General features: G+C 42.2%; 2 protein-coding genes across 6 annotated transcripts; one reads left to right on the top strand and one right to left on the bottom strand.

Annotated features, from left to right (window-relative positions):
* Nucleotides 1-15,337: 15,337 nt before the first annotated feature.
* LOC120500845 (GSK-3-binding protein-like) lies at nucleotides 15,338-17,046 on the top strand. The gene has a single exon (XM_039706295.1). The coding sequence runs from the start codon at nucleotides 15,693-15,695 to the stop codon at nucleotides 16,332-16,334; it is 642 nt and encodes a 213-aa protein (XP_039562229.1). The 5' UTR covers nucleotides 15,338-15,692; the 3' UTR covers nucleotides 16,335-17,046.
* A 3,385-nt stretch (nucleotides 17,047-20,431) lies between these two features.
* On the bottom strand, nucleotides 20,432-69,944 carry ESRP1 (epithelial splicing regulatory protein 1). Of its 5 annotated transcripts, none has more exons than XM_039706332.1 (15): nucleotides 69,581-69,944; nucleotides 69,246-69,374; nucleotides 68,292-68,405; nucleotides 65,710-65,824; nucleotides 58,474-58,572; nucleotides 58,317-58,371; nucleotides 56,122-56,232; nucleotides 55,903-56,035; nucleotides 55,775-55,817; nucleotides 54,052-54,353; nucleotides 52,316-52,534; nucleotides 50,066-50,264; nucleotides 48,083-48,251; nucleotides 38,701-38,806; nucleotides 20,432-20,562 (listed from the first exon to the last, which is right to left on the bottom strand). In XM_039706332.1, the coding sequence occupies exons 1-14, from the start codon at nucleotides 69,710-69,712 to the stop codon at nucleotides 38,716-38,718; spliced, it is 1,911 nt and encodes a 636-aa protein (XP_039562266.1). In that variant the 5' UTR covers nucleotides 69,713-69,944; the 3' UTR covers nucleotides 20,432-20,562; nucleotides 38,701-38,715. The 5 variants fall into 5 exon arrangements, with proteins under 5 accessions (XP_039562266.1, XP_039562268.1, XP_039562265.1 ...); XM_039706334.1 differs by lacking the exon at nucleotides 20,432-20,562 and adding an exon at nucleotides 36,872-37,193 and having other exon boundaries at nucleotides 50,078-50,264; XM_039706331.1 differs by lacking the exon at nucleotides 20,432-20,562 and adding an exon at nucleotides 36,873-37,193.
* Between the last annotated feature and the right edge of the window lie 203 nt (nucleotides 69,945-70,147).

Genomic DNA, 70,147 nt, shown 5'->3' with positions numbered 1-70,147 from the left:
GGCCTCCACTGGTAAGGATTTTGATTCACCATCATGACTTGTCTATTCCTGCAGGGCTGGTGTACATCTGGAAGGGTTGTGTAGTTCTACTCTACAGGTATGCCAGTCGCCCCTGCAAGTGGGTCACACCAAAAGACAGCTTTGGCCAGAAGTGCAGTATTGCTGGCATGAATTTAGGGTCACTGTAGGCTTTTGTGGATGAAGGTAAAATGCTTCTGAATCCCAAATATATACTCCTCCTAAAAGTGGATATACACCTTGCACAAGGATGAATGGCTAACAAGATAGAAGATAATTAGGCCAAGGGACATAAGATTTATTAAATCTGCAGCCTCCACGGGGAGGTAATTGGTGCAGCCATTACCAATAAAGCAAACACTATTGGAATTTCACAAATAAATGATAGGAGGAACAATTCTCCCTTACCTGAGTAGAACACACACTCCTTCAATGATATTGCTACAGTGCAGGGAGATTGAAAAAAAAAATCAAGTTTTAATTACAAAAAAAAAGTTATAAGTGGAAGGTAAAGGAATTTTCAGTTTCTTCCAGATTACTCCAGGAAGTGCTGCTCTTGATAATGATGGGCAGAGCTCATTGTGGAAAAATGAAGTTAGGCAATTAAAAGGATGTAAAAATTGAATGGAAAAGGCTTTGAGTCAGGCTGACAGCTTGATTAATAAAGTTATGTGCTAACAAATATTAGCACATATGTGGGCCCACCTGGGTGTTAAAGAGTTTGGACTGTGGAGTGATGGTTGACAACTTTGCTGATGCCACAATGTACCTGTTTCCTTGTGAGCCTGGGATCCCTATTAACAGCAGACATTGCGGTAGTATCAGAACACCAGGAAAACAGGAACAGAACAGGACTTTGGAAAAATTATTCTACAATAACCTTTGATTGTTTCTCTTTGGAGAAACACGGAGCAGCGGTGAATGCTCCAAGTTCTTACAGGTGTCAATGACAGAGCAGCTCTCAGGTTATGAAAATTAGTCCCCTGGTGCACAAATGGCACTTGACCACTGAGGCACAGCAAATACACTTATAAAATTGCTGTCTCCTGACCCCACCAGGCACTTTGTCATGAATTTTAACAACTATGTACCAGAGCCTTTCAGCAAACTACATCACAAGAAGAAACAGGACAGAAGAAGAATTGAGCACATGTTGTGCAGTGGAAAGGGCAGAGCCAAGATCTAGAACTTGTATTACCCTACAAATTAAATGAAGACTTTGTAAAAAAAAATAAAAAAATAGGAAGAGTGTTTGGAAAGAGCCCAGTTCTTGCGGGTCTCATTTTTCTGAATGTTTTTATTTGCTTTATTCTATTTACAGCCTCTAGTTCTCAAGTGTGTCCAATAATGTTTCACCTTAGAGCTTCCCAGCTCTCAAATGCTGGAGCCAGGCACTGGCTGCTGCCCAGCTGGCCTCTGCCCTAGTTACACTCAGCAACGCAGCGAGGGCTGTAGTATCAGTCCTTTTCAGGGCTAAACCGTGCCATGGACTTTTGATCATTAAAGGAAATGAACTTGGGATGACATAAAAAAAAGTAAATAAGACTTGTGTACAAGGACATCAAGATTACAAAGCAGCAGTCTCAAAGGTTGGAAGACGCAGAGTGCAGAGCTGCTGCTTCAGTGATGTTCCTTGGCAGGAGTTTAAATGACAGCAAGAGGTGTGAGGCAATGAAGAATAAAATCCTGAGTTTTCGACTTTCAAGGAAATTTGCAAAAAACACTGTCTAAACAGCCAAGATTTACACATGTCTTCTGAGAAAGAATTACTTTTTTATGAGAAAGTAATTATCCCCTGCACTGCTGAGCTAATGATGTATAAAATAAGTCTGACAAGCCCAAGTCCCACAGTGACACCAGACAACACAAAAGAAAAAAGGGAATCCAAACAAACTACTGGTGACCAGAAAACAACTCGAAGCAGATCACTAGCAATAAATTGTAACATGACGTTGAAGCTGGGCTCATCTTACAAAGAGCAAAGAGTAGAGCGAGAATTGCTAAGGGCAGATGGCAGTGCCTTTCCTGGTGATATAAACACAGATGAATGCATATCACTTCTGAGTACTGTATATGGCTCTGCCTATCTCAACAGCATAAATAACTGGAAAGAACTTTAACACATTTCTAGGGATTGAGTTCTAATTGTTCTGTGGTATACAACTATTGGTTGCATCTAATTATACTTAACATGGCTAGAGCTTCAAATATTCCACATTACAGAAATAATGAAGTTCAACTGGACGTGTTTTACCTGCCAAGTTCTGAATTTCATGTTATCCTGCAGTAGCTGATAGCAAAACAAACCTATTGCAGCATAACAGGAGGTTACGTCCTTTACACGGTTATATTTAATCTCTCCTGATGCTTATCTGAGTTGTAGCTGAGTACAAGGAAAAACAGATTCTGCATTCAATTCTTATAAGTACAAAGAGTAATGGCAACAGCATAACATGTAACTCTTGCATTTGCCTGTCCAAGGAACCAAGGATTTTTTAATGTTTTATATGTAGTTTATCCTTTGTTCAAATATTTTCCACAAAAGTTGTGTGGGAATCTCTATGAAAATCAAGAAATCTGCCTCTTTATAAGAAGTACTGGAAGAAATGTGAGCTTGATCATACCGAACATATGATCACATGCATAAAATTAACAAACTAAAACTACAATGTATATTCTTTCTCTTATATAACTTCCTTAAAATTCCTTTTGGGATATCTGTATCAACAGGATTTTTTTTAAAAGTCAGACTGTAGAGTGACTCGCGAAAAAAGTATGTCCACACCATTACGCATTTATTTTTCTATACTATTTATGGCTACATTTGTTTGTAAACCTTTTAAAATGTTCTTTCCACTTCTTGAGATTTACTTACACCATTTCATACTTCTGTTGCACAAAGCTGACATATCCAGATGGCAAATATAAACATCAAAAGATGGACTGCCACTCAAAGACATGTGGGAAACATTTGCCAAAGCTAAATATGGTCTTAAAAGAATTTCAATATTAGTGTAAAAGTTCTTCTGAAAATGCCATTAATAGTTGTGCAATAGATCTAGCTGACACATTGGAGGTGGTGAGCTGCACTCAAATACTTTGCTACCCACAAAATGGCACTTACTTCAGGACTGTTCCAGACTCAGGAAATAATACAGTAAATCAAACTAACAAATTACACAAACTATGCTATAAAAAGCAGTACACACTAAATAGTATACAAGAAATATGCACATGTGCATGATGAAGGAAGAGTCTACAGGATTCAGCTTTTTTGCTGAATAAATATTTGAGAGTTTTACATTTCTTCAGCATTTCTTTTTATGTAATCATATAACTGCAACTACAAATTCAACCTGATGACTGACATTTTTACATTACAATGGTATCTTTGTTGCTGCAAACAGTAATATATATACAACAAATCAGTTTGGACGGAAAATGCTTTCCATCATACTTGGCTTTGCCTTGCGATCAGAATGAGAAACACCTTGCATGATTTTTGGTTTTTTTCACAAGCAGTATTAGCCTTCTTTACCTATTGGCAGGGGTTGGAGGGGACCTGCTAAAATCCATTACACGTTTTGTCTTGGCTGTAATAAGAGAAGGCGTCCACTGGGTGCTGGGCAATTCAAAGAGCCACTGAGTTCACTCAAAAGAAAGAGTTGTGTCATAGTGGACAGTCAGTTTGAACTTTGACACACTTTCCAAGAAGAAAATGTATTACAAGTGAAGCATTTTACAATGTTTTCTCGGACAGAGAAGTCCAAAAAGTTTACTCATCCCTTACACCAGCCACAACAGAGATAGATCTTTATCGTGACTAGTCCTTGCCTCTGACTCCATTTCTGCAAGTCATATGGTTGCATACAGAATCACACTTTTTTGGAGACTTGACTGTATGCAAACTCCCAGTGGAACAGTGAGACTACCCATGAAGACCATGCCTTCAGGTGCTTTGGACCAAGGCTAAATATAGGCACTCAAGGTGTTTTTTATCCCAAACATAACCTATGGTTTGTTGCTAGCATTGAAGAAATTTGATTGCTTTCTATTCCTAAATCATGGTAAAAGCAATGGATTTTGAAGGTCTGTAATGTCAGCTAATGAGTCTATATTGAGCAGATCCACATGGCTCCATTCTGCAAAGAAGATCTGTGACACCAGTAAGCCCCAGAAACTGCACTGCTGTTGTAGTGGTGTCCTCTCTGCCATGCCTGTCTACGCTGCAACACTGAATTATGGATAAGCATCGTGTCCTATACAAGACCCACAATGCCATGCTACAATTGCTATGTGTCAATTGTTCCCTCAGATTGTTTTCTGGGAAAAACACTGAATCCACTAGTGCAACTGCCACACAGAGTATCTTTAATTTAAAAGCACAGAGGAGTGTCAGGTGCTGATGAGTTCAAGGAACATGAGCCATTGAGACCACTCCAAATGTAGTTTCATGAAAGAATGGCTCCAGCAACCACGTGGGTAAAGTTCCTGCCTATGACCTGCAGCTACTCACTCCTGGTGTTACACCACAGCTCATCACCTGTGCTGTTGCATCAGAAGTTATGTACCTTGAGCCACAGCCCAGTTTATAGTCTAGCTCCACAGAGACTGATTTCACAGACCCACCTGGAGAGGTGATGAATGAGCATGGCAGGCACTGTTTGAAAGAGCTTCACTACCAAAGTCAGTGTATTGGGGAGACTTCTCCTGCAGGTTTATGATTCAGTTAAACCAGACTTAGTAGCTGAAAGAAGTCCCATTCCCTCTCCTGCCTGCCAGCCAGGTTTTCTGCATCTCTTTGCTAGGGATGTACATCAAACCATAAATAATCCAGAGCAGAAAGCTAAACTTATCTAGAACTCAATGCTTTTCTGCAGCCTAGTCTTCTGCTGTCTGGACCCTCTGATCTGACTGCCTGGCTCCAAAGAGCACCAGAGAGAGCACAAATTGTGTGTTAGAAACCCAGAAAGGGGAGCAGGTGGGGAAGGGCATTCAAAGGCAGCTTGGCATTATGTTGGCTTAGTCAGGTTTGGTCATTATCAAATGCCATCTCCACAATGAGGTGCCATCCAGACTACCCACAGGTTACACAAGTCACCTTACAACACCCCTGAGAAAGCTGGGATACCTCAGCACAGGAAATATTCATGTGGTCACTCCCTTCTGCTCGTCATTTTCAAGGGGTTTCTTATTGAGCAATGCAACCAACTTCCTCTTTTACTGTCTTAGAAGAGGTTTTCTTTTGGGATTTCGGGACCACTGTTCTTTCAGAATTATTTTGTGAATAAAGATGAATTTAGATTCACATTGTTTCCAAGAAATTATTTCAGTTTCAGTATATCCTACCTACATCAGTTGCAGAGCCTTCAATGAGCACAGCAGAGTGAATGATGGCAGCAGTGATAATGAGTGCATATGGGAATCCCAGGAAAACTTTAATCATCATCATTAACATTTTATTTTCTGCAGTGCAATTCCTACTCAGATGTACCACAATTTGTTGTAGCAGACTGCAATGCCCAGTGCTGACAGAGATGAAGAGTAGGAAAGCCATGAGGAAAATAGCAATCACAAAGCTAGAACTGCCATGGTTATTTACTGTTTTGATTTTTTTTAAAAAAAATTTGCTGTGTGAGTGTCTTTCAAGTCAGGTGTGATTTTGAAGTAGAAGAAAGGTAGACTCAAGCATGTAGACAGATTTTCCTGGTTCCTAGCTTTGTTGCCCATTTATAAGTTTGTGTCCTCACAAACCATGTTGCAACTTCTGGTTTTAGTACTGTTTTGCCCAATTTACTATCTTATTCAAATGAACGTTAAAGGAAAGTAACAAAACCCACCAGGCTGCAACACCAACGAATTTTGGTAAATGTGGTAGAGTTTTCTTATTGCAGCTTGCCATTCAGTAAGACACAAAAACTTGAAGTAGGGACCATTCGGATATGGATCATGAAGGTATATTTGTGAAAACAGTAAAGGAGGGAAATTCTAAAATATATGAACTCATGATGCCAATGGTACATAATCTAAGTGATGACTTCCTAGCTGAAGATGTATTTTACAGAAAAGTTATAGTGAAAGCTAACAATTAAGTTCTTTCTAAAGTGGTTCATTAACTGAAATGAGGTTTCTTTCTTGGACAAATTGCCTTAGAAATGTTGGCTTTAGGGGTCCTGTCGTCCTTGCTAAAATAGCATAGTGCCAACAGAACTACTTTATACAGTTTGAAATTAATTTTGCAGTCAAGAATTCTGTTTATAAGCTCTCTGAACTCAATTTCAGAGCAAAGTTAACCTGAGTTGTAAGTTATTCCAGGTATAACTGGAATTCTTTCTATACAAAAAATATGAAACAAGCCTATGGTTGCTTTTGATTTGAGGCAGCCTGTTTAACAGGAGGGTAAAGGCTGATACTGAAGTGTCTGTCTTGTCATCTACTCTGTACTATGAGGACATTTTTCCACCACTTGAATAATATTACTCTTCCACTGCCTTTCCATTCCTCCTTCCTTATTGCCAGAGGCCTCCTGCTCATGCCTGCCACAGAACAAATAGCATCACCAGCTCGTGGTACTGCTAGGGACCTTTAAGGCTGGCAGAAATCCTGGGGCATGAGTTTATGGTGTGAAGTTTTTTAAGGGTAGAACCTACTTATAGTATTCCCATTTCAACATCATTCCTCAGTCCTGCCCTCCTCTACCCCTGCACTGCTCATTTCTGCTGATCCAGGATTTTTAGAGTCCTGAAAAAGATACATTTCTAAAGACCAGCTCAGAGGCTCCTAGTGTGGCACAACACACCTCTCCAGCACAACAATAAGGGCTGCAACACGGGCATGGCAGGGGGCATGCAGGGTCATATTTTTACAAAACATGTGGCATTGTGAAGCTGTGACATCTGCAGGAGACACAAGGGAAGGTATAAAGACACGCTCCAGGGGCAGAGGCTGCAAATGCCCCTTCATAAACTAGCAAGAGACTTGAGGCAGCTACTGCAAGAGGACATAGAACACTTCTAAATCCCTCAAAAATGCAGTCAGTGCTCAGGGACTGGGGGGGATGGAGGGAGCTAGTTGTAATTTTCCTGACCAGAAAACCCACTTTAGTCTCCACTTCTTTGAAATACAGTCATTATCTTTCAGCAAAAAGCATGTAACACAGGAATCAAAATGTCCAATCATAGTTGTCTTGTAGCAAGCAGTGTGGGGAAGAGGAAACACAGAGTGAGACAGGAAAGTTATTGATATTTGGCTCTAAAGTGTAGAAAAAACTTTCTTTATAGTTGGCAGGAATTTGGGTTTGCTGCTCTTAGTTTAAGAGATGCTATACAGAAGAAAGAGAGGGAATTATTACGAAGTGTTGAATGTTTTCAAAGGTAGAAGAGCACATTTATCTAAAACAACAGTGGGAGTCCAACACGAACAATTCAGATCATGCAAAAAAGCAGTGGCTCCCCTAAGGATTTACCTATAAATCTTCATTCCAGAGGTTTCCACTCAATCCGAGCACAGCCCTCCAAGCCCAAGTGGGAAGGCAAAGCTCTCACTGAGATGGTTGGAAGAGCTTCTCCCCACCACTTCTGCACTGCCCAGTTTTCCTGCTTCAGGGGCAACTCATTCTGCTCATCTGCAACTACAGAACTGCCACAAATCCAAGCCTTGCTATAAAAGAAAATTAAAATTCAGGTTAACTGCGTGCTTCTGAGTCTGCTCAAAACTAAAAGAAACCGTTCCTCAGATATGTAAACAACAAGTAGAAGAGAAAGACAATACTGTCCCACTGATAAGAGAGGTGAATTTGTCACTGACAGTGCTGAAAAGGCAGAGGTTCTCAACACTTCCCTCACCTCTGTCTGCACCAGCACTGCTGGGCCCCCAGCCATGGGGACAAAAGATCCAGGCTGATGCATCCACAAGGGCGTCACCAGCAGACATCCAGAAGTCATTGTCCCACTCTGCTCAGTGCTCATCAGGCCACACTGGAATTCTGTGCTCACTTTTGGTCCCTGCTGTGCAGAAAAGATGTGGAGGCTGGAGAAGGTCCAGGGAAGAGCCACAAAGATGATCAAATGACTGGGAAGTCTGTGTCAAGGGAAAAGGCTGAGAGAACTGGGTTTGTTCAGCCTTGAGAAAAGAAGGCTTAGGGGAGACCTCCTCCCCATGTTCCTCTATTTGATGGGTGGCTACAGACAAGATGGAGATTCCCTTTTTACAAGGAGTCACATGAAAAAGACAGGGGGTATTGGGTACAAATTACTCCTGGGGAACTTACAACCACTCACACAATGAAAACTTTTCACAATGAGAACAACCAGCCATTGGAACATCTCCGCAGGGAAGTGGTGGATTCCCCAATACTGTACACCCCTGAGATCTGGCTGCCAATGTGCTGGGCCATCTTGTCCAGACTGTGCTTTTACCAGGAAAGGCTGGATGAAATGTTCCTTGAGGTCAGCTCTTTGCAACCTGTATTCTATGATTCTACAATTTAAAATCATGGCCAGTTTTTGTGCGTGCCCCTGGCTGTGAACTGTGGTGGTTCAGCAGGACCCTGGAGACAGAAAAATGGAATGAGGCAGAGACATTCTCCATGTCCCTTATTGTGAGCCAAACACTTTTTTATACAAAAGTCTTGAGAACCCTACACCAGAAGGAGGTAAATGACATGACCTGTGATATTTACTCTAAATTATGCATGTATAATAGCACCCAAGGATATAATGAAATTTATTGTGATGAGCATTACATGTTGAAAGGTTTGCAACATAAAGGGCTGGTTTTCATCATCCACTGAGGGCGAATTTAGCACTAAAAAAATATACAGGAAAACACAGTCGTTAATGTGATGGGAATTATTACTGTGTAATAATTTATGGGTGTTGTTTGTTGACTTTGCTATTGGGAAATTCACTATCTAAATATATAGACTTGATTTTAAAAAGGGAAAATCAGGCTAACCTAATAGATGGTTGAAAGATAAAATACACAGATAGCAGAACAAAAATCCCAAACCCCTCAAAGAAGCCACTTCTTCACACTCTGACCAGCAGGGTGAGGAAGGTGATTCTGCCCCTCTACTCCACTGCTGTGAGATCCCACCTAGAGTGCAGCATCCAGCTCTGGGTCCCCCAACACAAGAAAGATGTAGACCTGTTGAAGCAAGTCTAGGGGTGGGTCACAAACATGGCTGGAGGGCTGGAGTACCTCTCCTGTGAGGACAGGCTGAAAGAGCTGCCTTCCAGTGCCTCAAGGGGGCCTAAAAAAAGGCTGGAGAAGGACATTTGACCAGGGTATATAGGACAGGACGAGGGGGAATGGTTTTAAACTGAAAGAGAGCAGGTTTAGATTGGATACTAGGAAGAAATTCTTTACTGTGAGGGTGGTGAGGCACTGGCACAGGATGCCCAGAGAAGCTGTGGATGCCCCATCCCTGGAAGTGTTCAAGGCCAGGTTGTATGGAACTCTGAGCAACCAGACCTAGTGGAAGGTGCTCCTGCTCACCATGGGGGGGGTTGGAGCTAGATGATCTTTAAGGTCTATCCCAACCCAAACCACTACATAATTCTATGAAATGTGTTTGGATACTTAGAAGTTACCAGAGAAAGAAAAAAAAATAAAAGGACTGTAAACAGATCAAAAGGACTATTTTAGGTAAAACAGAAAGCAGCATGTGCAGTGGAATCAGGCTGTCATGGACATAATATTTTTAAAGAGAAGAAGGAAAGGTCTTTCAAGAAGCTAGATCTATCTGTCTTGTTATAGAGGGCTAACAAGTCTTGAGAAAAATGAAGTTTGTTGGTTTTTAAATCTTTTACTAATCTCTCTCACAGGGAAAAATAGAAGAGATTAAATATCATACTGAGTAGCACAAGTGAATATCACAGTGCTCTGCAGGCTTAGATTAAGAAGGAAAACTGAGGAATTCAGAATGAGATGAGTAATACCACCCAAAAAAAAAAGAAAAAAAAGAAAAAAAAAGATAATGAGCTGTGCTCAGGGAGGCTCAGGGAGCAAAAGGAGGAAATGTGACCACATCTATAACCACCGTAGCTGCCCCAAGAGGTTTCTTATGTGAAGGTAGATCATGCTTCTGTGAGGAGCCAATCCAGGGCCTAAGTTGCACTAACAGCACAGTTCAGACTGAAAACAAGAAGGAGCTGTCAGATCTCAGGTGGTGCCTGGTCTTCATTTTTTCTTTTTAAGTAACAGTCATCTTTTTCTAATGGCTTAATGCCAAAAGTATGCTTGAAGGAGGAATTTCAATGAGGAAAGCTGGCAGTCCTGCCCAGGTTCCATTGATTCAGTGGAATTGGCTGCAGTCCTTGTGGGACAAGTGCTCCCTTAATTTTAGACAAGTCTACTTCAAATATAATTAGGCAGGAGTCTTTTTTTTTTTCTTTTTTGCCCTACATGCCGAGTGAGACACATTACTTGTAATCATTATATACTAGTTTATTGATCGTGGCTTTTCAGTATTCACTGTAGAGAGGCTTGTTTTAACAGAACTGTCAAGAGACATGTCTGGTTAACAAACAATTACCAATTGAAGGTATAGAAACAAGCACAGGGATTTTGCCAGGATATACAGAAATCTGCAAGGTATTTTGACAAAAGATGAAAGGGTTTTTCTCTTGAATCTCATGTTTTTTAAGAGATGTTCCTAAAGTCCATTTAACTACATTTTAGGAGTGGTTCAAGACATTGTTTTCATCTCTACTTTCTATATTTCAATATTTGAAAAGATTGAACAAATGGAAATTATTCTCAGGAATACTGCCTATATGGAAAACCTATGAGAGCCCACACAATGGATCACATTGGCTCATTACTTATAATACAGGTTACCATTAAAATATATTCCAGTTATTAGGAAAGCTGGAAGTGAGTCAATTATTTGAATAAACAAACAAAGACTTGGTTGCTCTGTAGTTTAGTGCATCCCTGAGACGTCTGTAGGCTCCTTTCCCACGCCTCCTGTCTCATTCCTGAACTAGCAGAGGCTGTTGTGCAAGGCAACCTGGCAGCTCCTAATGAACAGGTAGCTCAATGCACTCCTCAGAAGCAATTCCTGCACTGTCCACTTCTGCACATTTGCTGCAGGCACAGGGCACTGACTGCATCTTGTGTGTACCAGAGGAGGAAAAAGAGGTTTTGTAGCTTAGGGAAAGAGAAGCATCAGCTTATCAGGCCAAAGGAATGTTTCTGTGGTCCCTCCAAAGGGGTCCTGCACTCTGACTGCTTGAACAAGCTGAAATACAGCACTTTGCTGTGTCAGACACAAGAAGAAGGTGAGAGACAAAAGAAGGTGCCAGCTTTTTGCTGTCCCCAAAAGAGGACAGGGTTTTTTGTGTCTAAAAGATATAAGAAACAGTGATAACTTCAGCAAAAAGAAGTAACTCAGCCTCACAACTGGCTTTAGTTTCCAGCCTTGTTAGGAAGCAGTATCCCTACATGCAAATTCTTAGGTAAATGAATGAGGACAAACAGAAACAATACATGAAAGACACAAATTCCAAACACCCATTGGGACAAAGTATGCATATTTCAATTCCTTAAGAGTGAAAGTCTGTGTTTTCTAAAACAACTAATGTTTCCTGTTTCCATTAAGGTCTCAGACTGGGCATCCCAAACCATGCAAAGCTGTTGGCCAACAGGTTTATATTTACCCTGGGAGTCAAGGTGAGATTCATGACAGTGCTGCTTATTAAAGCTCCTGTTTTAATGTGCTTGGCTTTTGCAAGTTATGACACAGTAAATACATTTGTGTCACTTAGCAACCTCAGTTGTTTCTAAAGGAATGTCTTTTGTTCTTGGAAATCTATTATAAATGCAGATTACAAAACAATTATTGGGGAATCTAAACTTGTCTTATTTGGATGGTGTTCTGGCCTCTCTGCATTCTGCATTTGAACTATGCACAGGAAAATAATTTACTTTGCACAAGCACCCTTCATTGACATTGCTGTTATGCAGAGAAGCTCTGCATATTTAACAAATATTACAGAAGTTTCTGTAGAAAATAAAGGATGTGAGAAACGCCTGGAGAAAGAAAGGACTGGAAAGGACCTCCTAGTCACAGGGTTCACCCAGTTCAAAGCTGTCTGACTGTTTTGTAAACAACACTATAAATACTTTAACACTGTGATGCAACACTACATAGTCTCTATCATGAATTTATCAACCTGATTCATTTCTACACATGCCAAAGTCTGAGATCACCGACCACGCAGCTCTGGTAATAGGGTTTGAAATGTAAACACCTGCATAAATGAACTATTATTTATAATTTTCACATTGACTGGGTTACAGGGTCTCCATAACAGATTAGAACATGTGCATGATCCAGAACATGTCAAGTTCTGGATAGTCAAGGAACTGAGATTACACTGGAATGCAGACTTCAAAGGATTTAATGGTTTTCTTTCTTTGTCTTTAACAGATGTGAATTCATATCCAGTTGTCCATGTTGTCAGGATCAGTACAGAAGTTAAAATATATAAATTGACCTTTATATTTTGAAATTAAAATGTATCCTCAGGAAACACAATAAAATTATGTCAAATTTTTATAGATGGATACATAATATAATTAATACTTATTTATGAAACTCAGATTTTGTCCTCTGCTAGGAATATCTTAAAGACAAATATTACTAAAAGTATCTTAAAGACTGTTTTCTAAACATTTGAACAGATAAAGAGAGGGTGCAAGTGAATAATAATCATAAAAAGGGACCAATGACTGTTCTCAACTGTAATGTCTTGCTAATAGAATAACTTAGACAACAAGTTGCCATGAGAATTTTGGCAATCCCAGCAGACCATACACAGAAATGCATCTGGGAAAAAAAAATAGCATAAATGGTCATTATCAAGGTCATTATGAATTTCTGCTCACAAAAATACTGTCAGGTGTCAGAAAAATTTTGTTAACAGTTTTGCAACTCCTTTTATAATTTTATTTTAAAAAGAACCTCCCCCTATCCTTAGTGTTCTATGCTTTGGGGTTTTGGGGATTCTTTTAATTACTGAGGTAAACTGCTAAAGTAAAGGCAGTGCCTTAGAGCTCATCTCCAGCAGTAGAAGACCAAGTATGATAACCAGGCTGTGATTCTCCTAATTAAAAAGAGAACACAGTGAGTAAGCTATAGCTTACTCAGGACTTGGCCAAATGACCTGATAGTTACAATGACGAGGCCCCAGCTTCTTTGGGGCTGACCTGGCAGCACACTTATGCTCACAAACTCCACACCAGGACACCTATGACAGCCCCTTTATTTGTTGAAGTTGTTTTCATTTCTACAGAGAGCCACAAGCAAACAGCTACCTGTTCATGAACTGCTGCAGCGTTTCTGCCAGGAACATCCCATAATGGCTGCAGACAGTTCAGATCTGCCCCTAGCATGGATTGGGGCTTAGTCCCAGAAAGGTCTCTGGATGTTGACAGACTGAGATCCATTCCACAGATATGACTATGATGTAAATTCATATTGAGCCCTCTTTGGTACAGTTTTTCCGCATAAACAAATCTTTGAGAGAGAGCCACAGGTGTAGGATAGACTATCTTCCCCAGCATTTTAGCTTTTCTCTCATCATCCAGTGAAAAAAGAAGATAGTACCTAAGTAATGGCTGAGGTTCCCAATTCCTCCAGGAGGACAATCTGAAACACCCTTCTCCTGAATGTCCACAAATCTCATTTTGTTCAGCTGGTAAGTCTACTAATCCTGATCAGTAGCATACAGTGTAAACATCTGCAGTATGTTTAGTCCTAAACCCCTCAGCGGATACTCAGTCCATTGTCAACCAGTCATCACTAAAACTTCACATTTAAAAAGATCTGAGGACATCAGGATTCTGCTAATGACTGGGCTCTGAGCTCCCTATCTGTGGCACTGATCTGCACGATCCTGCACGCTTTTCCCAGCACTGTTGGTTAGGGATGCAATGAAGCACGATTTGCGATTATCATTCCCGGGCTCATGAAAGCCCCAGGTGTAGATGTAATCACAAGCAGCACTGAGCTTTTGCTGGTATGGCTCATTTTGCTTTTGTGGGAGAAGAAAAGGCTGGAATAAGCTGTACTGGTTTATTGCAGTTTTGCTTGTATAGAATACCAGATTACCTACTCAGAAGTGATCTGAATATAGATCTCCCTTGGAGTTGAAGTCGATCCATCCACTGCATCTATGTAGGCCTGCTTCTATTGCTTTTGAATAGATACTGCAAAAATAAGGAATAAAGGTGAAAGTGTTTTCTTAAACATATTTGGGGGCGGGCAGGGGGCAACAAAATCTCACTTTTTCATCATCTGTAGAAAAAATGCGATCTGAGTTTTAACTGACAGTTACCAAAAAGGTGCTGAAAACAAGAAATTCTCGGTACCTCAAGTATGCACATGAATAACAATATGCAATTAGGTGACATGATTAATGCCCAGCTGATACAAATCCAGGCAGGGGATGTAGTAATGGGCTTGGACACCTAGGCTGGAGTGACCAGTACCATGTGCAGACAGCAGGCATGCTCACAAACACGTGCCTTTGTGCACAGGGTCTACAGCAGGTGGAAGTAGCTGAGGAGGACATGAGGACAAACGGACCAAAGGACATGGCCTCTCCTTTGCCAAGCGCTTACTGATTAATCAAGGGCACAGTGGTGAGAGCAGTTATGTGTACGAGAACTTACACTTTACAAGCTGTTCCCGGCGGAACCGACCGCATGCTCCGTCACGTGAATAAGCGTGTTCTGGACTATGTCCCCTGAGTTCTAACACCCAGAAAGCCTTTCTTAAGGCTCATCATACCCTGCTTGAATGATGCAGAGGCAGAAGCAAGGGCACTGGGACATGAAGCTTGAATGATGCAGAGGCAGAAGCAAGGGAAGGAAGGGCACTGGGACATGAGGAGACAGGGCAGAGCCTTGATGCAGGGAATGAAGTAAAATGCAGGCTGCGACAAACCCGACAGAACAGCTGCAGAGTTACTTCACGTGTGCTCATTCTAGGGATGCAGAGGAAGGCTCCTAAGGCATTTCTGTGTCGAGGAACTAAACCCCAAACCCGTGCGCTGCCGGCTGCGGCACACGGCGGGCACAGCAGAGGCGGCCGCCGAGCGGGGGCCACGCGGCAGAGCCGGGCGCTGCGGTGCGAACGCGCCGCGCTCCCGGCANCCGCTCGCGCTGCCCGCCGCCCCGCGCGCCCCCTCCAAGCGATCGTCCCGAGGCGACGGGCCGGCGCGGGACCCTCGGCCGCGCGCCCCGCCCCCTCCTGCCAATCACAACGGCCCCGCCCCCGAGACCCGAGGTGCGGGGTTTGAAAGCGGGCCGGTCCACGCGGCGCGCAGACGGGGGGGGGAAGCGGACGGCACCGGCAGCGTCGCTCTCGGTGGTCGCGGGGCGGCCTCGCCCGGCCGGCGGCGGAAGCCGCCTCCGCGCTATTGGCCGAGCCCTCCCCGCGCGGGGTGCCGGCCCCGGGAGCGGCCGGCAAGCGGTTGGTCCGGGGGGCCGCCCCCTTCCCCCCCTCCCCCGGCCGGCGCAGTGGGAGGCGCCCGGGCGCGCGCGTCACCCATTGTTTACAAACCAACGCCAGCGGGCCGAGCTCCAGCCGCGACCGCAGCGCCGGAGCCGCGTGTGCTCGCGCGCGCGCGGGGCGGCGGCGGCACGGCGGGGACCCGGCAGACATGCCGTGCCGCCCGGGCGAGCGCTTCCTGCTGCTGGAGCGCCCGGTCGCCGTGGGACAGGCGGGCTCTAAGGAGGTGGACGCGCTGGTGGCCAAGCTGGGCGAGGTGCTGCAGCTGAGCGCGCAGCGGGCGCCGCCGCCGCCCCGCGCCCCCAAGCACCTGGGGCCGGGCAGCGCCCGCGACCGCGCCGCCCCCTACTCGCCGCGGTGCTGCAGCGGCGCCGGGGCCGGGCTGCTGGCGCCGCGGGGACCGGCGCCGCCGCAAGCTCACTCGCAACATGTTGAGCCTCCGCGGCCGGACCGGAGCGGCCAGCAGCGGGTGACCAAGCAGCTGTGCGGACGGGGCTGGCTGCGGAGCGCCGCCCGCCGGAGGAAGCAGCCTCCGCCGGGGCCGGGCGACGGGCCGGCGGAGGAGGAGGACCCGCACCGGCTCCTGCAGCAGCTCATCCTTTCCGGCAATCTCATCAAAGAAGCGGTCCGGCGGCTGCAGCTGGCGGCGGCGGCGGCGGCAGCAGCGGCATCGGCGGCCTCCAGCGGCAGCGCCTCGGCGGGGAGCGGACCGGGCGAAGGAGCGCGGCCGCTGGCGGCGGAGCCCCCGCCGGGCGGGCCGCGGGAGCGCGGTGCGGGCTCCGCCAGGATGTAAGTGTGTCCCGGCGGCGGGGCCCCCGGGCCGGTGCCGGTTCGGGCGGGAGGGAGCCCGAGCCCCCCGCCCCAAGGTCACCCGCGGCGCGGACCCCGCGGAGCCCCAGCCGGCGAGGCCGCGCACGCCGCCCGCCCCGAGCTGTTGTTGTGCCCCCCTCCCTCTCTGCCTTCCCGGGAGCTCCTCCTTCTCCTCCCCCCGCCGGGGCAGCCCGGCCGGGGCCGCGGACCCCCCCGCCGCCGGTCCCCGCCGCCGCCGAGCTGCTCCGTCTCCCAGGAGCCATTTGCAATAATCCTCGCTGACCCCGGCGGGAGGTGTTTCCTTTCCCCTCCCGGGCTGGTTTGGTTTTTTGTTGGGGGTTTATTTGTTGTTATTTTAACGTTTATTGTTATTATTTCTCGGTGTGACTGTATGAAGCAGTTTTAAAAAAAATGTGAATATCAAAGCTGGAAGGCAGCTGGACTTAATAACAAATGAGTGAATGGAGCCTGAGATGCATTGTTCACATAAGGTAGCCGAAACAAGTTTTTTCTACCAAAAAGAAAAACCCTGAATCCACCCTTCCCCGACAAACTCAATGGCTCAAGTACAAGATGCAGCTGTTGATTTTAAATATATGCACTTCGTACCGGAGCGTTTGAAATGTGTTCCTGATTTACAGGACTTACTGTCTTAATTAACCTGTCTGTATTGAATAAACGTGGTCTTGTTTTTATTTTTGCGTCTGCGTCTCATTGTTAAGAGGAAATGCATTCTGGTTCATGAGAACAAAACTGTGTAGGCACGTTCCCCCTTGGTCTGCTTTCAGTTGTGAGATCTCCATTTTGCAAGCAAAAAAAAAAAAAATCCCTACAACAATCCGCATAGTCTGATGCAGTGGGACACCGGTTATTAATGCACGGAGATGCAACTGAGCCCCTTTGTTTGCCAGCAGCGTTCGTTCGTAAGCCATGAGACGCCCCTTCGAGCAGCCGAGGTTGTGGCTGTTGGAATTTATAAGTCAAACCATACCCAAACAAAAATTAGGTATTTTGTACTGGGGAAGGATCGTGGTTTGTATTGGTCACTTGTTCGGGTTGTTTTGATTTTTTTTTTTTTTTTTTCTCTGAGGATAGAGGCGGGGGGAAAGACTCTAGAAAGGAGATAAGAGGTCTAGGCAGCAATCAAAAAAAAATTTAAAAATCTGTAAACCAGAATTTGGTAATTTGATGCTGGTCATTAGGTTTGAATACCTATTATGAATAGCTTCCTTTGTGAAATCCTGTGTTGGATTTTTAGGAGTCATTGAGCTTCGAGATGAGAACTGAGCACATCAGACAGACTGGAGCTTAACAATCTCCCAACCCCCACTCAATTTGAGGTAAAAGCTTCTCCTTTGAAGAAGGTAGCAATCCCACATGAAAGAAAATGGAAGATGTTTGCCTTTGTCCAAGAGAGCAATTTGAGCAGCTACGTTTACTTGTGTGATTAGTTCTTCCATGAATACATTAAATCCACAAAATATTTTAGATTTCTTTCTCTGCCACAGCTGCTACTAGAAACTGATGCTGAAGCATTTTATGATGTCTCACTGAATTCCTGCTGCATTAGAACCAGTATGTGATGTTATTATTAGCTTTATCTTGACTAATTTATAAGTTGAATGCAGTTTTTCCATATCAAAGCATGTAAAGTGCAAAAAAAAAAGTTCAGTGCATTTTAGAACCTCCTTAATTACTAACATCTGAAGTCCTTTTTCTCCTAACTTGAGCTGCTTTCGTGGCATTTTGCACAACTTGGAAAAGATTCAGGTCTGCCATTAGTTCTTACTCTCTAATACAATGATGTACTGTGTAGGTTATCCTTCAAATGAATTTTTATTTGCAATTTTCTGGTTTCTTTCTCCAGGAAAAAGAGTTCAATAGCAGATACAAAGAATATAACCACTAGCCACAATTGAAGAACTAGTTATTCTTGTATTTGTCCTTTAGATGCTCAGGGAGGTAGGTATTTGCTGTGCAGATGCTGAATTTGGGCTCTGGGATGAGTAGTTTAATTACCAAAAAAAGCTGGAAGAAACAAGCTAAAAGCTGAGCATAGCTGGTGGAGCCTGAATTATGGTTAAAAATACATGGGTGGGGGTCAGCTGGAATTCTGAAAGCTGGCGAGTTTGACTTGAACTTTTTGCCACTGATAATTATGCATCGATTTTGCATCTCCTTTCCCTCCCCCCTTCCTCCTGCCCAAGCCCTAGCCCCTGTATACTAATGAGAACAGCTAACTTTACAAGTGTCCTTTGTAGTCATTGAAAGCCTCGAGACATTCCTTTTAAGGATTTTACTAGAATAACACTTTTCAATAAAGTGGCAGTTGAAGTGAGGCGTAGAAAAGATGCTAATAAATTTCACTGTGACTGGCTGGTTTTTAAGCTTCCTAAATTACTTCTAAAATAGCTTTTACTTTCTCCTTTGTGCAAGGCTGGGAGATGTATATATGAGCAGGGTTATAGTAAGCTAAGCGTTATGCAGAGTGTGATGATTCAGTAAAAGGAATTTTGGCCCTTGTTTCAGGTAACTTGCATAACTCACCGACACATCTTTGTCACTTAAATCTTCCATATAAGTATTTATCTTCATCAAAATACAGAACATGTCACTCCTTCGTGAGGGAACAGATCAAACATGGCTCATCTCGGTTTTGGAAGAACATTTTAAAAGATGTTGGACCAATTGAAGTATTGCCAGGAGGTTTCCATTGATTTGTTGCAAATTCTCCTTTTCTTTGCCTTGTGCTACACTATGCAAGCATACAAACTGTGATATGAAAGTCATCATCTGCTTTGTTTCCCAAGCAAGATAAAAATGTTGACCTGGGAAACAATAATTTTTCTGGGTTTTTATATATCTGTGTTTCAGAGGTGGCGTTTCTTTAGTATATTAAGTCTGTGCCAGTCCTCTCATACCAGTTGTTGGTTTCTAGAGAAACAAAGTGAAAATACATTTGGCCTTTACAGCATGCTTAAACTTTCTTCATTCATGAGTGAAAATGTAAGTTTACTTACAGGTTTAAATTTGGAATAAAATTGTGTTTTCATGATAGACATTTAGCTAGGTTTTATCTCTTTTTTTTCTGTATTGTGAAGAAAAAGATTGTTCAAAACACACAGATTTTGCAGTGGATGACATGAACTGTAGAATCAAAAGTAAACCGTGTAGATTTTTGTAACAAGTAACACTTCAATGCATTGGGGAAGAAATTTAATTTTTTTATATCTATATGTTTTGAGGGTAAGCGTAATTTTAAATAATGTTGTAAACAAATGCACTGAAGGCTCCCAACATCATCTTTCAATGTGCCTCTCTGTGGTGTTGTGCTAGCATGGCACTGGGCTGCCACAGATTTTTCATTTGAGGTCTACATTGCTGCTTAACTCCTCCTGAGTTTTCTTTATATAACTGGACAACTGTTTTCCTGACTGCCCAAAACTCAGCTTTGCATCCTAGTTATATCTTGTTCTTTGTACTCCCATGTTCCCTGAGCTCTTAAAAGTACCTCAATTTAGCCAGAAGTCTGGCAGGTAGAATGATTTTTGTCTGCCATTTCCCTCATGTGACCCATATCCCTCACTACTGTGTATTGTACCAGCACTTAGAATGTACTGTAAAAATTACACTGGCATGGTACTTGGCATGATAAACATGGTAGGAAAGTAGGAACTCCACCCTAAGTTCTTAAAATGTGGTTTAAAAAAAGTCTTTTTTTTAGCAAATAGCAAGCACATTTCATGGAAGGCAGAAGGGAGAAGGAGGATCTATGCTGGTTAATGCACAATTTAAGTTCTGGTCAGCTGGGGCCAGTCCCAGTGTTGGTGACTTCTCCAGGTCCATATAAAAAACATTTCTAATTCCCTCCTTGTCCCTGGCTCCATAATTTTCGTCTCTTCACCCTGCATTCCCTGCCTTAGCCAGGCCATTTTTTTTCAGCTTGTGGTTGAAGTATTTCACTTTTGCATGTCTTTTGTCCATGTCATATTACTCTTCCCAAATATTAAGTACCTTTGTTCTCTTCAGTTGCCTTTTGGTGGGTGCTTTTTCACTTGACTTTCAAATATCATCATTCAGTCACTTCTTAGTGGCCACGATCTGGTTAACTCCTTACAAACCTTGCAGTGTGAGTGTTGGAGGGCAAGTTACAAGTGTCCTTCATCTTCAGTTTGTACAGCATAGGGCAGAAATCAGAGGAGAAATCCTAGCTGCAATGAAATGAACAGATGAAGTTAACAGAAAAATTATTTTCAACTTCTATGGGAATTTCTTCTTTTTTTTTTTTGGTGTATTTTTTTATTTTTTTAGAAGTAGCTGGGAAATACCACTTAAAGTGGTACAATAACTACAGAAATGCTTTTGGGGGGACACAAAAATGACATCAGCGCACTCATTTCCTGAGTCAATGAGTTTGGTTCACTTTTTCTCTTCCAAAAATTATGTTTTAGCTGTGTGACTAACCTCAGTCACCTTTGTCAAAGCTGTAGAACTGCCATTATGCAATTTCCTTGGCAAAAAGCAGCTGCTGGAGAAGAATTGGTGCCCACAGAGAGGAAGGCTGCAGTGTGCCCGAGCTGCATTAGTAAACACTGTAAACTCCACAGCAGAGGAAGCTACAGGAAATCAGGCACCATAAATTCAGAGGCGTGCAGCATTAGCTGTTCCTTATGCAATATCCTGTATTTAAATTGTATTATTTTTGCTACCCATTATATAATACAGTGGTGTCTGGTGGAGTAATGCAGCCAGCTAAGGGTGCTCTTCATCACTGCAGGCATTAGGTAGGACATGAGCAATCAAAAGAAATTGTAAAAAACACCACATCTCTGTGTCCTGCTTGTAATTACTGACTTGGCAGGACTTCATTCATGAAGAGGTGCAAGGATAGGCTGTAAGCTCCTGAGCTATATGAAGAAGTTTAATATGTTCAGTTCCAAACCCAAGAACATATTTTATAGCTGCAACAATTTTAAAGTTAAAGGCAAAAAAATTCTGCTGGAGCTTTGAGCTTAGAAGCCAAGTGGTAAATTTGAGAATAAATGGACCTGCTTTCATTTTCCTCCCATGTAGGTACTTCAGTCGTCATCCAAGGAACTTCACTGCTCCCTGGCACACTATGGGGTTTGTATCATCAGCTGCCCCTCAGGAGATGACCTCTGATTGATTTTACAGTCCAGGGAAGTTGTAGTTTTCCAGCTCAATGGGATCACTTTTGGGAGCAGTGCTGACTTAAATACATTTTTCGTTTGGTGGTAAGGGATGAAACAGCACCAGGATAAAAATGTTTTAATTAGAGGAAATGGATCCTGGCTGGCTTAATAGTAAATATTTACTGCTCTAAGCATTTTACCATGAGAGATTGGGGCTTATTCTACTCGCATCACAACAATTGTCCTAGTTTCATGGCTTAAATCTACAGAAGCATGGGCTCGCAGTTAAAGTGCAAATTTGGGTTATTAGTGTTCTTAAATCCACATTGCAATGCCATTTCTTGTTTACAAGAGTAACTTAGTGTTCCAGAGGAAACCACACAGGGCTGAAGCAGTGACTGAATGCATGCATGTACATCCCAGCTTCTCCTGCAAAATGGAAGATGAGGGGGTGCCTAATCCTCTCCTGTTGCCAGCAGGCAGAATTGCCAGTTGCTGTTCCAGCAACACAGACCTACCAGTGCATGGATATGCCCCACTGGTGTGATATCTCCTCTCTATGTTGTTTTGGAAGGCAAAAAACCAGACAGTTATGTTTTCCATCTTGCTGTTCTGCTCTGTTGTTAGTTTTCACAAGGCTGCTCTGACAGCTGCTTGCCTCCAATGCCTCTGATGCAAACTTCCTCAGCTGCTGTCAGCTCTGACCTGAGCTGTGGCTGGATTCTGGATCACAGGACACAGAAAACTCATTCCCATAAAAAGGAGTAAGTCAGCCTGGAGTGTGCCAGACTGGTAGCAGGATGGAAATGAGAAACATAAATGTCCACATCTGCATTTGCATAGATCTATTCTTCTCCACTTTTTATTTTAAGAGAGGCCACAGATGTCCAGAATCTCTGGAAATCAAGCTCCCTACCTCAGTAGAGGTTTAGAAGTGATCCACAGTCCTTATGTTCACTTTTCCCCTTGTTTTCCTGGAGAGCCTTTCACAGCATGTTTGGTTTGTGGTGATCCTGTTCTCCAGTCTGCAGTGAAATAAAGATGCTTTGGGGCTAAAGAGCAAACATGCTCAACCTGGGTGCTGTGCATGTGCACACACAAGCATGGATCAGATGTGACTGGCTGAAACAGTACTTGTGTTCAGGATCAAATGTGCAGGTGTTTTATTGACACTAAGAATAAAAATAGACTTATACAAAGGACTGCTATTCATTAGATTTAAAACTAAATTTTCAGGGAAAAAATCTAGTAAAATCTGTGGAAGAATATAGTTCTGCTTTCTGTCTTGTAAAAGTTAAGGCAAATGTGTTTTAGTGTAATACTGCCTATGTCCTGCATGTCTTTCCTTGATAACTGCTCTTGAACAGGTCTTATCCTAGAAAAAGCAGATTAAACCCTACCAGAACTACCAAATTATTGTAAGAAATAGAATTACAAATGGATTTTGGTTTACTTGCTTCTTCCTAAACATAACAAAAATCCTTGTTGTAAGATATATATCAATGATGAACTCTTTGAAGAATGTCTTCATGCACTAGTGACTTAAGTTTGCAGCCAGCATAATACAGATCTGCCTTATTACTGCAATGGCTTTAGCTTATCTGTTATTGAAAGTCTCAATTATTTTGGCTTCAGTAATTTTAAATATGATTGCAGACACATAGAAGTTCAATTTGTGTTATCCAGGAGGCACTACTTTTAGGTTCATAAACTTTAGAAAGTTTTAGATTGGAGGTGAGAAGGTTTAACTGGAATGGTAAACCTAAATAGAGTACTGATTTTCCATGGGTGATTTCAGCTTCACAAGATGTTCAGTTTATTTGAGCTCTTGTGAATCAGCAGAGGAGATCAATAAATTGACACCAAATGTGATCTTTTGGAAGTGATAGTCATGGAATCACAGAATTATTTGAGTTGGAAGAGGCCTTTAAGATCAACCTGTTCCAACTCCCCTGCCATGGGCAGGGACCCTTTCCACTAGACCGGACTGCTCAAAACCCCATCAAACCTGCACTTGAACACTTCTGGGGATGGGGCATCCACAGTTTCCCTGGGGAACCCCATTCAGGAACCTCACCACCCTCACAACAAAGAAAAAGCCACTCCCCCTTGTCCTGTCATTACCCTGGTCAAAAGTCTCTCTCCAGCCTTCTTGCAGGGCCCTTTAGTACTGCAGGTCTCAGGAAAACAGAGCAGAGGGGGAGAATCATCTCATCATAAGGAAACCTTTAAAACTGTAGGGACTTTCATACTGGGTAAGAACCTGAGCTCTGGGTTGCTCAATATCTTGGATGCCAGTCAGCTGCTTCATATCACCCGCTGTGTGGTGGAATAGCCCCCAGCAGCTCTTGTCCTGATGTCTGGCAGTGTGGTTGCTTCTTGGTTAGAGTCCCTTCGGTGCTGTTGGATTTTGGAGCTTTAGCCATGGCTACAGTTGATTTTCCTGATGGCTCTGCAGGACGTTGTGGCTGTTCCAGTGCTTTCTGAGCCAGGAGAGCTGCCCTGCTGTATGGCCTGTGTCTGCTCAGATTCAAAGCTGCCTCCTGTGGATGGCACTGGGAGGCTGAGCTCTCCCTGTGAGAAGCAGAGGGGCTGGCCAGCCCATCAAACCTGACCACCTTGACTTCTGCACTTAATGCTGAGGGCTGATGGTCAAAGAGTAGGAATGGATGTGGAAGCTGCCTCCAGAGAGGCATGTGGGACTGCAAGTCATGCTCTATATGCAAGACTCCTCAGGACACATATCTGACCAGGAAGAGATACAGAAGATGAGACAGCACTTCACAGAGGTGGGATTTGAACCAACACAAAGATGGGAACAACTCTGGGGGAAAATGGTTTTATACACTCTAGATCAAGGGATCTACACTAACACCCAAAAGGGTACATAAGCTTCAATTCCCCTTACTAATTCCTAGAGAAAGAGGTTACTGAGACTTTGAGCAGATTATGGAGCCCCATCATGAGAGGAAAGATTGTTAGAGACCCATCTGGAGAATTGTCAATAGAAACAAACTCATGGGAAAAAGTAGTTGCATGACAGAGAAAACGAAGACAGGCTTGAATAGCTATCCCTGACTGCGTAGAAAAGGGTGTGGAAATGTGGACACTGACTGGGCAGCACTGACTGTCCTTTCTGTGCTGGTGTGCTGTTGGCCAGGGTGTTGCTGGGCTTTTGCCCTTTTCCTCTCACTGATTGACTCTGGGATTGTGGGTTTGCAGGACAAATGGCAGGACAGACATCGTTTGGGGGCTTGCCCTACATCAGTACTCCTCAACTCCCCAGCATTTGAGACATAACCTTTTGTCTAATGCCCCACTTAGAAGTCTCGGTCTCTATGGGGAAGTGGCAGAAGTACAGCACTGCCCAGTCTGATTTCTGTAATTGTGGCTGTAAAACAACCTGTGTGGTTATTGACTCTCAGTTGTTGCAAAGTGATTTTGAAAGCACTGGAGTTGTACCAGCTGCACCTTCCTCTTAACTTGCCCTTTTTTTCTCTGTGTTGAAGTTAGTTATTTGCTACTGCACTTTGACCCATATTACAGCAAATGAAATTAAGTATATCTATTGTCTTGCTGCTCTTTTGACTGTGCATTCAGCAAGAATGACAGAATTTTGTTGGTACCAAAGACTTCAGAACTTATGTTGTCATTTATAGGTCACAGCTGAAATTCATGGCCCTGGGTGCTCCTGGCATCAATAGCTTCCCTTGAAAAACTGCTGTTACTCAGTTGTTAATACTCACACTCTGTTTGGTGATGTCTCTGGAGCACAGCAAAGCTGATTATATAAATTACCACATCCTTATGTCCTGGATATAAGGATAAACCTCTTTCCCATGAAGACAGCCTGATATCGGCACAGGTTGCCCAGAGGTTGTAGTCTCTCTCCTTGGTGGGTTTGATTAGACTGGAGAAAACACAAAGTAACACGGTCTGACTTCAGGACTGTCCCTGCTTTCGACAGGTTTCTGGACTTGAGACCTCTTGAGGGATGCTTCTGACCTGAATTATCCTATGATCCCACAAAGTTGGCACATTTGCTTGCAGCAAAATATTCCTTTCTAATGCAGTACATGGAATTCACCCAGTGTTTCCCTAAATCTCAGCTAGGAATAAGGAATCCAGGCTATGTGAATGTAGTCCTTAGCAAGCATGTAATTACAAGGCTTTTCCCTGCCATAGGTTCATTCACCCTGACTACTCTCATTTAGGGTTATATGATTGAAAAGACCATTCTTCTCAGTTTCTCCCATGTCTAGATTCTGGTATTTCACACTGAAATCTGTGAGGTTTCAAAAGCAAAAGCATCCTTTCCCCTGGCACTGGTTACTCATCTACGGCAAGCAGGACGTCCACTGTTCTGAAACTGCTCAGGCAGACACATGCACTTTCTTCTCCAGCAGTAGAAAAGACAGACAAAAAGAATAGAAAGGATGGCAGATGTCATCTTTGTAGTTTAGGCATTCTTAGTTTCCTCCATGGCCCACACTTGGATCAATTGGATCATACCTTTGGACTCAAGAGGAAACAAACCACTGCAATGTTCATGTGTGCCCAAGGGCAAGGGTTATTCCTAAGAGGCCAAGAAAAAAGCCTTTTCCTGGATTTGTAGGAACCCAGTCCCCTGTGTTCTTAGGATTGTGTTCATAGAAGCAGCTCTTGTCTCAGCAAACCCAGTGCCTTAGGACTTGACAAGAGCTGACACCACCTTCTGTATCAGGAAGCAGTTTCCTGTGTACCAGTGATATCTCAGAAATTGTTCTAGGCTGGTGACTGTGTGGGTGTTTCTGATCACTGTGCCTGGACAACAAAACACTCCAATTTTGGTTGTTGAAGATGAAAATTAAATGTGAGGTCAAGTTTCTGTTTGGTACGTAATCAAATTCACATCCTTTGCTTCAGACAAGTCATGAACCTGAAACCACCTTACAGACATATCTATGTGCCTTGTACACCTCTCCTACCCAGCATATACTACTCCTGTTCTTCTCTTGGCAAGGGCATTAGGAAATTCAGAAGAAAGCCCACATGTATCTTAACAGGGCATGGCCAGCCCAGGCAGTTCAGCTGTCCAGACCTCCTGAAGCTCTCACTACAATCTCCAACAGCATAGGTAAGTTGTTCAGCTTTTCTGAATGACAGCATCTCTAAATCTCACCTGGAATATTGGTTGGCTAGCTTCCACAGGGATGGCTTCTGCAAAGTCAAACCAAACTCCCCCAAGGTTTCAGCTAAATAACGTCAAATATTAAGAAAAAATAAAAGGGTGGGGGGGGGGGGGGGGGGGGGGTTGGGTGGGATGTGTGTGGAGTTTTCTACAGTGGCAGAACACTTTTATTTCTTAGCAGAGTCAGACATTTGTAACAGACACACGGATGGTCCCAGAGCAGAATGTATATGCCCAACACATCTCCAAGAGCCAGCTCTGAGGAACCAACCATTATTTCCCAATTAAATATCAGAAATAGGGAATGATGGATGGTTTAATCAGGCCTGCTGCATAATTTACTCTGGGGTAGACCATTCACATTTTTTCCAAATGTGTCTCGGCACAAGGGCTTTTCTTGATGCTTAATTCTTTTCCTCTCTCTTATCTGAAATGCCATTATTCGCTGTTGTTCTTTGTGGGAGGCGTGACCAGAGGCTCACAGGCAGTGCAGGCAGAAGCACTGCTGCCTGCTCTGAACCACCGCAGTCCTCGCCCTTGTCTCCATCCCTGCCTTTCAGAAACGAGAAGAGCTTGTTTGGTTTTTCAACAAAACTGCTGAACTGTCTCCTGTAATACCCTATTATCCTATCCGGCTGCAATGCACTGCTTTTGATTTTTGCTTGGCTGGCTCGCTAGCAAGCCCCTTTTGCATGTGTGTGTGCTGCACTGGCGAGCAGGGATATGTCTGCCCTGCTACGTGTTTGGCCAAAACCAACCCATCCTTTTGGCACCAAACGAGATGTCATTACAGTCACCCTCTGGCCTCTCCCCCAGCAAAATGAGGCTATAAAAAAGAGGCAGGTCTCCAGCCGGTGCTGTTAGAGTTACTGAGGAGCGCTGGTGGCGGCCTGGCCGCGGCCTGGCCGGGCCGGGCTGCGGCCTCAGCGCGGGGCCTGCCCCGCACCGGCCGCGGTTCACTCCCCGCCCGGGCTGGGGCTTCTTGCCGGCGATCCTCGCACCTCCCTCAAGTGCGGAGTAGAGGCAGAGCGCTTACAAACGCCGTCTTTGAGCGTGGGGGTTCAGGATCTGCGCCAGCAGCCCGTGTCAGCTCTGAGCCTCCGTGTTGCTGTGTCAGGGGCTCTGACGGGGCAGATGAGTGCTTCCCCTTAGATACTCACACACACCAAAAATAGATGCTCCATTACTGCAGCGTGCTAGCTGACAGTCATGATAGGGCTCTGCTTACTAGTTCAGTTACATACTGACAATCTAGCCCCTTTGCATGCTTTATTTATCAGGCATTAATTGCAATTTCCACTTACCACGCCCAGCCGAAATCACTGCATTGTCTGTTCCAGCGGTCAGACATTTACTTATTTTTGCTTTTATTATTAGCATGAGAAAACTCAGTTATAGCAGGCATGCATACACAAACACACAGTAGTAGGTCTGTGCTGATGTTCTTAAAGATACACATCTGCTGATACTAAAAATAGCTCCTTGTCAGCAGCTTGGTAATTTTAGGCTCAATGAGAATTCATCCCCATGGTAACTGTACAGTTGTTGAATCATTTATTATTTGAGCTTCAAAATCACAACAGTGCCAGCAATTTTCATCCTCCAAACATTTTTAAGGACCTTTTGCAGTGTTGCAATACTCCTTGCTCCATACCATCAATATTTATCAAGTAAACAGCTGTAGCTGACTACCTGCTTCTCCTTGGACGTAGTGGGGCTGGGATACTCGATAGCAGGATGACAGTTGGAATAGGTTTCACTTTTGTGATAACAGCAGCCCCGTGATGTGGCTGTTTGTGTTGGTACACACAAAGCCCTGCAAACTCCCAACTGGCAAAATGAAACTTTAAAGTGTCAACCTAAGCCAGGGTCTTTGTCTCGAGAGCCAGAAAACAAGATATCTCAGGTCTCGGTGTTGCAAGAGGTTTTGTAGATAAGAGGCTGTTAGTTTTTAACCTCTCAGATAGGCGCTGTTGACCCCAAGCCGGTGGGGGACACACTGCCTGGCTTTGTGGAGATAAAAGTTGTTTGCACTTTCCCTTGCCTATAGATAATACTCGTAGCCATCTTGTGCTAAACCCGGGGAAGTCAGACCACTAGGCTAGCAAAGAGTAAGGTGAAGCTCAGGTTCCCTGAGACCAGCCCTTGCTCAGACTCTGTGCCACGGAGTCTCCACAGAGCAGGACCAGGGCAAGCTCTGCAGGGTGGGGCAGGAGGTACAGAGTGAGCACTGCCAGGTTTGAAACAACAGAAATCACTCAGCAGTAGAAACACTTCCAGAGCACCCAAATGGCAGTGCAATGGGGTGCCAGAGGCTGATTTCAGGATGGTGTAAATCACAGACAGCAGTGCTCTCAGCAGCGGCACACGTGACTTCTGTTGCACTGTTGCTGGCCGTTAGATTTACTGGCGTGCACAGCACACAGAGAGCTGTTTTGTTCCAGGTAGGAGAGGTTTAGTCCCTTTTAGTCTGACAAACTGGGATCTAAAAGACTGACCCAGAAACACAGAGGCTATTCCCAGGTGCCAGCAGTTGTAACACGATACACTTAACAGAGCTGCTTCTCCTGGGTTAAAACATGGCAGCTATTACACACTGTCAAGACTGATACCTTATTTTTAGATCAAATGCGCTTTAATTGTGTGAGCTTTTAAGAAGCTCTTGGACAAGGTGCTTTGAAATTGCCTTTTGTCTTATTAGCTCAGTTGAGTTGAACACAACAAAATAAGAATGTGCAGGCGGCTTTTACAGCTGCTGTGCAGCTGCCTTCTACCTTAAGCAGCATTCTGTAAATCTGTCAGTACCCGAAGTGTGTTGTGCATCACCCTGGTGGGATTTGTCAGGTGATCCTGGTGTGCACTGCAGGGAGAGCCAGCGTCTGCCATCAAGGAAAGCTCAGTTTCCCCTCCAGTGCAAGTGTATGATCATCACTGATGTCAGTTCAAGTCACCTACATGCCAAGACAATACAGTGGTTTTCTCACAGACACGAGCAGGAGAAAGTGGCCCATTCACAAACTAGCTCTGAAGCTGTCTCCTGGAGAAGCAGCAGCTATTCTTGATTCTTGATTCTTTATTCTTTATTCTTTCACCTAGTTCCTCAATCTTACTTAAACCAGAAATGGCCTTCCTTCCAGTTGGTTCAGCTGCTGTCAGTTCAGTCATTTATCCCAGAGCACATACAGAGAGAGATGTGGAAGACACTGCCTTTCTGGATTTCCACCTCCCAGGCTCCATCTTCTCGGGCTGGGAATTGCTCTCTGTGGCCACAGCCTGAGCTGGTGGAGGCAATGCCAGGTCTCACTGTGCCACAGACAGACATGTCAATAGCAGAATTACTTGCTTGTAGCAACAAAAAAGCTGGTCACAGCTCATAGGTTTTATAATGAGTTGGGAGGTGAAGAAAATCACCTGCACAATAAGCCAGAAGTGGAGTTTATTCTCAAACCCTTTGTGGCCAAGAGCTTGGCTTCAAGCAGCTTTTCCCACTTGCACACAGTGCTGGGTGGGTGCTTTGATTCTGCAGAGCAGGGTGCTGCCCATGAAATGGGGTGGCTGTGCCAGAGGCTCCCAGCTTTTCCCAAACATTGTTTTCCTCTTTTTTTCCTGACAAAGGATGAAGATCTGAGTAATGACCTCAAATATGCTGTTACTGCCCTGAGGCGTACAGCTAAGCACAGCACCCGGTTTTACATTGTCACTATTTTTACCTCATTATAATTTTTTGATCCTGCTTGGAGAGCAGTGGCAGGGGGTAAGAACATCCACATTGATGTGTGATGCTCCAGCAGTATTGCAGACCAAGGGTCCCCACAGCCCATGAGCTCCCCAGGTGGTTGTAAGCCCAGGTTACAGAAGCCTTCACCAGGCACCAGCGAGGGTGCTATTGAACCTGCAGAGCAGCTGCAATTGGTGACCACACAGGGAAAGGAGACCCAGCCTGCCTGAGACTGAGATCAGGTTGGGTTTGAAGCTTTGGGTACAGTCTCCTTGAACACAGGCTGCTTTTTAACCTTAAGTCAGAAAGAATTAATGAACATGTCATGCCATTCCATACTATTTTTGCAGTTGCTGTCAGAAAAAGAATCAAGTGTTAAAGCTCATGTCTCAAATCTGCCTTACTAGTTTTTCCCATCTGGTTGTAACTGTATTTCAGGGATGGCTCACAAGCAGTGGGGTGCTCTAGTAATGTCACTCTGTCACATTGTGCTTACTTTGTTATAGCTTTTGAGTGACATTTTTTCCATGTAATATCCCTTCCCACTTCACCTGAAGGCAGACTTGCATGGGCTGAAACTTTTTAATGCATGGGCTGCTTTGTTCTGTATTTGGCCTGAATACTTGCACTCCAAGTTACACATCAGTCTCTTAAAAAAATGCAGGTGAAGTGCTGCTGTGTGCCTTCTCATGTGGAGAGCACAAGAGAGACCTCCTGCTGCCTGTGGAAAGCTGGGAGTGCTGGGGAGCTTGCAGCAGACACCTTCCCCTGTGACTTGATGCTGGCTTTGATGTAGGGGCTGAGACTGGAAACTAAGCAAAGCCATGGGTGATCCTTTGTTTCCTGGAAGCCAGCAGGGCAGGTGGAGGGATGGTATGGACAGCATGGACAAAGCCAGCAGCCTCTGGATTGCAGCAGCCCATGCAACTGCTCCTGTGCATGGTGTCGGAACCCAGAGCATCTCTCTGGATGCCCTGGATGTCTCAAAGCCCTGGCAGGGGCTCGGAGACCCTGGCCGGAAGCCAAAGACACCTGAATGTGAGAAAATGAGAGAATTTCAGGCATGAATGGTGAGAGGATGGTATTCACTTGATAAAACTTGAATTATAATGCACTGTACAGGGGGGTTTGGAATTCTGTACATGGGTCGGGAGTCCCAAGATGGAGGAATTTGGGCATGCCCTGTCCTTCTTCTTTCTTCTCCTTGGCATCCATGTTCAGGATGATGTTGGCATGTGTGGATTGGTTCATGGTGAAGGTGCACTTGCCAACAAGGGCGAAAAGTATTGGAAATAGAAGGTAAATATCTAATACGTAGTTTTCACTATAAAAGAGACAACCGCCCCGTGGGTGGGAGAGAGTGCCCTTGGCTGTCTTGCTGATCAGACCTCAGCTGGACAGACAGAAAAACTTTGTAGATAAGGAACAATAAACTCAACTGAAGACCAAGATCAAGAGTCCAGACTCCTTCTTCGAGAGCGCGGCCTGCCCAGAACCACCTTTTCCCGTGCTGGGACACAGACAACTGACAGCTGACCCCGGCATATGGAAAGACACAAGACATTGGATTTGGTGCTAGAGATCTTAGAGCAAGCACTCACAAAATCCAATTCTGCTGCTGATGCTTCTTTATACAATGATGGGTAGATTCTCTCTGCAGGCACCAGTGTGTAACAGCTCTCTAAAAAGCAAACCAGGCTTGCTGATTAATGTACGCCATCTTTAATTTTCTCTGCACTCATTTCTGTACATTCTCATTTAATTCCTGTGCTATTATGGTGGGCTCTCCCTGCTAAGTGCACTTAAATGTGTCTGCAGCCATTGAGAGAAGACTCTTCTCTGTCCTTTTATCCCTCTGTCCCTCCTCATCAAAGATCTCACTGCAGCTGAGTTCATACAGCCTCAGCTCCTCCCCAAATCTCCCAAACACCAGCAGGAATTCACAGCAGGGCCTCAGCACTACCCATCCAGGCTCCCTGACTGTGGTGAGCCCAGGTCCATTCTTTTATCACCAGTCAGGCTGACAAATCAGCATGAAATCAGTCATTAATTGCTTGGGCAGACAAGGCTTGCAGCTTTTGAGGTCCAAACCACTCCTGCATTTGATTTCTCTTCTGTGGTGTAACAAAACTGGGTGGGATAAGTTTCTTACCCCAACTTGCCCATCACAGGAAGTCTTCACTGAGTGTGGGATGATTTGATATGCTGGTGCTATCATCAGGGTGAGCACCTCCAGCTGGCCTGCCCCAATTCCCCCTGGGTCTTCTCAGGCTGTTTCATTGCCTGTGATCCTGTGATGCTCTAGTGACAGACCTGTGCTGGTGATGGTGCTCTTTGGTTAGCACTGGGGCTCCCTTGTGTGTGCAGCCACCATTGTTCCAACTCCAAACTGTGGTCAGTAATAGCCAACTATAGAGTAGTTAAAGGTCTCTGTTGCTTCTTTATCCTAAGAATACCCTTGGACCCTCAGAGCTATGCCCACGACCCAGGGTGGTGTGTGGTGGCACAGGGCTGAGTGTGAGCACAGCTGGTGAGGGAAAAGGGATTTTCAAAGGGGGTTGCTTTCATACTATGAAATCATGGCCCCAGGATAGGATTAGGGGCGTACCTTGTAGGCAGAAGTGGTATCTTTCATTAACTGAAGAGATAATGTTGAAACACCCCCAAAGTTCAGGTGTGAGATGATATGATATTTCTGTGTTTCAGACAGTTTGTCGTAGGCAATGACAGGCAGTCTGGGTGGGGCTTACTGGAGTTCATGTGGGCTCCTTGCTCACCTATGGCCACTCAATCAGCCATCTCCCTCAAGCCCAGCCAGGCTGATGTGTGCAGCCACATTTCTCATTTTTACAATGAAGAAGTAAAATTGGTATTTAATAACTTTTCTCAGTGCAGTCACAGTCAGTTTCACAGCTGTTTTCCAGCTCGGTTCTGTAGGCAGTGTTTTGGCTCTATATCCTTTCAGCAGGGTTTGCTGCAACTTTGTTACTGCAGTGGCTCATTGCAGACTTGAACCACATTCCCTGGGGAGGTGCAGGTAATACACCAAGGAGCTGCCACACGACATACCAGAGCCACAGGAGAACAGTTTTTATCACCACGTTCCATTTACACCATGAAAACATTTGTTTTACCTTTGTTTCCTTTAGTAGGGCATGACCTGCCATCAGCTTCACAAACCAAGCAGGGCAGAGGTGGCAAAGGTGGGTGAAAGCAAACTCATCTTGCTTACACTCGCTCTGACTGCCCAGAGTGACCTACAGAGTGTAAAAGGATCGCTTGGCTCCTTTCTGGGTGAGGGCACAAGAGAGCACAGTTGTTTACATCTCCATTCAAGTGATTAACGATTAAATGACAACAAAGCAAGGAGTTTGTGCGGCTGGGAGCCCATGCTGAAAGAACCAGCTGTTCTGAGGGGCTGGCAAGCCCAGCAAACACAGGCTCCTTCCCCGAGTACAGCCCCAGAAAGGGACATGGTCTGGACCTTGGGAGATGCTGGGGAGTGGACAATGCCTGCTCTTTGTCATCCTTTCTCCTGGGGCAGTGCTTTGACATTTGCTCAGGATGGTTGCTTTGGGTCTCCTCTCATGCCCTTCCCTCCAGTGAGGGACACAGCCCAACTCTACCCTATTCCCAGCTCCAGAGAGGAGCTCCAAGGAGGTGACTCTAGGAAAAGCACAACAGGGCAGAGGTAGGAGCATAGAAAAAGAGAAGAAAGAAAAACTTACTCCATGTAACACAATAAATTCAAATATAGTCTTTATGAAAGTGTAATATATTTTTACCTTTTTTTTTCAGATTAATTCCAGTTACCTTCATATTAGAAATTCTTTACACATTCAAACACGAGTGATAGATTCTCATCTCAAGTTCAATCAATACTCTTAACCTCAAGAAAGTTACGTTGTGGAATTGGACTTTCATCTTTACTGATGGAGTCCCAGGCTTTCCTGCTTAAATAAATAAAATTGCCTCTAGCTGAGAACCTGCCTAACTGAGATAATGGAGATATTAAAGGATAGCAGAGCTGTGAGATTCACCAACTAAATTTGCAAAAAGAAAACAGACCATACACATTTCTCCCTTCTCTGGGAAACATTTCTAATTTGTTTTCTAAACCATGTACACATTATAACAGGGAAATAACATTCTATTCAGATTTAGGTTAAATTATATTTAATGTTGTAATGAATTTAAACAGAGATGTATTGAAAAGGAATAGAAAAATTCATTTCTGAAAACACAGAATACAAAAATTCCAAAACATAAAAGAGCTTGTGAAAAATAGCAAAATACATATGATCTGAGCTGGGGGCTAAGATGTACAGCTAACTTTATAATATCTGAGATCAGGGTCCTAAGAAAAAAAAAACAGTATGATCACAAAGATGAACATCCGAAGAGGACATCTTGTCCACATCTGTGCCTGACAGTGGGACCAGTTATACCAGTGCCATTTCTGATAAGTGCTTGGCCAACCAGTCCCAAAAGATTACCAGGGTGGAGACTGTGCAGCCTGCCCAGGCAGTTCAGATCAGTCTTTAACTACTGCTGGTAGGAGAAGGTTTGTTCTGAACCCTTAATCCCTGCCTGTAACTCCATCCCTTGCTTCTGGTCCCATGCACAATGGGAAGAATTGATTTCTTCTTTCTTCATAGCTACATTTTTAATATACTGTTCTCATACTTTTCTCCAGCCTCCTTTCACCAAACTAAGCAATGCTAAAGCCTTCAGCAGGCCTGGGGGAAGCTGTTTTCATGTTGCTTCCCTTCACTCTGCAGTTTTTGAGCAAATTGTTGGTTATAAGTTTTTGCTGAAGTTTTACAGTTATAGTGTAGAGAATACTTGGAAAAATACAAAAGCATCCCAAACCAGAAGCCCATTGTGCAACCCAACATGAAATTAAGTTTTTGCAAAAGCATTTAACTATTTTTGCATTCAGTTTGTGATTTATATTTCCAAACATTTTCTGGCCTACTGCTTCCCATCCTCTCATTGTCTGTCTCTATTTGCACACTTGAGATATTCCTGCACAGATAATAGGCAAAAATTATATTCCCCCATCACTTCCCTAGTGGCTTACATAGGCTAATTTTCCTTTTGCATAACTATTAATTTGTAGTTGTGCTGCATAATTAAAGGCAGAACCATTTTCTCAGAAGGAAAAGTTGGAAATAGCATTTTAAAATATCTTGCATCAATTAATCATGTTCAATGTAGTCATGTTTATAGAACAGTGATTTTTAAAAAAGGCCCTGTCAAATACTTTAGACTGTAACAGTATGAATTCTTCCAGGATAAAATGTAAATCTAGATTACTATGGCTGGAGTGAGAAGGGGACGGTTGGACCAAGGAAAGAGAAGGGCAAAAACTAAGAATTAAAGGGGGGAAGATTGAGTTTTTTTAATTAGATACTAGAAATGAGATTATCACTTGCCCTTGTCTGGAAGACTTTTTCTACTTTGTCACCCCACCACCCTCTTTTGTTCTTTTTTCACTTTTACTTACTTTCAGGGATACCAAGGCACTGTTGTGGATTTGGGTTCATGGTAACTAAAAACTCCTACAGCACCACCTACCTAAAGTGCCTGCATTCCTCAGTTCTGCAGTATTTATTTTGAACGTGCCAAAGAACCTATCCAATTTGCCACTTTTAGCCTCATGCATCTCTGCTTCAGGGTTTCCTTCCCCCTTTCCTCAGCACAAATGAGGATTTTAATTGCCATGGAAAGGTGCAGTGATCCACTCCTGTGCCTGAAGCCCAGTCCCAGGGCAGGCAGGGAGACCCAGGGCTGCTAAAAGACAGCAGTTATTTAGGAGCATGAATAGCATGATTTTCTGATTTCTCTGCTAAGAGTGACAGTTGTGGTGCTGGGTTACTGGCTGTAGTCCAGAGAGAGCAAGCTCAAACTACCAGCTCTGACTGACCCTCTCTTGGAGCAGACAAGGCACTGGGTCTTACCTACAGGTCACATTACTTTTCTTGCATAGAAGACAGTCAAACACCAAGAAAGGTGGAGAGAGCATGAAGTGGAAATATGAAAGTAGGACCATGGGAGAGAGGTGAACTGCATTTCTCATTTTCTGAGTACACAGTGTGATCCAAGTTTGAAAATGCCTACTCCTGTAAGCCTTTTAAAATTTAAATACTTGAGTGCATAGGAAAAGCCTACAAGATAAGAATCAGAGACAAAGCATTTAACATCCCACACATATTTTTACAAAGTTACAGCATTTTTTCCTTAGATAATCCATTTTACATTCCTAATTATTTCTGCACTGTGTAAAATATGCCTGCATATAAAGTTTACAGTGGCTTCTTTTGCAGAGATTAGACAAATATATACAAGACAAAAGATTTTTTTATTAAAATGTCAAATGCAAAATTAGAGGTTGTAAAACACTTTAATTAAAAAGAACTATTTTAAACTGTGTGCAAAATTATGTAAAACAGACTTTTTTGCTATTTCAAAGAACCAAAGAAATCAGACTTTGTAGGTTCAGGCTGAACAATTTTTGTGTTAAGAGCAGCTTAATACTTTATCAAGCAGAAACCCTCAAGGATTTTCACAATTCCAGCACCTGTGCTGTCAGTGAAGGGCTTAGTGGTCTGTGTGTGCATGTCTGAAAATTGTGCATAAACTTCAAAACAGTAACAGATCCCTCTGGTCACTTCTAGAGTTCTGGTAGTTTTTCTCTTGAGCACAACTGGCTTGGGAAGCAGTAAAGCTGGAAACATAATCAAAATCTCCATCTAGACTTGCTGTGTTTGTTCAAAACATCAGAAAGGGGAGAGGAATCTGCATGAAAGAGTTGTGCAGGTCACTGAACACCATGATAAAAGCAAATATTAATTTCTTGATTTCCTAAATTAAAAATCTTTACAGATGAACCAAAAGCTTTAGTTTTCATCTTACACACACAGTTTTAATGACATTTTCTACTAAAGTTAAGTGTGCTGCACTAAGAATATACCTAAATTTATTCACTATTACATGACCTTTTACCTTTGGAGGTGAAGCTTTAAAATTAAGTCCAACATGGCAATGCCATTCCTATGTCTCAGTGCCTGCCTCAGCCACTTCTACTTTCTTGTCTCTGGGCCAACACAGGCAGCTAGCGCTGCTAAGCTGTAAACTGGCTAAAAACAAAGACAAACCCCATGAGTTTTTCCAGCTGGATCAGGAAGCTTTCTGGTCTAGTCACTGGATGGCACCACAATAAATGGATGGGAACTGATGTAGCATAGTTTAGGCCAGGAGTCCACTAAGCAGCTAATTATGGCTCTGACTGTCAGTGCAGGGTCAGGATTTAGCTTCATCAATCCACCAAAGGCCAGCTGGTTAGACAACAAGCTGAGATGGTCACTACACATGCAAAAGTAGCACACTTGGAGCAGATGGCAGTGAGGTGATGCTGCAGGTAAAGGTTTTGACCCAAAGTAGATTGCACCCTGAGCTAAGTTGTCTGTGTCAAAAGCAGAAGAATTAGAAAAAACAGTTTTGTTGCTGTTTTTCAGAGGGAAAGCTGAAAAAAGGAATAGAGGAAAGAAAGGGGCATTAAAAAAAATCTAATCACTTCTTTGACTATGTATTTTTTTCAAAGAGTAGAGATGACAGAAGCATTTTTTTGCAAATACATTTCTATATCTTCCTCTGAGACTACAACATGATAAGTTTCATGGTCCATCAATACACTGCTTTGCAGTTCAAGTTGCATTTTTCTGCACAAATGCTTTCTGGGTGACTTCACCCTTTGACTGTTCCTATACAGAAGATCAAGTAAACCAAACCTGAAAGGTTGAAGTGGCCTGATCAGAAAGCTCACAAAAGCAAGAGAGTAGCTGCTATTATACAAACTACTTCATTGCTGCAATTTTACATCAGTGTGAAGCTTAGACATTGGATTCTGTAGTTACCTAAGAAAGTGGCTTATTCTGTCTAACCAACACCTCATTTCAGTGCACTGCTAGGAGAGTAACATCATCTCCACACTTTGCTCCACAGAGAAAACTGGCTCTGAGAAGCTTTCTGCAGGCTCTCAGTACTGCTATTAAAGCTTGAAGTAGCATGCATTCAAAGCCCTGGGAAACATGTAAAGCAGCAGCCCTTAAGATGACTGGAGTAGTTAAAATCCTTTAAATTATGGCTTCCATAGGCTTTTACATATTGCAGTGTGACATTCTGGACAAAGCAAAGTGTAGCTCCCTTCTCAGGGCAACAAATGAGAAATAACATTGAGTATGGTGGTTATCTGAATAAAACACTATGATTCCCACAAACCCTATCTCCTGGGGTTTAGCCTTACCTTCACTAAGGAAGTCTAACTGCTGGGGCCTTTAAATGCAAATCCATTCTTTGGACACTGTCCTGGCCGCATCATTTGTGAGTACAAGTCCATCCTCTGCTGCATACTACAAACACAAGTTAAGACAGAAGCAATCAGAAGCCAAACTAATGCAGAAAAGAGCAACTGGCTATGCAACCTTAACCTTTCTTAAAGTGCTGGGCAGATGTCAAAGCTTAGGCTCAGAATTAGACACTCATAATGCTCCCACCACCATGGCATTAAGAGCAATTCAACAACAGAAACTACACTGGGCTAATCAGCTTTCCCTAACAGCACAACGCATGGGTACACACAGAATCTAGTTGAAGACCACTGTCCCCAGACTCTGGCAGCCCCAACTGCCTGACCTCAAGAGACTGCCCCTGGAGACTGGAGACAAACACCTCCTGCACAGCCACACATGCCCAAAGTCTCTGAAGGAAAAGTTAACATGCTCACTACTAAATAGATTTGCACAGACCACTACTTACCCCTAAAGTTGTGCTAATACTGAAGGATGTCACTGGCTTATCTTATTTACTCTATAATTTTATGAAAGTAAAAAAATAAATTAAGAACTCACTTCTCCAAGAAGTCATACTTGCTCAAAGCTACCTCAATAATTTTGCTTTATCTTCCATGCATGGCATCAAGAATCTAACCATTTGCATTGCCATTTCAATGCTATTCCTTAGACCTGAGATAACCTCTCCAAACCACACTAGAGAGGTAGCTCTCAGATGACCTCCTCTTCTACTCTCCCAGCCCAAGGCTATGAAAATATGAAAAAATTTCTACTGGGCTCTATCAGTCTTCCCTTTGTGTCCTTACACTGGTGTTTCAATCCTTACCTAAGCTGGTACACATGAAGACTAAGTTTAGCCCAAAGGGTACTGTCCTAAGATGCCTTGTGGAGGAGTCCTCCCTCTACACAAGTTCTACAGTGTTAGCCTTATATTCCACCTCCCTAAATTAAAGCTCATCTTCTTGAGTGCCTCTGTAGCTTCCAAGTCCAGTAGGCACATTTGCCCCAAAGCATATGTCCTCATCAGTTTTCAGTCTTGACCTCACCAAGTTCCCATAATTTGCAAAGCCCTGAGTCATCTTTATGCAGCAGAGCATGGAAGGGAACAGTTTAATCACAGCAGGTAAGAGGTAAATCAGCAGACAAGCCATTCCTGGACACAATATATAGATGGTTATAGCTGCCCTTCAGAGAAACCTCTTCAAGGTGTTTCAGGAAGTGAATGGAATTGACTGAGGTTTAACATTGCTGCTTCTACAGGGAACAGCTGTCCATGTCTAGAAAGAAAGCTGCTTTTCCTTTTTCCACAGGAACTGCTTATAAAGCTTGTTTATGCCCACAACTGCATTCCTGGGTACCTTTGTGACATCATCTTCACTGGTGGTTCCACTAGATACCAGAGACAGTCTGGTGCCAAGGACAGCACTTGTAATGATTTTTGTCAATTTTGAGCCTATTGTCAGAAAACACAGCTGTAGGAAGGTAAGACTTTATGCTGTAGAGAACCATCTTCATACAAACTTATCACAACACTTCCCACTAATAATTTCCTGCATGCCTTTTCTGTTACATTAGTAGTCATACTAATCCCTAAAAAAACTACAGTCAATACACCTTTGTACTACTCAGATTCTCAAACATAATACCCAGAGGTCAGCTTATGACACTGATGAAGCCAAAAATAAGTCTTCCCCACCATGGCACCATTCATCAGCTTTAGAACTTATAAGCCATCACATGCTTATGACACTGATGAAGCCAAAAATAAGTCTTCCCCACCATGGCACCATTCAGCTTTAGAGCTTATAGCCATCAGATGCTGTCTCCAACCTTTTTTTTTTTAAATGTAGCTATAGAGTGAGGATATGAATCCACAGCAGATATGCCCATCCCACAGTTTGGATGCAAGCTCCAGGTCAGTATCTGCCAAATACACCTGGGGCTGGAGCTCCCCACAGCTGCCAGCAAGGCAGTATTTTCTTCCATTTACTTATGTTTCATGGACTGTTTAGACACAGCATCTTCTGTGGTCAATGGCAACTGCCAGATTTTAAAGGTTAGTGCCACAAAGGGACAGGCTTGTCTTGTTTTAAAGCAATATTAATGCCACAATAATATAATTTATTCAGGAATAATAAATAAAAATCTTTTCTTATGCCCAAAATATTCAAGCTGTAGATGTTAGAAATGTTGATATTCTTTTTCAGGTCTTTCATAGCCTTTCTCAAAGGCTAAAGGTGTTACCTGCTCCGACTCCCTACGAGAAGATAAAATATGGACTATTCCCAGCCAATTCTATATTCACCCAGTCTGAGGGGTGACAACCTCCCAGAGGATCAGCAGCAAGTGACTTAGAGTGGTCATGTCTCCAGATGGAAAAGAAGTCAATAGAAGACTCATGAAAATGTAGTAGAAAGTGTGCAGGCAGGCATACAAGACAAGTATTCCCAGCTACATTCTTTAATCAAACAAGCCTCAGGAACAAATACTTGCATGTTTTACATCAGGCCAGACAGAATTTCTACAGTTGCTCTTAGTAGGTGTATACCACTATATAATGATGCAGTGCAAGAGCTTGAACTCTTTTTATATTTGTCTAGTACTTGAAATCAAATATGATATGCAGCATTTCCCAATGCAAACCTTTTTTTCTTATGAACTGATCTCTCTTCTTGAATCTCATCAACAGGCAGGATTGGAATGTTTCCAATCAGTATTTCTGAGATTGTTGTATTCTCCAAAGAATCTCAAAATAAAACAAGTTTCAGAAATCAGTTTTGGATGCATGAACATGTTTTCACATGTTCTAAAGGTTGATGTTGGCATTCAAGCAGCATTTATACACCTCAAGGGATCCCAAATATTCATCACTAAAATATGTGAAAATATCGAGGTTCACTGTCTCTCCTGATTTTCTAACAAGTTTTTCCATTATACATTTGCTTAACAGATACCAATATCCAGAAGGAAGCTGTGGTTTATATTACAAGTGGGTGTGAGTTGGGAGCAGTCAGCATACATAACCAAACAGCTTTTCAGATCTCTGCCAAGTATCTTGCAGGTCCATCAAGAGAACCACAAACATACCCAGCACTATTTGCACATAGGAACAAATGTGTGCATAGACACCATCTAGAGGTTTCAATTCTCTCCCTGCAGTTTTTGTATCCCTGTTTTTCCTTTGGATTTTTTATCTGTAGTCCTAAAAGGTTTTTTTGTTTGTGAAGTATATTAATTATTGTCTGCTTTGTGACAGATACTGGTACAATATCCTTTCATCAAGGTACCAATTCAGAGCTTCTATTAATTTCAGGACTGTAAGACAGGTCCCGATTTCAAGTTAGTCTAAATTCGTATTCCTTACTTTAATACTCAGAGGAGCACTAGCAGTGAAAGAAAACCTGTCAGACTCATCCATTAGAGTTCCATCCATTAGAGTTTCACCCTCTTTTCTAGGCCTAGGAAGATCAGCAGAGCCAGAGCACCTCTGCAGCACCTCAAAGTGAGATCCTCTGACTGAAGCCAGCAGGAGGAACAGGAAAAATAAAGGACACACGTTACCAAGTAGCCTTCAGAAAAACTCAAAAATTGACAGAGGATCCCAGACTTCAGTGAAGAGCAGATCTTTTCAGAAACTGGTAGGGATTTTCAAATACTCCTTGGGCTGGTATGGGACATGATTACAATGTGCATGTGTACACAAGCTTACAGCATAATGTCTATAGTGTTCACTACTGGAAAGCAGCCCATGAGGAAATGCAGCTTCAGTATAAAGCTCTTTTAGAAGTGGTTCATACATAAGTTAGTACTAAATTTTGTGGTATAATCACCAAAGTTGAAAGCTTTAACACGGTACTTTGTTCACAAAAACTAACAAGACATGTTACTAGCAAGAGTATTTACACAGCTAGAATAATTTTCCTGTTCCAAGACTGGAATGTTTATCCATATTTAAAGAAAGAAAGGCTGTATAACTTGACAAATAGCAGAAGTAGGAGCACTAAACCATCAGGTCACCTGTTAATCAAACAAATATTTAGATCCCTATGACTATATAATCATGGAGGAATATTACAAGCTGTATACTCCACAAGGCAGAATTTTATTTAAAGAAAGAAAGGCTGTATAACTTGACAAATAGCAGAAGTAGGAACACTAAACCATCAGGTCACCTGTTAAACAAACATTTAGATCCCTATGACTATATAATCCTGGAGGAATATTACAAGCTGTATACTCCACAAGGCAGAATTTTAATTAAAAAAAAAACAAAAACAAACAAACATGCTTTCAGATCCAAGAAGTCTTATTCCAAGATCAACCCAGCTCTATCCCTGGAAACATCCTCCTTCAAAAAAAACCCTCCTTCCACCTATCCCTGGAAACAAAGCTCCTTCAATACAGATACCTTCCCCACATTTAACCAGATAATCTGCTGCCCATTCTGCCTACTGAAATCAACTTCCCAGCTGGATAAGGCCAGGGTAGCATGACAACAATAAGCAGGGGGAATGGATCCAGAAGCTCTGCCACAGAAGACTGCAATAGCCTACCCTGGGTAGTGCTGGGACTTCCAACACACCCCTGTAGAAGGCTGCTTTTCTGTGTAAAGTGAAGCATGCAGCAATGTACCTTGGTGCCATGAGTAATCTGAGATCATTGCAAGTCCTTTAAAAAGCCACCTGCACGGATGACACACATGCCTTCAGGCACAACAGGCAGATCTTCTCTCCCACCACTGAACTGTGTTGTAAATAGACAAAAGGGAAAACTATACTCATGCTGATCTCTGCAGCAAGCTTGCACAATGCTGCTGTAACAATTAATCCCTCATATAAATCCAATTGTTTTACCAGTTAACAGGGGAACAGTCTGAAGATGACAGCAAGAGCTGCTACCTGAAAATCAAGTCATTGAGTATATTAAGGAATCAAAAAGACGAAGTCCCCACCAGTCTCCATGGCAGCATTTTGTATGGTGGGCTGAGTAAAAACTTGGACACTGCTACCAGCAACAACATTTTAACAGATGTACCAGCTTTGAAGAAAGTTGGGGTTTGTTTGGTTTGTTTTTTTAATTTAAATAATTTTGCTGTCCTGATATCCAGATAGCTGTTGATCAGAGCATTACTGTTCTACTGCTTTCACACATCATGGCAGTTTTACTAATTAAAACCTACAAATGAAGAGATAATGACAGCCTATGGAGGCATGCAACAATTAGTCTTCCCTGCTAATGCACCCCTCCTCCAATGAAATATGGTAGTAATTAAAGGCATCCCTGCTGTTCTAATCCTTGGCAAGCTACATTTATTTTGAAAGTGAATAATTAAGTGTCCCCCCCCAAACAATCATTCTGGTGACAAATTTGTGACATTAACTAAAGAGTTAAGGTTATTTTGACAAATTCATGATGGAGAGCAGCTCAATGGAACAAGGACAGGTAATGGAGTCCCAAATTCAGACACTTTATTTAAAACATTTGAACTCCATTTACTGGACAGCAACTAAAAGCCACCAATAAGCTTTTATATCCAGTGAGCCAATCACTGCAGATGTGATTTCATGCAATCCAAGCTGACATACTTAGCATAAAAATAATAATAAAAACAAAATCACAAGAGTTTGAGATGTGGTCCAGAGTGTTGATGTGATGCTGTGAGTACTACTAAAAGAGGTTTTGTTTCTGGCTGCTGCTGTTCTCCATCTGTGACAGAGCTCCCAGGCTAAATACACATATGGTTGTTTCCTAACCCAGTTCTGTCAAGTGATGCTGGTTAGCCAGACACAGAGATATGTAAACAAAGCTGCTGGCAGCAGCTCTGAATGGTATCGCCCACTTGTTCCTAGGTTTGCCAGTTTTAAATCCCTGTAACTTAATTGTGCTTCAAAAAGAGTCTGAGCAATAACCAAGGTTAGAAAAGACTCACTTGTTTCCCATGATGATCATAATGGAGAATCTGATTCATCACAGAGAACAAGTGAGACTATTTTCTAACCTTAATTATTGCTCTGATTGGTCATTTTACTTTTACACATACATCTTCATGTATGTATACATAAATATTACTGCTATATGGTATGTTGCACATGTATATACTTCTACAAGGTTATGATGTATATACTTCTAGTAGGTGTGATGAGAAAACCCACACCTTGTCCAGAGCAGGAAGGGACATAAGCAGACATGAAAACACTAAGACACTACCCTTTATTTCCCTGTGCAGCAAGTGTCAGAATTATACATTTATCACCTAAAAAGGCCTTTTAACTCAAACCACTCCAATGGAGAGAACTGTACACACTGGCCCAACAGAGTGATAACCCCAACTTAGCCACTATTAGACAAACACACTGGAACAGACCCACACTCTCAAGCAGTGCCCATATCTCTCAAGACAAGTCCCACAAAGGTGTGAACAAACAAGTTTATACCTACCCACCTTGGTTCAACAGCACAAGAATTTACCATAGGGGACAGAGCACAAGAATGCTCTTCCACTAATTTTGAGTTCAAGGACTTCCTGAGCCAGGTGTGGTTTCTGTGTATTCACTAACTCACAATGAATTTCCTGCCATGGAATTTATCCAGTTTGTTTGAACCTACACCAAGTTTCAGTTTCCATATCATGTTTTGGCTACAAGTCCTACAATTAAGAATCTCTTCTTTCCACTATGCTATTTTAAATACTTTTAAAAAAAGTAAAAATGTATTACTACCTGTATGGATTTTGACAGATACTTTTGAGGCTTTAAAGGCACTGCTTAAAAGTGATAAAAACAGCATCAGAACTTAATAAACATAATAAGATTCAACTTTGTTTTAAAACTGTTTAGCCTGTAGCAATAGCTTTCAAGTTTGTATACAGTAAAAGATTCTATAGGATGTGTTAGCAATTGCCAAGTAGAGCAGTTATTTCCAATGTATGTACAGCACCTAATACACCCAGGATTAGAAAAAGGAAACTCCTCCTTCCCATGGATCCTATTGTTCTTTCTTAAAAGCTTGGGACTAGGCAGAGAGCAAGACCACTGATATACTGTCAGAACATGTTGCCAGATATAATTACAAGCTGAACAGTGATATCAAAGACTGACAGATCCTGAATTACTTGCTCTCCCTCCTTTTCATTAGGAATTCACTAAAGCTATTTTAATAGCTTAGAAGGCATCAATTTCTTTACACCACTGGTTTCATCACCAAAGCTGTAAGAGCATTAGGACAAGTCTGAGAGTTTCAGGATATCTGATAGGTACTGAAAACCAAACCAATATCTCCCTGCTTTCCACCATTTAAGTTGATTTCTGTGTGGAAAATGGAGTTGGACTATTGTAAAGCAACTTGACCTTGCAAAACACAAGCTCTAAAAGCTTTTGGCAGTAGCTCAAAGAAGTTTTCCTTATTTCCATAAATATTCACCAGTTAGATTTATGAACTATTGTCTGATCATTACTTACCAGCTCTATATTACTTTTCCTGGATGTGCTTTTAAATGGAACACTTAGTACAGAGGATACCCTATTCTTCCTGCTGCACATAGCTAATTTTTGACTTAAACTTCAAAACCAGAAAGCTGCATTTAGGAGAGTTCTGATTGCTGTTTCAAATGGACTCTATTTTTTGTATCCTGGATAAAGCACAGAAACTTGCCTGAAAAGCAATAAGTATTAAAAAAAAAAAAAAAGAGAAACAAACAAAAAAGAGAAACAAACCTAAACCAAAACCAAACCCCCAAAATACCAAGCCAAAAATAAGAGAGAAACAAACAAAAAAGAGAAACAAACCTAAACCAAAACCAAACCAAACCCTCAAAATACCAAGCCAAAAACATTCTCTACAAAGAATCACTACATCTATTGGAGTACATACAAATTGTCTGTAGATAAACATTCTGGGTGGAAAAGCGATACCTAAACACCAAATTTCATAACAAAGAAGCCAACTTGAGTCCAGAAATTTTTCCTTATTTTCTTTAAAAGAGCAGTATTTGTAATTGGCAGAGAAACTATGTAGTAATGGTTTCCTAAAAACAGTGAACAACTGCCAGTTAAACAAGAAAATAAAATGGATATTTTGGGGCTTGGGATTGATCTGTCTGTGACCAACATATATGCCCACAGCCAAGCAGCCAGTGATGAAACTCACATGGGAACTCATTCAGTGAGAAATCACTAGGACACGACATTTAGCCTGCAGTGGCCAGTCTATTCTTAAGAAGTAAAATATATTAGTAACCACAGACTATTACTGCTACTATGTTTTCATGAAATATAGAACCGTTACTGAGAACCTTGTTTTATATTGCCAGTGCAAGTTTGGAATTTTATTTTTCTTAATCTTACATTAACAAGGCTGAGTTTGATAATATCATAACCATAAAACAGATATTGAAGGCATTATAGAAAGTAACTCATGAGTGAAGGAAACATTTTAATAAAAAACCACAACAGTCATTTCACAGACATATAGATAAAGTAATAAGAAAACCTTTGTTATCTTACAGGTATTGAAGTGCTCATATTGCTTAACAGCTTCCTAAGTAGCTCTTTGGTCCCTGCTGCAGAGATAAACTCAAGTTGTCCAGCAGATTTCCTACCAGAGAAATGGTTTATGGCTTAAAGGGAACATGGCTCCTTCCAAGGCCTCATGACTGCAGAGGGCAACAGGTATCCAGAGATTTTGTTCTGTAGCAGATAGCTAATACATCCAGAAAAACCAAAAGCCCTTTGTGAGAGGTTTTGATGAGGACAGGAAGAACACATGCCTCTATATGCTTTACATATGCATTCAATACAATAGTAGTCATAGAAGTAAACAGTTTTCATCATAAAGGTCAAAATTTACTTTGTTACAAACACAAAGAGGCAGTATTTCAGAAGTTGCTAAGGCAGACCCCAGCCCATCCATTCTAAAGAGGGGCCAAGGGCTTCTTTGTGGACATGGGAAAGAGTACTGCACATGTCAATTCCCACTGAGGGCATAACAAAGAAAACTAGTAAGTTTTAGAGGAATGTTAGGTGAAACAAAAATAATAAAAAATATCCCTAGGACTGAAATGTGTGTCCTAGGTTAAAAAAAAACCAAAAAACAAAGAAACACTAACCAGCCTCCCTGTCCCCCAAACATTGCTACCTGCAATACCATAAAACTTGGAAAATCCCTAGTTATCCTGAAATTGTTTCCCTGAACAAGATACCAAACAAGGTGTTCTTGGTATCACAAGTCCTTAGCAGAGCAGACAATGTTCTTTTGTGAATTTTATGCATTTTCTGGGGACAATAAAAAATAAAAAAAAAAAGACTTCTTCTTTGGTGCTTGAGTTCTCCTCTGCTTTACCTGGGATAATATGCTGTGTAGTTCATGAAGAGCTGAGCCCCAGCAGGGTAGTAGGCTGTGGAGGGCTGGAGTGCTCGTGGGTTCAGAAGCATGGATGGCTGATAGAGAGCAGCTTCTGTTGGCACAACTGCAGCAGGAGCTGGAAAGGAGTAGGCAGGGGGTGAAAGGCCTACAGGGAGCAAATGGAAAATAGATTAGGACCTCTGAAATTCCAGAGCTCACACATACATACACACAACTCCACAGTACATCAGGAACCTCGTCATCCTCCTTCACCACAGAAAATAAATGTGAGCCAGCAATGCGAGTGTGACTACAAAGTGTTACACCCAGCCTCCAGTCTACAGAAAAGTCAAAACCACACACACAAAAAATCACCTCTTGCTCTGGGAATAGGGTCCCTTTCTGATACCTAGGTCAGTTTTACTTGTCTAGGCTCAGATTTTAATGAGTTCTGCGTTCAAGAACTACAAGACTTCTGCACAGTAAGAAGTTTCCATGACAAAGATCTGTTTAACATTCAACAAAAGAGAGAAGACTTTCATCCTGTTACTGCTTATATCTTAATTAATCAACAGCAGAGTGAGAAAAGTCATGGCTTTGCAGCTTGAAGTGTTAGCACTAAATTAGAAAAAACCAAACAAAAACCAAATTGTACTTTGTGCTGTTTCAACAAGATGTTAGGCCCTAAATGAATTCTTACTGATGAGAGTTCACCCTCCTCCTTTGCTTAACTATTCTCCTTATTGCCATAGAAGTGAACATACAGCTTTAGATAAAGTAAGCCTTTAATTTTACTATTCAGAGTTACAGCCAGCATCTCATTGTATTGTAAAATGTGGAATGACAGGGCCAAAAGGCCTTATCTGAGGAATACATCACAGGCATTTGTAGTTGGAAATGGGAATATTGACTTGTGTGTTTCCAAAAGTTTGTGACTGCCCAAGAATCTGTCCTAGGAGCTCTCAGGTTCCAACACATCTGGAACAGCCGTCACACATAGGACTATCTACTGCTGACCTCTGCTTAAGATACTTTTGTTGAAAGAAAAAAAATCCTCTCCCACAGATTAGCTGAAGGTCTACTCGCACTCAAAAGGAACCACTCCAAAGGAAGTTTGCTGCTGTATTGGCAGTTCTGACTAGGATGTAGAGGCCATTTCTTAAATGATCTACAACCAAAAAAATACACTTGCATAGAGAGACACAGAGAAAGCTACTACTGGACTACCTTGCCGTTTATGATTTTAGAAGCAAAGTATTATTTTTCCCATAGGCTCAGATTTATGTGGCACAGATGCTTAGCAAGTTAGCCCTTAAACTCCTGAAGTATTTCCCCAAAAAGTTTGTGTAGAAGTCAGTGTTCATCCTAGTAGCTCTAAGAATCAAAATTTAAAAGGAAATAGAGATTCTGCAATTCTGAGGCAGAAGCCATCTGTATTTCACTCCCACAAAGCCAACCTCCATTTCGTATGAACAACAAAAAGCAAAGGAAGAGTTCAGTCAGTTGCAGTTCAAAAGGCAGAGCACATGATTAAGTCTCAAAGGGGAGCATTATTACCTATAGTTTCTCAAATTAAGTTTTGGAAGTGAAAAGGGAAGGTCTTTTACTTGACATGTTCACCATGACAAAAAAATAAAAGTACTAAAAGATCAGTTACAATACAAAACAGTTCTTTAAGGTCTAGGCAGGGCTTAGAAATTACTTTTCAAAATCATCACTCCCCCCAACCAATTAAAGTTTCAGGGAGGGGAGGGAAAATTTGCCACTGGAAAAGCAAAAGTAGTTCTTCAGTCATAATAATTTACAACCAAAGGGAAAAATAATGATTGCAAGCTAGTGATGATTTAAGACAAAAGACCTTATTTTAACACCCCCATCTCACAATGCTACCCAAGAACCAGGACAAGAGTTAGCAAAGCAGCTCCAATACCTACCCGCACACAGTGTAGAGCATAGTGGCAAGACCCAAGCAAAACTTACATGGTAACTTACATGGTGGCGGGGACAAGCCATTTCGATTTAAAGTGCCCCCCATTAATACAAAGTTCATCTCTTCAGCAGAACATTGAAAGACTTCAACATATCTGTCCTTCATAGTCTTCTTATGACACTTCTGTGCAGCCAGGAAAGCTCGATCAGCAGATTTCATCTGAATGAAAGCATCTCCCGATGGACGTCCCTACAAACAGGGCAAACAAAAAAGAAATGTTTCTGTAGGTTCCATGAAGGAGCAGCATAACAATAATTTGTGCTAAGTCTCTTCAGTCATAAATACATTCGACTGCAAAGTACAGCCAGTCATCCTGAGCAGTCATCAGCATGTTTAAGCTCTTCTCTCTAGTTTTTCCCACTTGTGATAACTTGATTGTATTTATTCATCTGTTTTGATTAAGCTACATTGTAACTTGTTACATCTATATCTAAAAAAAAAAAGACACCTATGGGAGAGACTCTAATTCAGGGGTGCTTTGAGATTTCCTCTTACAAATTTACCATGAATGCAGAATTGGCAGATCTAGTCCCCATTTATTACCGCTTTGAGATTTGCTCTTACAAATCTACTATGAATGCAGAATTGGAAGATCTAGTCCCCATTTATTACCCATGATTTTTAAAAATCAATGATAAATACAGTCAAGCACTCATTGCTGAAATGAGCACTTGATTCATTTCAAGTGAATGAAATGAGTTGAAACTTCATGAGTTTGTTTTAAATTTTATTTTCTGTAGACCAACATGGGCTGGGATGTTTTAGTAGAGTACTAACTAGACTAACATTTGATATGAGCTTGCAGAGAAGAAAAAAAAATCTTTATATGTGTAAATGAGTGGGATACACCACTGGGAGGAGTTCTTTCAGCTACATGCAGTTGCTGATTTGAAGTAGCCAAAAGTAGAGAGAGATCTGAAGCCGGCTCTAACTCAAGTTCTGGGGCCAGTCCTTCTTGTTTTGGAAGGAACAACAACATTATCAGCATCCTTTACACAGTCTTTTATGATTAGAGGGTTGAAACCTGGGAACTTTGAGAAAGATAAAAATCTAGTAGTCAGGCAAAAGCAGTATTTGGGGAGAAAAAAAAAGTCTGATAGCTTTGGGCAGGGCAAGGGTAGCAGACAGCCCTTAGGGTTATATGCACACATCAATTTCTTCATCCAGGTTCTTTCATTAGTGCTGTCAAGGGCTGATACTACTGTAAATCATTACGTGTGCTTTAATATCTGCACTTTTCTTAGTCTCTCCCAGCACTACACATTCATTACAGTTTTTTAGCCTTGTCTAGGTCAAATTCCCACAGACACAGGAATGTCTTCAGATAGACAGGTACTGAAATAACTACAGTCCCTTCTCCATCCCCATATTCCTGAAACACAGAAGTCCTGCTTGGGACCAGGAAGTATTTTTTAGTTTTGATTGATATTCAGCTTAAGCTAAACAATTTTAGAACCATAATTTTTATACAGTTTTTTAATCAGCTTGTTCCATTGAACCACTCCATGGAGTCAAAGGACTCCCCCCCTCAAGTCACAAGAAGAGAAAGATAAAGATCACAAGAATGCACAATCCTTTGTCTAAAAGGTTTTTCTGTCTAAAAGGTTTTGGTAGAAACTGCTTCCAGAAAACAATGACAAAGATGTGACACTATACACATCAATGAACTGTTAATCTTAGTGCATAGCTGTGACTGTTTAAAGAAAGCAAGAACACAGGAAACCCAAAGCTTCAGTTTCTGACTTTTGACATGGGAACTCCTGTCTCTAGAAGGCTGCAGTCACATTTGTCTTCAGATATACTTGTGGCACATTGTTCAGCAAGGCAGGGACAAACCACTCCTTTGAGAGCTAACATTGCCCACACTTGTGTTTGGATGGCACTTCTCACCAGGTACAAGAGGAATCATGCACACTGTTGAGCAAGACACTTCACTTCAAGCCTCCTACAGCTCAGGATCATGGCTGCTGTTCTGGGAGCACCAATGACTCCAAGACTGGTTTAGCTTTCAGTAAAGTTAAGGCATAGGTCCCAGTGAAAGAAACCAATCTACAGCAAATGCAGCACCTGGCACAGCAGGGTTCAAGTAATCTATTGCCAGTACACTTTAAGAGGAGAGCTGGAGGCACATTAATACGATTACTGCTAGTCCCAAAGGTACTTCCCTATGGATATCATCAGGACAGTATTTATATATACAAGCACTTGGCAGAGTGGCTAGAAACATGTTTCCTACCTACCTGGTGGTTTAGTACCATGTGAACTCCATGGGTCCGAATATCTGTAGAAAACTCTCCCAGGAACTCCAGAATGTCCTCTATAGTAGCAGCATAGGGAAGACCACGCAAACGTATGCAGTCTCTGATGTTAGTGGGAGGCACAAATTGTTGAGGTAATACTGGAAGAATTGGAGGTGTTGGGAGAGGAATGAGAGGTGTGGAGGAGTACCTGTTCAGCACCTGTGCAAAGCAAAAACAGATTACAGAAGCCTCCTTACTCATTCTTCAACTTAGGAGTAAACATAACCCCAATGCCACCTGTTTTCACTCTGGTCAGTATTTTAAGATACAAATGTGCTAGATACAGATATTAACTGTAAAATATCTGATTTCTAAGCACTGTGTTATATTTTAAGCTCAGAAGCTAGCAGACTTCTATAGACACTCTAAGATAAATAGTCATGCTATTGTTTTTAAAAAAAATTTGGGTTATTTTTTTCTTGAAAAACAGTTTGGCTTTGAGAAATTTACTTGAACAGATAACACAAGTCTCAATAGAGATCTTAGAACATGAAACCTGTATATATGCACAGTGTTTTTATTGTGAAACTATCCTAAAACATTTTACCATCTACAGAGTCATGATGACACTTCTACCCAAAAATATCTCCTCTGCAAAACAGGAGAATTTGGGAACTAGAAGCACATTTCACTACCACACAACCCTAACTGTGCCTGCCATAGTCCATTCAAGAAACATTAGGAGCATTACAGAGTCACAGTACCTGTGACACTTAACAGTTTTGAGATTTCTTGTTAATAATTTTAACAGCAAAAACCCTGTCTGGCGAAAAGTTGCCTGAATATTCAATCACTACTCCTAAACTCTCTCTGAGAAAGCTGAATAAATGCAAATTATACAGTAAAACCTTCTGATATTAATCTATCAGAAGGTTTTATTAAACAAAGAAACATGAGAGTACTTAAGTAAAAATGCAATGACGAGTGAGCACTGTGGCTCTGCCTTCTAATCACTAATGTCACCTTTTAAACAAAGCACTGAAATCTCTACATGTTTGGGAGAACAAAGCTGCATAATTTCTTGGATACAGTGACATGGCTAAACATGATTCTAAAAAGGTATCTACCTCAACTGAAGCTCTGCAAATATTTTTGGAGACTTAAACAGTCTGCTCAGCTCTCCTTCCTTTCCCTGACAGCTTAGCTGCAATTAAGGGCCCAGCAAGCTCTATTAAGCCAGACTCATCAGTTTCAAACTCCTGCCACCCCTGCTAGGTAGCCTGTGCTTGCAGAACATGACAGAGATCTGCTCCTAAAAACAATTTGTAGTATTCTTCAGATACATTACACCAGAGAGGACAACTATATCAAAAGGCTTTGCTTTTTTGTGTCACTGACTAAAGATAAATCTTTTAGCTCAAGATTTGTGGCTAAACACTCCTGAATAGATCATCATTGGACTTAGCACAAGACCCACATCCACATTTTACAAAGCTATTGGAAGCCAAAACCCCAAAGGTTTCTATATAACTGAGAACACCCCTATACCATAAGGTCTTACACTTCCAGGGAGCAAAGTCTCACAGAAATTCAGACGATACTCATTCCAGCAAGAGACAAGAGTGAGAAAAGATAAAAGAAGCTTTCAAGTCAAGGCCCAGCATTATTTGCTCCCTCTACTGCCAGCACAGAAATTTGGACTACAAAAAGAAAATGTTTGAATGGTTTGCACTTACCTGCTGAACTTCTGCTGCAGTGCTCCGGAAGAGTTCAATGTACCTTTTCCCCAGCAAATCCTTGTGCTTTTTCAGTGCATTTTGTGCATATTCCTCACAAGCAAACAAGACAAAGGCATCCCCTGTTGGCCTGCTGTCAGGGTAGGTGACAAACAGGACTCCCTCCTTTCCGCCTGTTACAGGGCAGTGCTGGCCAAAGAAAGTCAGCACTTCTTCTGTTGTTACATTGAAAGGAAGACCTCGCATCCTGACAATCACTTGGTTTTCTTTTGACAAGAACTGTGCAACCTCATTGGAAGTACCTTTAAAAAGAAAAAGTACAGAAGCACTTCAGTCTAGTATATAAAAACCATGAGCATAGCTACATCCTCTCCACAGGTGTTTTTTTGAGCAGGTAGAACCATATTTTCCTGTAAAGTCAGTAAAGATGACCCTCTGATAAACTAGGTATATTGTATAGGACACCTCCCAGTAAAGTATAATAATGTTATCCAATCATTTAGAGAAGACTGATCTTCATTCAAAGGAAAAATAGGAAGTACTTGCAACATTCAAAGCTCAAGGAAAGCACAATCTGTCAATCTCTTGTGTGAGCAGGACCTGTGCTATTGTGCCCCTTGTCTAACTGTGGAATACCTCTGGCATGCTCTGGAGCCATAATATATGGCAACCAAGTGCCCAGATCATTGTGCTGGGAAAGAAAGCTGGAAGAGCAGGTTCAAAACAGCTCAGGGATTTCATCCTATCCCAACAGAACTGTCGAAGTCTGATAATTCTGCTTTCAGTACCTTCACCACACCAGTGATGCTAGTAACACTACCTTATTCAAAGGTAGCTGCTAACCAAATTCACATCTTAATACAGTCCTTTCACTTACAGCTCTCTTATTCTGCAAAGTTTGGTTGTACCAGATGCACCATTTTTCACAAATGTCACTGTCCAATCTTTCCTTTGAATGGCATAACTACTTCCAAACCTATCAGTTAGCTATGTAGTTGACAGCTTAACAGCATCAACTCTGAAGCCTCAGATCTCCAGTTAGCCTCAGCCCAAATCTCGGTCAGGAAGCAACAAGAAACTTTAAGTAGTATTGCAGATAAAACAGCTTATTGGCTGTTAATTCAAATGTTGTATGCTTGCAGACAAAGGGAAAGGAAAAGAGATGAAGAGAGAGAGTTTGAAGAGCAAATTTTGCAGCCTCTCAATTATCAGCAAATATTTCAAGATTCCCCTAAAATAAGTATTTCCTCTAAATCCTCTCCATTAAGTCTGAGGCAAAGATTTGATTTGAAGAAAATCAGTTCCATAAATCCTTTGTATTTACACGGTGATATCTGTTTGTTCTTATGTACAAGCCTCCACAGCAATAGCAGTTACATTGTTTTTAAAACTACTCTGGTTTCATTTTTGCAGCAATCAATAGCATTTAGATTCCGACTATCATGAAGATGACCTAAAAATTAAGTTCATATACAAGATCACTTTGCCCAATCAAATCCTGATTGACAGGCTGCTTGAAAATAGCAAGAAAGTGGAAGAGAGGCAGACAGATAAATCATGGAACACCTTGGACTGTTGCTAGCAGAATGCATAATAATAAATACACCAGCCAACTTCTTGTTCAAAGACAGAAAAAAGGGCCACATTCAACAGGAGCAGTTTGCAGCCAAAAGTTAAAGATGCTGATAGAACAAACTATCCCTTTTCATCCCCTAAAAGTTACCTCCTGCAATTTTAAGGAAGTCTTCACCTGTTGCCTTGTAAACCTAAAGGAAAAAAAAGGAACAGTGATTGGCATGTAATTTGCATTCATTTTGAGAAGAGGATTTCAAAGCCCATCATGTCACCCACCTCTATGTATCTGTTCCCCATGTGATGCTTGTGCCTTTGTAGTGCTAGATCTCTATGCTCTTCGCTTACGAATCTCACAAGAGCCTCCCCATTCCTCCTACCTTGGGCATTGAGACAGAGTGCAGCACCTCCTCTGCAAGATTTAAAGCAAGAGATGAAACTCCATGATCTATGCAGCTGAAGAGCTACAAATGTACAAGTGAATTCTTCACTACTAACTTGGCAATGTTTAAACCTTTGAAGAATCTCGCTATGTCCTGGTCAGATGACTGCCACGGCAATCCTCTTGCTCGGATAACAGCATTGTCATCCACAAGTTCCATCTTGCTGCTGCAGGTACAGAAAGAAGTAGTAATGCAGAGACATCTGCCACACGCCAACCTGTTCTGCTTGTCATTTATACTGCAGGAACAGGCTTCTGTCCCTGCTCCATGTCTGCTGGATAGCAATACCAAGGCAGTGAGGCCCAAGTGCCACCAACAATTGAAAGCTACTGTACAAGACTCTCCAAGAGAGTGTTTGCTTTGTTAAGTTGCCCCTTTCCAAGTTCTCCTTTCCTGCTTTACCACATTTACTCTTTGAACTTTCATCTCTTCAATCATATTGCAAATTAAGTTCCTTTTCCTGACATCATTTGTGCTTCTCCATTATCTGAAGAGGGTGACTGGTGTAAAAATCAAGTACCTGCTGTTCTAATCTAGCTACATAGAAATTTAAGCAGAACAATTAGATGTAACAGAGATTAGTGCTTATTATTTCTATTGTGACAGTGTATAAGAACCAGTCACAAGCCAGACCAAATCTGTTCAGGGCTGTAGTCAGCACACACAGGACTCTGGCCTGAAGAGTCAAGCCTTAACAACGCTGGTTGGGGCCATCACTGTGCTACTAGAGACTAACATAGCTAAAGGCTACATTGGCTGCTTAGCTTGGGAATAGCTTAGCCACAGAAAGCCAGGTTTAATTGGTCATTACTTCAGTCCCTTTTGTTCTCTTATTTTTTGAAAGTGTCAAGTTCAACAAAACCTCACAGCTACCCAAGCTTGCCTTTCTGGTTATTGAAGGAACATTTTTGCACGAAAGAGCTTAAATGATTTAGTAGATGGAGCGTTGTTCAGTAGTAGAGGACTCCCTTGTACAAAAGGGCTGTGGTATGCCTGGTGGGTCATGTTTCTCACTCACATTTTAATTTCTCAGGTGGCCTTTCTTGTCTCAAACTGTTCTCCCTTTCCTCCTAGTTCTGTACTTCTCATTATCTGAAATAAAATCTGAATCTTCCACTTCATCCCAGAATTTTGTTAGTGAAAACAAAAAAAGCTTAGGACAAGGCTGAACATAGTATCCAGAGAGACAAGCTCAGAGGCTTTCTGCTAATGTTGTATTCTTTCTTACTTTTTTGACTGTGGTATGCCTGGTGGGTCATGTTTCTCACTCACATTTTAATTTCTCAGGTGGCCTTTCTGTAGCTGTCTGTCTCAAACTGTTCTCCCTTGCCTCCTAGTTCTCTACTTCTCATTATCTGAAATAAAATCTGAATCTTCCACTTCATCTCAGAATTTTGTTAGTGAAAACAAAAAAGCTGAACATAGCCTCTGAGCTAATCTCTATGGATACTTTCTGCTTGTATTGCATTTTTTCTTACTTTTTTGATTCAAAAGTATAAGCATCATCTACCATTATGACAGATCCTTAATCTGAAAGAGGGAAGTGTTTGTGTAAGATGGGAATATAAATAAGGTCAGTTTAACACTAGTGTCTTGTGGTATTGCAGAGAAATCATTGATAAAATCATTGAGAAAAATCTGTATTTACACACAGAAAAAATGCAGTTACACTAAAAAAACCAAAACCAACTACCCAAGCAACAAAGCAGCCATCAAAAGCAGAAAAAGCTTTAAGTTTAAAACATATTTGGGAATAAGAATCACCATAGATTAAACAACTGAGTGGTAGCACAGTATTCCTGGTACAATATCTTCATGAAAGTGTTCCTTCCCTATTAAAAAAAAAATTATGTATACGCAGTACCTGTGTAGTAAATTGCAGGAAGAGTGCAAGAGTTAGTAACTAATAGGGTTATTTCTGAAACACTGCTTACATTCTTTGTTAATAGCACAACACACTTAGTACCCATTATAAGGACTTATTAGCAGAACACAGATCTGTCAGCAGCTACCAGGCAGCACTGAAGTCTAACAAGAAAACAGGCTTGCATCTGATCATAGATTGCCTGTTCTCTTTCCCACTTGAAGGATCCAATCAATTCCCATAGCAGTGGGAAGGTAAATAAATATAATGGTAACAGCTATTGGCAAATTAGGAAAAGAGAAGTACAGCTGATCTAAACAGTAACCTTAAACAAAAAGTGGAATGGGTTAAAACACGTGCAACAAGAAGAGGGAGGAAGTACTTACCAAGGCCCACTTTCAAATTTGTAGTTCACCCTTTCTGGATCTGAAAATCGGTGATCTATGAAATACAGCACAAGTTATTTCCTATTTTGTCAATGTACAGGACAGGCAGCAAAACCAAAGAAGGAACAAAGAAAATGAATTCATCATAATCACTTACTGTATGGTTCAGATATTAATTTTAAAATTATATTCCCCATATCTTCAACTTGAGAGGCTCCATAGGGAAGTGCTGGACTGTTCTTGTCAAGATTTAAATCTTTGTGCTGGAGTTAAGTCAATCATCACCGAACAGATTTCTAATTGGTTTCCTGCTAGAGCAACACACTTTAAAGTTGTCCTTGTATGTTGCTTCTCAGAGGAAGATTCAATCCAACTTCCTGCTGGGATACATTAGCTGTTCTGCCTTGGCCTCTAGTTACTGCCACCTGCGGTAGTGTAAGGTCACTAGAGTGTGTCTGGGGACATGAGAGCCCATAACAAGGACATGTCTTTAATATGTATGTTTGACAGCTGCACTGCTGCATGTTGAAGAGACTGGAGCCATGTCCTCTTTAATTAACATCCTCTTTAATCTTTGGGGGAAGATTTGGGGCAGGAGAAGAAGCAAACAATCAGCCGAAAGCTCCAGAAATGGAGGGATGTGCCACATGCTTTTTGACCAGCTAAATCCCAAAGCAGACAAGTATCTTAACACTTCAACAAAATTCATAAGTGACACCTTGTCTAAACCTTGCCTATTACAAGTTACAACCCAAGTTTTGTGCTGTTGCACAGAAGCATTTTGAGAATCTGATTAGAGTCCACCAGTCATGTGTTTTGTCGAGAGGCAAAACAGAGCACCACAACCCATAGCTTCAGTCCAAAGGGTTTTGGAAATGACTGCAATAGAGAGCAGGAAGCATCCTGTCCCATGAAGGCCTTGGAAAGACCATAGTTTTCAGAAAACTGTAAACAGTTTACTATGGTATCTCCTGCTTTTCATCATATTTGTCCCTCTCCAACATCAGGCTACAGGACTGAAAGATTATTTGCAATTCTACTCCATTATTTATGAAGCAAATTTTTTAAAGTCTCTTACTCATTTTCTTTGAGGACTGAAGGGTAAAAAATCAAGAACAGAACAAAAAATAAGGAAATCTGTGAATAAGTGTTGCACTTTTTACTCACTTTATCAGTTAGCATCAAGACTTCAGAGCAAAAGTGAGAGTTTCTTAAACAACATCCATCCTGGCATGGAGGTACAATAATGCAACACATTGAAAACAGCCAAGGGCACCAATTATTTGCCCACATGCCCTCCAGACTACATTAAACACATTTCAAATGCTCCACAGCCTGCATTATGATGTTCAAAGGTTGCTTCATAATCCAAGATAGCAGGTTTCCTCTTAAAAGAGGAATGCTTTCTCCACCTAGAGCTGAGCAACATTTGAGTTGTCAGATGCCTACATGAAGTGCAGGGACAGAACTGTTTCTAACAGTTTCTGTTAGAAACAAACACCTCATACCAGCTTTGTTGTATCACCTCATCAACAGGTGAGCCAGCACAAATTTCTTTGTGAGATAAGGCCTTCCCTATTATTTGTAGGATGACAGCAAGACATCCTACAGAAACAGATTTTTAAAAAAACTGTGTAACAGTTGTCTTGTTGCAAGATGAAAAATAACTTGAACTGAATTAATGCATTCCTCTTCCACAGCAAGGAAAGGAAAGCTGCTGTGCCAATAAAATACACTTCAAGCTAATTTGATTTTGAAGCTTTGTTGGTTTTAAGTGTGCATTGGAGTATGGAATGTGAGAGGACGATGCTTAGTCTTAGAAGAACATTTGAAGCTTAAGTGAATTATCTTATTTAAAAACCAGAATACTTAAACCAGTGATTCCTCCCCTCCACTGCTTGCCTATAGTTTCCTAGTCATTGCCTTTACCCTCCTCCTCCTCCTAGTACCTTCTTTGGGGTAAAGTACTGTGAACAGCAAATAGTTTTCTTAAAAACCAAGCAAAAAAAAAAAGCCTGAGCAACTCCAAAGCATGGTTTAAGAGGTTACAACTATTTATGACAACAAAAAATTTCTTAATCAGTCTCTCTTCCTTAGCTTTAAACAAGCTCAAGCTCACTACCTCCTCTGCCCCCAGAAAGAGGGGGTTGGAAAAAAAAACAACTCACAGTCTCTGACAGAGAGGGTGCCTAAGCAGCACCACACAGATGTTTCTGGGCACCCTGTGTATCAGGGCAGAGAAGTGCTCCTCCTCCTTTTCCTGACACTGTTCCCCCTGTAGCACCTAACAAGTCCACATTGGGCTCGTGTAGAGCCTCTGCTGTTCACAGAGGGAACCAGAAGCTGCTGAAGGTGCAGGTGTTGGAACCCTGGTCCTGCCTGACCAAGTTTTATGAAGATTTTGGAAATGTGTTTCCTCTGTCAAAAGTCAAGAGAAATGGGGCAGGAGTTTCAATAGCTATTCCAGCAGGGGACATGCATACACATGTGCTTGGCTGTTAGACTGTGCTGTCAGAACTGAAAAGACATTTCAATATTTCCTTTGTGCAGAGCCAAAGATCCCTACAAGTGATCAGCATTCAGAGAGGGGAATGCAGCAATGTGGAAAGGGCAGGAATTTGAAGAGAAGCCATCACACAAGGAAAACAAACAAGGACCCCACCCCATAATAATTTTCTTCAGTGAGACTGTTTTCTGAAAACACTGGTCCACAAGAGAAGCAGTTCCTGAAAATGCTCTAGTGCCAACAGAAGCTGGTACCAGTTGTCAGACACAGGGAGTCAGTTGTGCCAAACTCTAGAGAAACATAAACACAGTGGAGGGGAGGAACTAAGTCATCAACAATATTGCAGGCATAACCTCACACCTTCACCTCTGATTAGTTAGAAGCACAGCTTTTAGGCAAGATTGGAGAAGAAAAATTATCATTTTCTGCATGTTTGAAGAACATGCTTAGTAAAAATCTGTATTCTAATGAACAAGATTGACTACACAAGGTAGACACCTATGGACAGCAGCACTAGAAATTATGGTAGTTGGGAAAAAATATAAGTGAAATAGTCTATAAACCCTATTCCTTGTTCTGTGAAGGGATAGGAGACTACACATGTTTGTGTACATTTATATTTAAGGGATCCTTCTCCTGAGCAATTGGAGAAAGACAATTACAGGGGATAATCCAAGTTTACATTTAAAGAAGTGCTGGAAACCAGACATGGCTGTCCAGAGCTAATATATGCAGTAACATCCACATGTATATTCTTAATGAAGCAACAAGCAAAAGACAGTCCCAAATAAGGCAGGATAGCAAACAAGGAATTACTTCATCTTGGTGTGCAGCTGTGGTACCACCTCCTGCAACACTCAGCAAGTTAAAAAGGGAGCAGGAAGGAAAGGTATATTCTACATTAGGGTGGCCTTTCTAACATAGAAGAAATTTCTGAATTATTTCCTCAGATGTATCAACATAGCTTCACTCACTGCCAGTGTCCTCCAAGACACTGTCCCACTGTCTCTTCCTCTTCCTTCCCACTGTCTCTTAACTCCTTTCTCACTGACTAACTTAACCTGAGATGACAGGAAAGAGCACTGCAATTGTGCTCTGATCCTTTCCCCTTTGTTCTGTTTCTTATTTAAGTCCCTTTAGACAGAAGATTACATCTTTCCACATAATGCTTTGCATAAAGGTAATATAATATTACCCAGTTCCTGAGTACTATCACAGGAAATACAAATAGCAATATCCAAGATTCTCACCTAATACCCAATTATGGGCATTTTATTGTCAGAGTTAAGCACTAATGTTTATAATTGTGCTCCACATTATTATTTCCAAGACACCCAGGTAAAAACACAAAAATGAACCAAACAAATCAAGTTTCAGTACTACAATATCCAGCACATTAAACAAACTGTTCTGTAGTGCCCCCGAGTTTCTACTGACAACACTGGCAGATATTCCTAGTAAGAAGTTCTCCTCACACATCCAGTTCAGAAATGAATGGAGCAAACCAAGTACTGGAGGAAGCAAGAGCTATTTGCCATTTAATAGCTTCTGCACACCCAATCTCGAGGCAAAGGATGAGTCTTCTGCAAACCTAATAGGAATAGTCATGCAAGCTTTATTCACTCCACCCTGAAGGCACTCACAGGGTAAAAACTGGCTCAGCAAGCTTTGCAAATCAAGAAGTGTAGCAAGTATGGGAGGTACAGAGGGTGCAAGAACAACCCTGCTCCTTTTGTATGCTTACACATTAAAAAAAAATGTTGACAGACCCAAGGCCTTTTCTCTGCTGGAACATGATCACTTCCCTCAAGTTTTGTTACTCAAAATTTCTCATAATTGTCCTGCTGTCATTACACTTACACAATTCTGACAAAGTCTGCCAGAAAACTGTCGCATACACAAAAACTGTTTTGACACCATGAGTTAGGCAGCAGTAGTACTCAGAGATAATTACAACTAGTCTTAGTTCTGCCTTGGTCCCTTGAATTTCATAGCATTTTAAACATTGCTTGACCTTTATCTAAAAGAAATGAGTGGCTTTTGTGTGAAAGGCATAGCTTCTTGCAGGGGTTGGGAGTAAAGATTTGTAAAGCTTCCACCTGAGTTTTTAAGCTTGTCATGGTTTCACTGCTATACACAAATTCCAGGTAGCCTCCTGAGAAAGTCCACAAAGTACTTTCTAAAGGAAGAAAAACCCAGCCAGTTATTCAGTCTATTCTCTTTATGCTCTTTTACAAGATTGTGCTTGCCTTGTCTGCAATAAATACATAGCCAAGCCCCTACAATCCAGTATGCAGTATACCAAAATGTCTATCTGGAAATGACTGTGCAGGAGGAAGTTACCTCCCCTGACAGCCAGGAACAGTAGTGTACATTCCCCATTTGCCTGTACTTTGTTGTTTGATCAAAAGTGACCCAGAAAAACAAAAGTTTTTGAAGACTTCAATAACTTCAATGACTGTAGATCAATACTCAGCTTTCTCCTATTCCATATCATAAAAGTTTCCTCTTACTGATCACCACCAGGCTACACACATATAAATAGAGATGTACGTACGTGAAGGGATGTGCCCAAAAATCATTCTACTCCTGCTTCTACCAGTCTCTAAATGCAGGTCTCTTGAATATCTAGTCATTACCTTAGCTCCATACTAAAACCTTCCATCCTCACCAAATGCTAATGTATTTGGCACACTATAGTTTCTGTGGCAGAAATCATGGAAGATTCAAACACCTTCTTTAGCTGTGAGGCCAAGAAGCTTTTTATTGTTTCTACAAGAATAAAAAGAGCTTGATCAGATTCTATGTGCTAATCTGCAGCTTCATTTCAACCTACTGTACTTATTTCTGATTTGTTCTTGTGTCCACACCCCAGCATAGCCTTACATGAAGGAAGAAGAACTAAACTCTGCACACAATTTATGGAACTAGTCTTTAGACTCCACAGCTGCTTAAACAATCTTTTTATCCTAAAGATCACATACAGGTCCATGGTCTACAAGGGCAGTTAACCTCTGCAGCTTCTGACACTGAGGAGACTAAGGTGATAATTTTCTTTCTCCTCACCTTGCTGAAATGTATCATATTTGTCAATAAAAGAAAACAAAAATTGTTTTACCCTTTTTGGTCTCTGCATCCTCTGCTGCCACACTCTCACACAACAATAGGGGAGAGACAATTGATTTTAACCATGTTGCATAAATATAGCAAGTTGACAAATAAGAGCCTCATCAGTTACAAAACAAAATAAGCCATAAAAATAAATCCAAGACCAGAATGAAGTTAGGTTTATATACCATAAGAAGCATATCTTATCCAGAACTTGACTCAAGCTGAGTGCATTTGGATAGACTGACTAAACTTCTAGGAACTTGGAGAAAATATTATTGGAAATTGCCAAAACTACTCTCAGGCAGCACTAACTCCTGACAGTCAGGTGACACAGGGTGGTTTGCAGGCAGGGAATACACAGTCCACCACCATGCCCTAGCTGACCAGTGACACCCCAGCTAGCTACAGTCATACAACTCCTTCCACAGTGGAAAGGCATACCCCAGACATTCACATAAGGAGAAAACAAGGGCAACTCTCTGAAACAGCTGAAGTAGCTCACTGTCTTTAATTTCTCCAGATCATGTCAAAGCATTCTTTAAACAATGTATTAAGTTTTTGACCATAACTTTAAGATGTCTCCATCATCCAGTTTCAATGCACCACAGCATTTATTTCACTTTTCTTCATAAAGATTCAGAATCCTAGTCTAAGCGTACTGCTTTCCTTCAGAATATGGGGATAAATAACTTTTTGTCCCTTCATTAGCAGAGATTAATCTTAGTTTGCAGCTAAAGTAGAACAGAATGATTAAACACAAAAATCCACCCTCGTATTTTATGCCCCCAACAGGTACAAAGCCCAGGCAATACTAGTTCTGCAGTGAAAGCCCAAAATTTTCTCAAGCCACAGACATCACCTCTTTAATGGCAACAACTCCACGGACACAATAAGCAAGTCAGAAGTAAAGTTATTAAAAACAATAGCAGCAACATCAACCACCAATACCAAAGACAAACATCTCAGATTCCTTTATTCCTCCTTGATACCTGACTTTTGGGACCCCTACTTCAATAGCTCTGTGTCCAAGAATATTTCTGGGATAAGGACTGAAGCTTGCAGCAACAGGGGAGGCTGCCAGGGAAGAAGGCACGGCCAAATCACAGCTTCAGCTCTCAAGTTCAGACTAGGAAAGAGCCAGACAGGATGGGGTTACAGACCCCTTCAGACGATTCAGAAGGCAGTTTTAGACATCCCTATCACTGAAAATGGAAACATACTACTGACTGCATCTAGGTGCCAGCCAAGCCCCACCCTGTGAGGTGCAGCATGTGCACCTTCTATGAGACTGAATACCACATGTTGCAACAGTATCCCTGTGTTAAGATATTCACTACTAGGTCATACCAACAATAAACATCTCCTCCTGAAAATTAAGGTGGTCTCCCAACATTTGCGCTTGCCTAAAATAAAATAAAAATCTAACTGGTGCTATAAAACTCAACACCTAAACTTGAATATTACAATTCACAATAGCAATTTGAAAAAAAAAAAAAGTGCTGCTTTCTTTAAACTTAACAGTTTAGTGTGAGACAAACAAAGATGGTAAAGAAAACATACAGAAGTCAAGAAGAAATACAGGATTTTCTCCATGGAAGCATTAATCCTCATATGCTTTTATCTTTATCTTTGTGAGAAAACTAAGTACAGCTCCAAGTCACTCATTAAAGTTATACCACCCCTAAACGTGTTGCAAGCATTACTCATACACCTCTGTCCTAAAATTCAGCCAAGACTGTAACAGCAGCAGAGACACAATCACTGTTAAAAGGATACATTCTGTCATGGCTGCAACATCGAGTTTGCTAACTTCTGGTGAGCCAGGGCAACACTTCTTGAACTCTTTCCGTAAGTCAAAAAAGGAGTAGAAGCATTCAGGCAGTAAAATATTCTGTAAAAGGAACAAAGTAACTACTGTCAGTTAGGGCGAGTTTAAACTACTTTGTGAATAGATACTAAACATTCTAACAATATCTTTAGAATAGATAGGAAACACAAACAATCTCTGCTACAGATTGCTCTTTATAGCTCTTCTTAGCCAGGTAGGTATGTTCCTAAACTTTTTTTTCTTAAACAGCTTTCTCTTTATATTGTTTAATAAGAGAAATGTGCTTTTGTAGTGCCAGAGAAACATTTGCCATTATTACTAGAGCTTCAAATCCAATATATATGTAGCAGAGCAAATGCCTCCTATTGCAACATTTATCATCAATTCTTGATTGCAATTTTAACTGTATAAAGCCAGAGGGTAGTCAGTTCAGTTTGTAGAATTAAGCAAATTTTGCAAGACAAGCAGATATTTTAGTTTATAGAAAAGGCTGTTTTCAGAGAATAGTCATACTTCAAATATTTATTTCCAACAAATAAAAAAATCTACTGTGAGAGGGTTTGACATGGTGCAGAGGTTGTCAGCCCATGCATGGTAACTGCTTTAACTGCAGCATACAAAGCCAGAAGCAAGTTATGCAGCCCACTAGAAGTCAATGAATCTCTTCTTGTCCCACCACTACATCTACCACATGCTTCTAATTTTTTTTTTTTGAGTGGAAGGGAGAAGACATGGAGAACTCTTGGAGGCAGCTGTTAAAACCAGTGCAAACCCTTACTCCTTCAGCTAGCTCTTCACCCCAGACAGAATATTACATATTCCTTCTGGCTGTTTGTTGCCTGCAAGGCCTCTCTAGACTGCAGATAAAGGCTTTCTGGGATTCAACAACTAATTAGCATGTTGGCATAATAACAGCAGCCTATGTGAAAGCACATTTTGGGAGCCCAAAGAACACAGTTTAGGCTCTAAAACAAATTCTGCTTTGAGAACATTAGAGCTTATCTTAGCATATGGACAGGTGTATTAGGCAAACTATACTCTTTAAAGACTTATGAAAATGCAGATGGGCTTGCCAACACTTCCTGCTCTAGGATTTAGCATGATCTTCTTCCTTGATGTGAAATGAAGTTCTGTACTTCATTTATGTTCTTTTGGAATGGCTGATGCCAATTTATTCTCTGAATACCAGGAGTTGCTAGGTGGCTTGAGAATGGATACCTTAGAAATAAACACCTTCAAGAGCCTAGAGATTTCTGCCTATCTGGATCTTAGTGATCCCACAGTGCAATCCCTGCATTAGGATATTCAAAAAACTATTAGAAGTCTCACAAGGATTGGGTTTACTTAATCTACAGGCAGCACAAAGCAAATTTCAAATGAAACATTCTTAACAAAACAGCAGCAGAAGATTTTAAAAACGATTTGATGCCTGTCTGTGACCCTGTTATGATACAGAAAAAGGATCCCTGACATCAAACCAACTAAAATAATTGTAGGATGTGTCCCTTCTTTCACTCACATAATTTAAATGGATAACAAGTTTTACTTTATTAGCAAGAAGAAAGTATTTTAAAAACCTGTTTCCACACTTTCTCATGTTTTAGGTCATAGAAGGCAAGTTACATATATAAGGACTGTCCCTTCACTGTGAATAATGCTCACTGTTCCTCTTCTAAGCCTTCAAAGCTATCAATACTTAAAGCACAAACAAGTACTACAACCTTGTACTTGTACTACAAGCTCATTCAGTATCACTTTTGTAAAAGCACAGACCTGCAGCAGTGTCCCTTGAAAGCTGGGACAGCAAATTGATGGGCACAGAAGTCAGGTACAATGAGAGGAGCAGAACAGCTCAGTTACAGAGCAACGCGTGTTCATACCAAACCACAAAATGAGGGGTTATTAATATTGAGGCAGTTATTTCAGAACCAGAGAGACTCACATATTGCTGCAACCCTATCACTAATGAAAAGCAGGCAGGACTTCATGACACTGTTAGTGATTTGGCAACTCTGAAGTTATGGAAAACTCCAGACTACAGAATTAATCATCACTCATAGCCTGCCTCACACTACCATTCAGCTCCTCACAAATATGAACACTGCCTTTGGAGCAACAACTCAATACCTAAAGATTGAAAGTTGCTATAACTAGGCATAAATGTAAAATTTCCACAAACAATTTATAGCTGCTAATTATTTAGCAACAATCCCACATCCCACCTGTTAACTCTGTAGAAGTTACAAGTACTATCAATTCATTGCTCCTTTCTCAAACATTTAAAAGCCTCTTCCTTCTGATTTAACTTAAAAAGGCATCTCAAGATGACAAAAGGACAGGGCACTGTGTATGCCCTGTCTGTGTGTACATTCCACACAGACAGGCCCTTTAGCCTCGTAAGCACATTACATACAAGCAATGTTTGTGTTACAGTTGTGTGGAGATACCCTCACACTAGAGAGAAGTTGATTTGCTTTGCAAAAAATTTAAAAAGCACATTAAGATTAAGACTTAAGCTACAACTACATACCTTTTTGGAAGCTTCAGGGTGTAGAACCTGCCTAATGTGCAACTGTCCATCAGTACAGAAACAGAAAGAAGTACCTACACCAATGTTCAGTTCATTGCTCACGGACTGATTAAACTGTTGGCAGGAACAAGAAAAGACATACATGTTACAGAGAGCAGAGTGGCACCACTAGGCAGTGTCATCAGTTGGTAACATGTTATCCCTGGGCAGCAGGAGCACAGAGCTGGAATTCTTTTTCATATAAGCCTACTCCTTCACTTCTGTAGGTTTGTTTCTTACTAGCTAAGCACATGCTAACTTCCATAATAAATCTCTTCAGAATGAAACCACCCCTTTCCCCCTTCTTCTGTATAGCTACACAGACAGCCCACACCACAGAAGAAAATCCTTTTCAAGATTTGCAAGAGCATTGCAATGAGACAAAGCTGATTGCAAAGACCTGAGGCAGTACTGGGGCAGAAGAGCTTTTTAGACAGGGCACTCAAACATATCAGAAAGAAGACAGGCTTTCAGCCCATTGATTTCCTCAATGGGAATCACACACACTTCCTTGTTAATCTAGAGGCTTCAGTACCATCATCTTCTCAGGACTGATGAGTACAAGCCTTAACAGGGGACACCTAAAGCTGGCTTCTTCCAACACTGATTAGGGCTCACCCTCAGCTGAAGCTCACTCAGGCTCCAGCACGGCAGGAGAGTGGGGTAGGGGAATAGCTAACCCTAACCTTCCTCCCTTGAGGTTCAGTCCTTCCCAAGGCAAATAAAGAAAAGGCAAGGGAGAAAGGCCCACAGAGCCCTACACTTATAGGCTTCCTGGCCCACACGTGTTTGTGGTGCTCCCGTACCAGGCTCCACTGCTCTGGTGGTGGTGATAGCAGATGATGATACCACCTCTACCCCACGGGGGAGCTGCCAAAGGAGACCGGCACTTCGCGGCCAGTTATGGGGTGTCACCTGTCTCAATGCCTGCTCCAGCGGTGGAGCCAGTGCCAGGCTCTCCACATCCACTTGGGTGATCTCCTGGCACTCAGCCGTCAGTTCTGTGTGGTCAGGCCGGACCAGCACGTCATGCAGGTGCCCCAGCTCCAGAGAAAGCAGAGGAGGGGGTGAGTCAGCTCTCCGGGCTGAAAGTCCCCACCTGCAGCACCAGCCCCTACCCTCCACCAGAGCTTGCTCCAGCCTGGGACACCCACTACCAGCCCAGCGCCGAGACCGCCCTGCCCGCATCCAGCATGGCAGGCGCCAAGGGGAGCAGCAGGTCGGGGTGCTCCCCCGTCGGGTGAAAATACCTCCTTACTCCTCAGGTCGACCACTTTCCACAGGAGCTGGAGCAGCTCTCGCTCGTCTGAGCCCAACCTTGCCCCGTTGGTGCCCGCCGTGGTCACGAAGAGAATCACCAGGTAGTCGGGGGACGCCGTCATCGTGCCACCAGAGAAGGTAAAAAGAAGGGAAGGAAGAAGCGGGGAAAGAGAAGAAGCCGAAAACTTTCCTTGCCCCAGGCGCTTCCAAGCGAGACCCAAGCGGCAGAACCCCCAGCTGCAGCCTCACTCCCCAGGGACCTGGCGTGGGGGAGGCGCACGGCTCCCCCTCTTTCCCACCCCCTTTTCCCCGAGGTGGGCGGCAGCCGCTCCCACACTAACTGCGCTCCTGGGAAAGGCGCAATGGCTGCGAGCTTTTCTGCGCGGGGCCGCGGCGGCACCTGCCCGCCCCCGGCCCACGTGGTGCAGGTAGCACACACCTGGCGCCGCCGCCCATTGGCCCCGCCGCCGGGACGTGGCGGGGCGGCGGCCGGAGTGCGGCGCCGGGATTGCGCCGGGACGCCCAGCGCGGGCCGGGATTGCGGAGATGTTGCGGGG

Source organism: Passer montanus, unplaced genomic scaffold (assembly GCF_014805655.1).
Source record: "Passer montanus isolate IOZ18808 unplaced genomic scaffold, ASM1480565v1 scaffold19, whole genome shotgun sequence".
NCBI lineage: Eukaryota > Metazoa > Chordata > Aves > Passeriformes > Passeridae > Passer > Passer montanus.
Note: the sequence above shows the minus strand (reverse complement) of the source record. Positions and strands in the feature narration are given on the sequence as shown.

Bases quoted from the DNA above. Each gene is read 5' to 3' on its own strand.
- ESRP1 (XM_039706332.1), bottom strand. From the start codon at position 69,712: ATGACGGCGTCCCCCGACTACCTGGTGATTCTCTTCGTGACCACGGCG. The intron at 65,825-68,291 runs GTATGTAGTTGT...TTCCTTTTACAG, and splicing joins ACCCTGAAGCTTCCAAAAAG to AATATTTTACTGCCTGAATG. The intron at 58,573-65,709 runs GTATCCTTTTAA...TCCAGCACAAAG, and splicing joins TGTTGCAGCCATGACAGAAT to ATTTAAATCTTGACAAGAAC.
- LOC120500845 (XM_039706295.1), top strand. From the start codon at position 15,693: ATGCCGTGCCGCCCGGGCGAGCGCTTCCTGCTGCTGGAGCGCCCGGTC.